Source organism: Carex rostrata, chromosome 7, assembly GCF_964058835.1.
Source record: "Carex rostrata chromosome 7, lpCarRost1.2, whole genome shotgun sequence".
NCBI classification, from domain to species: Eukaryota; Viridiplantae; Streptophyta; class Magnoliopsida; order Poales; family Cyperaceae; genus Carex; species Carex rostrata.
The window spans coordinates 7,617,741-7,689,829 of record NC_135924.1 but is presented as its reverse complement, the minus strand read 5'-3'; the positions used below and the strand labels follow the sequence as shown (position 1 = coordinate 7,689,829).

At 32.2% G+C, this 72,089-nt stretch overlaps 7 protein-coding genes and 1 long non-coding RNA gene across 12 annotated transcripts in view; 5 read left to right on the top strand and 3 right to left on the bottom strand.

The window, feature by feature from the left end:
- Positions 1-282: 282 nt before the first annotated feature.
- LOC144557405 (protein S40-4-like) lies at positions 283-1,244 on the bottom strand. Its single transcript, XM_078305972.1, has one exon. The coding sequence runs from the start codon at positions 1,117-1,119 to the stop codon at positions 616-618; it is 504 nt and encodes a 167-aa protein (XP_078162098.1). The 5' UTR covers positions 1,120-1,244; the 3' UTR covers positions 283-615.
- An 11,315-nt stretch (positions 1,245-12,559) lies between these two features.
- Positions 12,560-17,022, top strand: LOC144556889 (protein NRT1/ PTR FAMILY 8.3-like). Of its 3 annotated transcripts, none has more exons than XM_078305378.1 (5): positions 12,560-12,687; positions 13,622-13,685; positions 14,491-14,708; positions 15,232-15,725; positions 16,148-17,022. In XM_078305378.1, exons 4-5 carry the CDS (start codon positions 15,601-15,603, stop codon positions 16,950-16,952), a joined length of 930 nt encoding a protein of 309 aa, XP_078161504.1. In that variant the 5' UTR covers positions 12,560-12,687; positions 13,622-13,685; positions 14,491-14,708; positions 15,232-15,600; the 3' UTR covers positions 16,953-17,022. The 3 variants fall into 3 exon arrangements, with proteins under 3 accessions (XP_078161504.1, XP_078161506.1, XP_078161505.1); XM_078305380.1 differs by having other exon boundaries at positions 12,566-12,687; XM_078305379.1 differs by lacking the exon at positions 13,622-13,685 and having other exon boundaries at positions 12,590-12,687.
- Positions 17,023-18,576: 1,554 nt separating this feature from the next.
- On the top strand, positions 18,577-23,117 carry LOC144556888 (protein NRT1/ PTR FAMILY 8.3-like). Its single transcript, XM_078305376.1, has 5 exons — positions 18,577-18,699; positions 19,042-19,105; positions 20,498-20,715; positions 21,248-21,741; positions 22,179-23,117. The coding sequence occupies exons 1-5, from the start codon at positions 18,640-18,642 to the stop codon at positions 22,981-22,983; spliced, it is 1,641 nt and encodes a 546-aa protein (XP_078161502.1). The 5' UTR covers positions 18,577-18,639; the 3' UTR covers positions 22,984-23,117.
- Positions 23,118-31,946: 8,829 nt separating this feature from the next.
- On the bottom strand, positions 31,947-33,228 carry LOC144556374 (uncharacterized). The gene is made up of 2 exons (XR_013512355.1): positions 33,029-33,228; positions 31,947-32,198 (listed from the first exon to the last, which is right to left on the bottom strand). It is a non-coding gene; the product is annotated as an uncharacterized LOC144556374 (long non-coding RNA).
- A 5,394-nt stretch (positions 33,229-38,622) lies between these two features.
- Positions 38,623-44,599, top strand: LOC144557015 (aquaporin PIP2-7-like). The gene is made up of 4 exons (XM_078305556.1): positions 38,623-39,031; positions 40,098-40,393; positions 43,748-43,888; positions 44,296-44,599. The coding sequence occupies exons 1-4, from the start codon at positions 38,725-38,727 to the stop codon at positions 44,437-44,439; spliced, it is 888 nt and encodes a 295-aa protein (XP_078161682.1). The 5' UTR covers positions 38,623-38,724; the 3' UTR covers positions 44,440-44,599.
- A 776-nt stretch (positions 44,600-45,375) lies between these two features.
- On the top strand, positions 45,376-48,026 carry LOC144556589 (aquaporin PIP2-7-like). Its single transcript, XM_078304971.1, has 4 exons — positions 45,376-45,673; positions 46,597-46,892; positions 47,531-47,671; positions 47,898-48,026. Exons 1-4 carry the CDS (start codon positions 45,376-45,378, stop codon positions 48,024-48,026), a joined length of 864 nt encoding a protein of 287 aa, XP_078161097.1.
- A 3,575-nt stretch (positions 48,027-51,601) lies between these two features.
- Positions 51,602-55,644, bottom strand: LOC144556808 (RING/U-box superfamily protein). Its single transcript, XM_078305261.1, has 7 exons — positions 55,264-55,644; positions 54,737-55,129; positions 53,626-53,760; positions 53,490-53,535; positions 53,184-53,243; positions 52,717-52,831; positions 51,602-52,042 (listed from the first exon to the last, which is right to left on the bottom strand). Exons 2-7 carry the CDS (start codon positions 55,021-55,023, stop codon positions 51,900-51,902), a joined length of 786 nt encoding a protein of 261 aa, XP_078161387.1. The 5' UTR covers positions 55,024-55,129; positions 55,264-55,644; the 3' UTR covers positions 51,602-51,899.
- A 13,646-nt stretch (positions 55,645-69,290) lies between these two features.
- The window catches only part of LOC144557518 (Pentatricopeptide repeat (PPR-like) superfamily protein), a 2,825-nt gene continuing 26 nt past the window's right edge, over positions 69,291-72,089 (top strand). Inside the window, exons 1-2 of one of the 3 annotated variants that reach the window (XR_013512687.1) lie at positions 69,291-71,568; positions 71,863-72,089. The exon at positions 71,863-72,089 is cut by the window's right edge and continues 26 nt beyond it. Coding sequence is in view for 1 of the 3 variants with exons in the window: in XM_078306101.1 (XP_078162227.1) it covers positions 69,357-71,156 (1,800 nt within the window). In the remaining 2 variants the exon portion in view is untranslated. Of the gene's footprint in view, positions 71,724-71,862 lie in introns of those variants that run through there. The other 2 variants (XR_013512686.1, XM_078306101.1) reach the window with 2 other exon arrangements.

The following is a 72,089-nucleotide window of genomic DNA, read 5'->3' as shown; positions in this document are numbered from 1 at the left end:
GGTAGGGCAACCAAACTGTATTTTTGCCTCTATAAAAAGACTAGGAAATTATACCTTTGCATTATTATAATATATTTTAATACCCCACATCCCTTTCCAAATTGCAAAAAAATAGAAATTAAAACTAATCCCTTGCAACTTTTTTAAATCTCAAGTTTCATTGTGCATTGAATAATTTACATGGGACCACACCATTTACTTTCTTTAACGAAAAAAAAAATTTACAAGAATAAGAATATTTTGTAATAAAATTACAAAGTGTGCTGGTAGGAAGGAAAAATATTTCCATTTTTCGAAGATTAAATTAATACAGTATTAAATCAATTCTCTAGGTTAGAAAAATATCCATGATCCTTTTCTTTAACCCAATTAAGCAAAAAGGCCTAAGCAATGCTCAAACAAGTTGAACATAAAAAAAGTTACAAAAAAAATAAAAACAAAAAAGAATCTAACAAAGCTGACCCACATATAATGCTTTAAAACCCACTAATAATTAAAAATTTCCATTTGTTAATCCCCTTTCCTCTATACCGCATCAAATCTCTCTCTCTTCTCACTCATCAGAGAATAATTACTAATTAGACCCGCACTAATACTTAATTAATAAATTAAAAGTTAGTCTTGAAACCCTGTCTTTTCCCAAATTGCATTACGAACGCGTCTCAAATCTCTCCCCTTGAGAGTTCTACCAACGCCTTCATGCACCGAGAATGACATGGCACGGTTTCTACACACCATCTCATGAGGTGGGACCCACGAACCAGCCTCTACCTCCCCTGCCACATCATCATCATATACCTCCCAATCTCTTCCCCCGACACTATTCTTATACTCGTTCCCTAGTATCTTTGACCAGTCCGGTATGTTCACTGGCAGAGACGCAGGCCCAGTACCCGTACCAGTACCGGTACCGGAACCACGGCGGTCGGTTCTGGGTTTTGCACGGGTGATCTGGATCGGATTAGACATCTCGGTGGGGCCGAGTTCGACCGACTCATGACCCCATATGTCAGCCTCGTCAAACTCTTCAGAGTCAACTCGATTTGAGCGCACCGGGTTCTGTACCGGTGAGAAGAACCGTGACGCATGCTTCATCATGGATCGGTTTCTTGCTGCCATTTTTTTTTGTGGGATAGGTACGTACCTTCGTGTCGTATTCGAGACCTTAGAAAGAGAGATCAATTATCAATTACTGGAGAAAAGAAGAAAAAGGCAAAAGGCTATAAAATTCTACGGTTTAGTTTCTTCTAGTTTGGAGGGGTTTGGTGTGGGTTTTATAGAAGGTGAGGGAAGAGGCGTTGTGGATAAGGCCTATTCTCTCTGTCGATTTTGCCCTTGGGAATATTAGGAAGTTACAAAACTGCCAGTGGTTTTGGAGTTTGTTGCATGGCTCCCCATTGGCCCTTACGTGTTGTAATTTAAGGTCTCCCTGCAGACTGCAGTAGGGCAGAGTCGGTAAAGGAAATAATTTCCATACCCGGAAATGCACCCGGAATTGTGTTGATGACTGATGACTGAGAATTGTCTTATTCAGTTATTTTAATCATTACGGTTTGACATTGAGTATAAATTCATTGTAAAGGATTTTGTCAAGTATTTTGTATTTTTTTAAATATTATATTGTGTTTGGATAATAGAACTTGTATAGTATTGACATTATCTGACAATCGGATAATTAGTTGTTCTCGTATGGAAAAAAAAATCCTTATTAGAATTAATGATGAGTACTTAATAACATAATAGTTAACTAATTTTTCAAAAATTAGAGTAAATTATAGACATCCCGTTGGTTTTATAAATCAATTGCATCTAGATTTTCATGAAATTTAAATATTATTAAGGGTCGTGAAAGATTACTACAAAATTAAGTTATATGATAAGCATAAAAAGATTCATGAAAATTTCTTATTATTTTCATACATGAACTACAAATATTAAAACTTAAATTATCAAAATTAGAATGTTTTTATATTTATGAAGTTAATAAATTATGAATATATACATCTAACTTCGATTAGAATATTCATAAATGAGCAATACAATCGTAAGTATAGTTGATTATCATATTAGTAATTTAGCAGTTTTTTTCTCAATAAAATTTCATGTTATTTCTATCATTATGATTAGCTGTAATTCTAATTGTAAGGTGTATTTTTATAATTTTTTATTTTACATAACTCTAATTATCAATTATAAATTAAGTTGGCATGTATAGAAGGATTACTAATAAATATGCATAAAATTGTAACTGTCGTGGCAGCACTTGCAATTGTGATTAGGATGCCACGTTTTGGGACCGTCTATATCTTTTATTGTTGACGTTTAACCGGTAACACCATTATGATAGAACTCGTAATTTATGAGACAATCACATCCGTTTAAACATTGACAATGCCTCTAATCGGACGGCAGGACGCAAGGATGGCGTGTTGATAAGATAACGACAAAACATGAGGAAAGCATTGAAGCGCCTAGGGTAGTTAAGTAATTTTATATATCAGCTCTTATCTTTAATCTTTTTCAGAGAAAAATAGCACTTCTCTCGGTTTTCTGTCGCGACGTCGAGGAGAGAAGGTCGTACTGGGCACTGGGGGGTCCACAGGCGGGGTTTACGAGCTTTAGATGCTGACGCGTGGCTTTTCCGTATCGGACTGACACGTGTCGTACAGACAGAGAGAGACATTTAGGGGGCCGTGAAACCACGTGAAGTGGGGCCCCTCTTAAAGAGACTGTTCCTTTGAGACAGCTGTTCTTATTACACTGACGCCGGGGCCCGTGTGATTATAGAGGATAATTAGATCGAGTTTCGTTTTGTTAGTATTACGTGTCGTGTTTCCAGTTGTGCGTATAGCTTTTAGTAAATTGTTAGAGTGAATATATGGAATGGCAAAAACGCAATGCCCATACGGCAAATGTTGTGTAAAAGTTTGATTTAGTAACACGAAATCACCGATTGTGACCTGTATAAAGATATTTAAAAAAAAAAATTCCAGCTATGTAACTTTACCGTCATCCAATGTACGAATAATATGTACATGCAAAAAATTATAAGATAGTTTGTTATTGTAATTAATAATTAATAATAATTAAATAAGATACACATGTTTCAAGGTGAGGCATGTGATTTGTAAATATCTGGGCATATTGGGACAATAATTGATGAGGAGAACTAGGGTGTTATTAAGCTCACCAAAGTGTTTGGTGAAGTATTTGGTGAGCTTAACTTAAAATCCATCAAAACGGTTTTAAATGATGAATTTGAATCGCTGGAACCTGCCTATCTTACGAGTGATGCGTCTACATGTGAAAATTTTAAACATTCGAATTAATTTAGTATAAAGTCAATCGGTCAAAATTAGAAAGTTAATAAATTAATTTTAGTGCATTCATTCTTTGAACGTTTTTTGACTGCTTGACTTTATATTAAATTAATTCGAATGTTTAAAATTTTCACATGTAGATGCATCACTCGTATGGTAGGCGGATTTCAACAATTCGAATTCGTCATTTGAAACTGATTTGATGAGTTTTGGAGTTAAGTTCACCAAACACTTTGGTGAGCTTGAGAACACCCTAGTTCTACTCATAATTGATCTCCTTAACACCTTCTCTAATTGGTTCAGCTGTCATGCTTACAACTGGGCTTACAACACGAGTCATTATTATTATAGAGCAAGCTACTTAAGTTAATAAATACCATGAGATGTGGTTGAAATTATACATTATAATTCCGAGATCCGAGCAGGTGATGGTGGTTGGCTGATAAAGATAACAATTTCTCAATTTCAAGATCTTAGTTTGCTTTTTTAGTACTTTGAGGATGCTTCTCTTTTTTAGGCTTTATCCACTAGTTCATTAATTAGCTGACTAGCTATTATATATAGATAATTACTTTGGTGTCGTTTGTAGTTTCTAATTAACCAGTATTGCAGATCTAGAGACTTTGTAATATTAATTTCCATCCATGCCATGGCAGTGTCTTTATGCGTAGAGTTATTGCTAGATACAGATTTACTGTTTGTACCTGTATAGGAAAAGCACTCTGTTTTATTTAAGGATCATGATAACAATTCCCGCAAGTCTATTCTCGCAAAAAACCCGCACTAACTGCCAAAAAAGTCATGGGGGACCGCTCAATCATTAATACTCCGCAAAAATTGTTAGTATTTAACTTGAAGCATCAAAGTATTTATCCTGGATATGCAAAGTATTAATCCCTATGTAATGATCTCTATTTATAACTGAACAAATCAATCCATCAATTGTCCCTGCACAAAATTTCTTTTTTTTTGAATTGTCCCCGCACAACTGGGGACCATTAAATAAACAATCCCCTCATAAATACTTATCAGTTATCCCCACACAAAATTTCTTTGTTTTTTTGGATTGTCCTCGCGCAACTAGGAACCATTAAATAAACAATCCCTCACCTAATGATAAATATTTCTCAGACATAATGATAAATACTTTATGCTACATGGATAAATATTTTATGTTACATAAATAAAAATTTCTCAGACATAATTGCAAATTTCAGTAAAACATCAATAATAAATACTTTTCAGATATAATGATAAATACTTTATGTTACATGGATAAATACTTCTCAGACATAATTGCAACTTACAGTGAAATACTTTTCATGCATAATAATAAATACCTTATGTTACATGGATAAATACGTCTCAGACATAATTGCAACTTACAGTAAAATGTCTATGACAATGATAAATACTTCTCAGATATAATGGTAAATACTTGTCAAAACAATGATAAATACTTTCTTGAACTTTGTTCTTGAACTTGTCAATAAGTAATGTTTAATCAAATCAAAGTATTAATATGTCAGAGATAAGGATAAATACTTCTCATATATAAGGATAAATACTAGTCAGAACAATGATAAATATTTTCTTGAACATCAATAAACAGATAAATAATTGTTAGCAGAGATTGTTATTCAAGGAAAGTATAATTAATGCGGGGATTGTTATTAGATGACAGTATAATTAATGTGGGGATTGTTAATAAAAGGACAGTATAATTAATGCGGGGATAAATGGAAATTCTTAGCGGAATTAATGGGGGGATAAAAGACAGTTAAGGAAGTTAATTTGGAGAGAAAGAGTGCGGGGATAAATGGGGGGACAGGGATGGGGGGATTAGCATAATTATTCTTTATTTAATTAAAAAAAATTGAATAACAAAGGACCAAAGAAGAGATGAGAGAGAAATAATATCTTTTACACTGTTATTTTTTTTTTTTTTTTGTCACTCAAGAGCAGAGACAGACTTTCAAATTATGAGAGTCAAATCTCATAAGTTTTATATGAGAGTCAAAATTATTTTGCAAAAATATGAGGATCAATTTCATTATATCCATAGCATTTATTCTATTTCATATAACAAAATCGTATCAAAGTACAAAGATTTTGAAAATGAATGAGAATCAGTTGACCCTCATTCATTGTGAATAGCTCCGCCTCTGATCACCCACACACATTGAGGATATAGCAACATTTCCACCGTATTATTCTAATTATTATTCCCGTAATATTATTTTCTCTACATATGCATAAAAATATCACTTTTTTTGTCATATTTTTTTATATAATTAATAAGTTGAAAAATTAACGTCTAGGCATTATCCACATTTGTGTATTTTTACAAGTATTTAATAGCAACTAAAAGAAAGTTGAAATGTTATAATATTTTACGCATGCGTAAAAAATGATAAATTTTGCCGGAGGCCACTAAACTTTGTCTTTTGTCACAAATTAGTCACTCAAGTTTGATTTGTTCTAAATTTCTAATCAATTTACTGAACTTTTCATTTAAGCCAATCAAGTCTATAACTTTTTCATCCAAAATATTAACGGAATACTCATTCTGTTAGTAATTTGAATGAAATGAGCATATTATGTTAGTATTTTGGACAAAATGGACATATTCCGTTAGTATTTTAGATAGAAAAGTTATATAATGACTTAATTGGACAAATCAAACTTGAGTGACCAATTCATGACAAATGATAAAGTTTATTGTCCTCAAGTGAAATTTATCTAAAACTTTTATATGAATAATATATAACGATCTAAATTTTTTATATGAATCATATATAACGGTTTTGTTTAAATATTTAAATTAAAAAATTTAAGTTATTAAAATTGATAAATGGAGGAATAACGATGATATCAAAAGTGGAGATATTTGAACCCTCCTGGTTCAAAAAACCTCCTTGGATCTTGCAATATATATATATATATATATTTTTTTTTTTCATTCATACGGGCCGTTATTTTTTTTAACTGGTTTAGAAAAAATAATTGAGAAAATTTTATTTTTTACTCAGGAGAGCACTCGGTCCAATTAAAACCGTAAGCTCGTTTTAATTAATTCAATCACACTTTTAAATTATTATTATTTGATTAATCTAGTATTTTATATGTTTTTTAAGGTTAGTATTTTACATGTTATGTTAACTATTTCTGTGTTAGAAATAATCGAGACAGATGGAAAACAATTGAAACAGAGAAGTTCACAAAACCATCATACAACCGGTACCAAGTTACATAATTCCTAAAACAAGCTATACTCAATTGTTGCCGTTTGCACTTAACCTACACATCATCAAATTCAAAACAACTGAAGTTTACAAAACACAAACTTCACAGTTTAACATACAACATTACAACATTAAAACATTAAATGAAATGAAAGTTAAAATTTATGTTTTTTTAAACCTCAAAAAACACAAATTTTTTAGTTTCAATCTCCTGTCCAGATCGAGGGGGTGTAACAATCTTAGCTCTACACCAGAGGCTTGTCAAACTAATTATATTAATTTAATTTGAAAGACCTTAATGATTTACACTTGATTTTATTAAATCAAATTATATTGCTTTCTATCTAAATCATCCTTCATTTGAGAAGTCGCTGGTTCAAAATTCGAAAAAGAAAATCTTTTGTGAAAATTAAATAATTAAATGGCTTAATCTCTAACCTTTATTCCAAAATCATCATTCGTTTAATGTTTCTGAGAAAGAAAAATTATTAAAAGAAGCTATTCAAGTTCATATAATTGCTGCTACCGAGCATGTAACAAAGAGATAACACGCTGCTTCATTTTTGTCCACAAAGACGCAAGAATTCGGACCCTACCAACCTCTATTAATTAATTAATCTTTAGTTGCTTTTTTTTTTTTTTTTTTTTTCTAACAAGCTATAGAACAAGTTTTATTTTGAGAAGGATTTTAGCTGGTCAAACTGCATAAAAATCATGATTGAGAAGTCAAATAAAAAAATATCTAACTAAAAATTGTCCAGAAGAATGGCATCTCCATGCTATTTCATATTGAATGGAAATTGGAGGGTTTAAATGTAGAAAAAATTAAAAGGTGTTGCCACACAGGAGCGGAACTAAAAAAATTGAAGAGATGGATTTGAAGTAAAAGAAAACATAATAAACTGCAAAAACAATATTCATTAAATCATCTAACTAAAATTGAACAGTATCTCCTTGCCTTGCAATTTTTATTGCCAGTTCAACTATTTGACTGTCTTTCAAAATCCACCTCCAAAAAGGAGAAAATCTATACTAGAGTTTTTTTTTTTCTTTTTTATCATCATCATATAATGTCATACTCGGTTTTCCCAGAAGAAATTTTTAAGAACCAGAGATTAACGAATCGCGGCCATCTGTTTCTCAGTACACACTAATCTTCATGTGAATCCAACGGTTCAAGATGCACATCAGAAGAGATTCTTTCATGAAATATACATGAAATTTCTATGTAATATGAATAATAGAGTGATGTACCGATGTACATAGCAATCACAGAATCACTAAAATAATTATCAAAATTATAGATATTTCTCCGTAATATAAATTGGTTGTGTTTTAAATTAATTCGGTGCAAGGTTAGAATCATTTGGTCAACAATTAAATATTGAGAAAACTAAACCTTCATTTGTTTTAAACTGTTTGACTAATGACAAGTCAATCTAAATTATCAGAGATATTTATAATTTTTTATTTTGAAATCGTTTGATATATTATTACACAGCCGTGAACTTATCCCTATAATTTGTTCTAAGTTGTTGGAGCATTATAAATAGCTCAGGAAATATATGTGACTTCCTTTAAAGAAAAGTACCTGCAACACAGATGCATGTGTTTGCATGTGCATTTTTATTAAAATAGTTGGAGATACTAAAAGAAAACTTATAAAACAATTAATTTTTTCTCACAAAAACATGATGCGTATTAAAATTGACTAATAGAGTTATTGTAAAATTCTTGGATCATAATAGAGAACGTGTTGAAAATGTTGACTTTTGTAAGTTAGTTTTTTTTTTTTTTGCTACAACGAGGACTAAAGTATATTTATGGTTTATATTATAATAAAATATATAAGATCATAGTAGAACTACTGAATTTATCAAGTTCTCTGGACTCAACTCTAAAATTTATTGGATTGACTTCAAATAATGAATCCGAACCGTTGAAATCCATCTATCTTTAGAGTGATGTGTATATATGCAAAAAATTTAAAATTTAAAATTAATTAGTATAAAATCAAGCGGTTAAAATTATGAGGATTATAGATTAATTTTAATGCATTCATTTTTTGAAAGTATTTTACCACTTGATTTTATACAAAATTAATTATAATATTAAAAAAATTCGCATGTAAACATATCACTCATAAGGTAGGTAGATTTTAATGGTTCAAATTTGTTATTTGAGACCCATTTGATAAATTTTAGATTTGAGTTAAAAAAAAATTGATGATAGAATTAAGGGGACGGAAAAAAAATTCTTTTTCTTTTGAAAATCGTAATCCTTAGACCGATTTTTTTATTTAATGACTAAAATTTACTTTATAAAGAGCGTTAAGTTTTAATACTTTTCACATATGTCACATCATCAAATCCTTATCCATGAGATTGTAATATTGTATTCTTATTTATAATGATTGGGCTCTCCTTATGATATTCATCTTATTTAGTTTGTCATAGATTGAAAATGTCACAACTCATTATGGTAAATCGATTTACGAATTTAATAATTAAAACCCGAAATCAACCCGTTTACACCTCTACTTGGTCTGGGTATATGCACAATTTTTTTTTTTTTTTTGGTAAATGGGTATATGCATTAATTGAATAATAAAGATGGACCCACAGCTGAAAGTCCAGTAAGAATTGAGGCCTAATAATTGTTTCAAGGTACCCAACTGTTTTATAATTTTTTATTTTTGATGCCACCATACTCTTTTAATCTTTATTCATAGCAAGATATTAACACATTTTTTGACTTCATCCAACACGCATACTACAAATCAAAATACCGCTGCATGAAGTCAAAACTGCTGTTTTAAAATATTGACTCCCAATTACATCTTGTCTCGCTAAACCTACCCCTATTATGCTCCGAAGAAAAAGGAAAAAAGTTGTTGGAGTCTTGGAGAGCAACCTTGTAAGGAGTCTCTCTTTGTTAAAATCATTTAATGCTAATGCCTAATGCTATGATCACCTGTTTCACAAGGTGACGACACTTTTTCCTCTAATTCTTTTTGCAGCATGTGTTGTTTTTTGCCAATACATTATTTGTTTTTTGATAAATTACCGTAACCTTTCCAATTACGCAACAGAGATCCTTATCCTCAAAACATCACGCACTAGTCCACCGTTGGATTTTGGCTGATTTTTGCAACGAATCTTAATGTATGTTATGCAACAAGCTAGAGTGGAAAAAAAAAACATGCCGTGCTGTACTGTGATTAACACACCGCGACTTTAGTCTTGTACTGTGTCGTGACAAAACTGTTAGGGGTGGTTACAACATGCAAATGGTCACGGCACGTGGGTCACGCCGTGCCCAAACGTGTCGTGACCAAATGTGACTTGTGTGACCATTTGATCGCAATTGAAATTAGTTTATTCAAGATTAATCATTTGATCAAGATCTAACGATTCTAATTATACGTGACTCGAAAAGATGATCACAACACGCGAATAGTTACGACACAAGACATGCGAATTGCAACACATATCCGACGCATGTACCGTACCATTTCGTACCGTAACCGTATTGTTCCGTAACAGAACTGAGTTTTGAGTCCGCGCTGTTTGCATTAACTCAAAAGAGCATCTTTTGAGTTTATATATATATATATATATATATATATATATATATATAGAGTACGGCTAACGCGCTTCCTCTAGCATATGGGCCGAAATGCTTCCGGTGGAAATTTGAAATTTCAAAATCCAAAAAGTCGATCTGAACCGTTCATCTTCTTCTCCATATTAATATCTTCTTGGAGACCAAATTTTACATTTTTCTGAAATTTTTTACTATTTATTAAGCCACTTTGAAAATTGCTGATCCAACGGTGGCTTACCAAACAGTAAAAATCAGAAGTTACCGTTGGATCAGCGATTTTCAAAATGGCTTAATAAATAGTAAAAAATTTCAGAAAAATGTAAAATTTGGTCTCCAAGCAGATATTAATATGGAGAAGAAGATGAACGGTTCAGATCGACTTTTTGGATTTTGAAATTTTAACTTTCCACCAGAAGCATTTCGGCCCATATGCTAGAGGAAGCGCGTTAGCCGTACTCTATATATATATATATATATCATCCGATTGTAAATGGAGCCGGATCCAGCTCCGTCTAAAATATAGGAATCTTTAATATTAATGAGAATTTAATTCACACTAATCTTAAAGCTCATTGAACTGCATTAAAGATTCCATTTTGAGCTAACGCAAAGGATACGAATTCCTCCGCCATACCACTTTTCTCACTCTAGAACCAGCCATACTTGACTCAATAAGTTCACATGGAGTCCATAAATCTTTGCCACAGAAACAGCAAGGGATCTTAATATTGATCTTTTTATTTATTTATTTCTAGTCCATTGCAGTACTTGATGGGCCTAACTCTTTAAAAGCTTCAAATTGCAAACTCAAGATAATTAATTGGGCCTATTTTATCTTTTGTTTTAGAAAAAACATTTTATGCTTTCCACCTCTTCATTTTCTTTCGGTTCTTTTAAGTTATATTTCGATTCAGGGCCCACTGTCAGTGCCACTTGTTCATTGTCTTATTAGTAATTTCTTCTATTTTCTTGGTGTACCAAAAATAAAAAATCTACAAGCGTGATATGAAAAGTGCACTAACAAATTGGTCCTATGGACATTATAACAGTTGAATAACTGATATTAAATAGCCGGTAATTAAGCTAAGCACGTGTGATATTTGATATTTTGTCGCTTTGTAGCTGTACTAAAAAATAATTATGTTTGCTAAAGTACATAAATAACATGCTGATAGTTTAGAAACAAATCGAATAGTTCTGAATTATTCTAAACCGTCTGATCTAAAATGATTTGTTCAGATCCTCCTAAAACTCGCAATAAAATGTACAATTGGAGACGACACGGGAGTTCCTTTCGGAAGAAAGTAAAAAACGAACCAGACAGAAGGCAGACTGGCAGAGACACCATTAATTTTAATTATTTAAACTCAAAAGGTTATTCTGTGGCTTATAAGTTGTATAATACTCTGTAGCGGGTCGTACATTGACAACATTTCAAGTTCTTCCATTTTGTATGGTATTTCTTTAGACGTGGATAACTATGATAAAAATGAACATATTTTTATTGTACAAGATGCTATGATTTTTATGGCATGAGACACTCTTTGTTAGCTTGTGCTTTAGAACTCCACCGCAGTGAGTAAAAGGAACGAAAGAGAGAAATATCACCATAAAAGTTATTTTCTCTACACTTTTATTTTGAGGGCGATGAAAGTCGTTGAGTCTTTCGATTCTCCCGCACAACTTTGCAGTCTAGCAAATATTTTTTGAAAAAAAATCATCAAGTTTGTGCAACACACTTCACCTCTTCTTCTTTTCTCTTTAATTTTTTCTTTTTATGAAGTAGGTGAATTGTTAAATCTAATTTCCTCACTTCTTCCCTTCCATCCCATTCCTTTCCTTTGATAATTACATTTTGAAACATAATTTTAAAAGAAGAAAAAACATTCATTCAATTTAATCTAAATAAAACATAAAAAAATATATTTGTTGACATAATTAAGACCCTTTATTTTTAGAAAAAATCTCACATATATATAAATATAAATTATAATAATAAAACATTATGTTATGAAGAAACAAATTGTATTTTCTCACAGTGATCCATATAGACACATAAGATCCCTGTCACCATATATCATAATATAATATCTTTATTAGCTTATTTTTATTTTTGAACATTAAAGCCAGTAGGCCATAATATCTTTATTAGTGACACTGACAGCGAGTCACTGTTATAGTGAGTGGGACCCATAGTGACCAGATCCTCTGCGTTATAGTAAGTTTGAATCCGGACCAATCCGGTCCCAAGACAGAGGCTCTAAAATTCACGCGATTATATAACGAACGGATCGGATTCAAAGTCAAACGATGAGGTACCTTAGGTATATGAATGCATCAGGAGAGATTATCTTTGTACCAATCAATCAACCAAAAATATCTACCGAAAAAAAAAAACACTGCAGTTGAGAAGCACTGTATTTCTTGTGGATCGAGGAACTGGTCAACTGGGCTTAATGGAGGAGGCGAGAGAGAGTTTGCTGGTGGTAGAAGAAGAATCCCAATCCTCAAATGAGGTACTCAAATTAATCTCAGAATTATTTGACATTTGTGAATCAATTTCTTTAGATTCGAAACTGGAGAGTGGTACCTCAAAGTAAGTTTTAGGGGTAATTTTATGTATGTCTCTCAAAAACTTGGAAATTACGTATTTTCTCCTCTAGAATTCAAAATATCATATTTAACCCTCTAAATTTTAAAAACCCACAAATTTATTCAATTTATTTCATTTTATATTAAAACAAATTTTAAATTTATAAAGTACTCAATTTAACCATCATTAAAGAAATAAAAAATGGGTAGCCTGATTAAGCATAAATGTTTTAGTATTTCAATTGGCTGGTTGTGAGGACAAATGATTCATTTTCTTACATGTGATGTGTAACAAGCATATATTTAAATGTCACTATGTATGTGTCACAAGTAGAGAAATGAACTATTTGCTCTTGAAAACCGATCAATTAGAAAGTTAGACATTTTTCTCATAAATACTATATATTTTTATTTTTTATAAATGGTAAAATAGGAATTTTATAAATTTAAAATGAGTTTTAGTTCAAAAGATAATAATTGGGTAAATTTGTGTGTTCTGAAATTTAGAGAGCTAAATATGATATTATGGAATATAGAGGGAAAAATATTTAATTTCGAGGTTTTGAGGGGTATACATGAAATGCCTCCGTTTTAGATTCTCTTCGCAGATTTAGAAGAAACAAAAATTCTCTGATAAATGCTGTACTTTTTTCTGTGGATGGAAACATTTTTTGGCCCCTATAAAGAAAAAGAGGAGGAAATGAGTTCTCCAATTATACAGCTACTATAACAGACTGTATCAATATATAAAGCCACATTCCAACCTTGTAGTAACTGGCAAAAATAAAATATTTCATATCTTGAACTGTTCCATTTTAGAAATTGGGAAATTTAAATTTACATGGTACTATGCTGCAGGAAAGAATAACCTCAGAATCAAAGCATCGGATTGGAGGATGGAAAGCTTGCTCTTTAATTATGTGTAAGCAAATGGGTCATTTCTAAAAGAGAAATTTGTATATATGCCTATCATAACTTTGTGGTTCAGATATTTCCCCTTCAAAATATAAAAATTAGTATCTAAACTTAATTTATTAATAACTCCATTTTTCTAATTCAATCAATTAAAAGCTCATTCTAGTATTAGTAAAAAAAATTAAAATGACTATTTTACCCTTATATTCAAATTACCGTATCATTCACTAACCTCTCCACCACCATTTCTGTGTATTAAATCACATTTTACTGAAATTACATCTTGTTCACCATTTGTTCATACCTATGTGTATTAAAATAACTAAATTTTAAATTTTGATGGGAAAATAACTAAATCACAAAGTTATGATGGCCATATATGGAAATTTCTCTTTCTAAATTAACAGTAGCTGTTATCTCATTTGAGCTATCTGATCTAAATCTATTGGCTTGATTGAATTGAGCCGACGGCTTGGATCAAAACCTGACCTTGTATTAGCTCCAGATGCCTCAAGCCAAGTGATATAAGAACTTCAGGAAAATAGTTATAAAATTCATTTATATATCATACAAGTTCGAGAATATTCCTAATTTTGGTTGAGGCCCCAGCTAAGCTCAATTTAAACTAGGTACCAGCATCTGTAGTTCAAATTTACCAGGAATTGGTTGTTTTATAAACTGGGACTTTTTCTGTTATATTAAATTCTTCGAAATAGTTTAACAATCTTTTTTTTTCCAAATCCTCTTGTACTAGAGAAAAATTAATTAAGATATAATGAAAGTGAGTTATTAAATTTCTGCATATATTATAGGCACTGAATTTTGTGCGTGCGTGGTCTACTATGGCATCGGCAGAAATCTATCAGTATATCTTAAAACAGAGCTATTTGAAGATAGTGTTACCGCAGCAGCGCAAGCTTCGACGTGGCAAGGCACTTTTTTCGCAACGACACTGATAGGTGCTTATGTGGCAGATTCTTACTGGGGAAATTATTTGACTCTTGTATCTTTCCTTGTCATTTTCTTTATTGTAAGTATCCAATTCTATATGATGCTCTTTCATATGCTTATGATTAGGTTGCACACACACACACCGAGAACAGTGACATATTACAAAATACAATTTGCAAAGCTGTTAGAGGAGCACTCATATTACAAAATTCATTGTTGTACCAGTGACATACAGGTATGACAACAATGTAATAGACTTATTGCAGTAGTATTTCTGCATACGATATTAGGGATAATTTCATGTATACCCTCAAAAACCTCAAAATTATGTATCTCCACCTCTAAAATTAATAATACCTTCTAAATTTCTAAAGCTCACAAATTTACCAACTTATTGACTTTTCCATTAAAACTCAATTTTAAATTTCTAAAGTACCCATTTTACCCTTTATTAAAAAATAAAAAATATTTAACTTGTTTCAGAGAATATTTAGTTTTCTAACCTTGCTAGGGTTGCTTGTGCACCATTCCTACACTAAACAATATTTTGCTTTTCAATTCAAATTAGTTTGATGTATCTCTTTTTTGTTCTTTCACAAAAGGGGTTGGTGGTTTTGACTCTATCAACATCACTTTCAATCTTGAAGCATTCTCCTGTTGCCTCATTTCTTAGCCTTTACATGATTGCTTTCGGGGCCGGGGCCACTAAACCGTGCATGTCAGCATTTGGTGCAGATCAATTTGACATGGCTGATACCACTGCAAAGGGATCTTTCTTTAGTTTCTATTATCTCACTGTCACTATAGGTGCTTTGTTTGCCGGAACTATCATTGTATGGATACAAGATAACTATGGATGAACTTTAGGATTTGGTGTTCTTACCATAGTACTTGGGATAGGCTTTACGAATTTTATATCTGGTTCTAAGTTATATAGATACTGCAAACCAATAGGAAGCCCTCTTACAAGAATGTGTCAAGTGATTGTTGCGGCCACTAGAAAATTTAATTTGGATTTGCCGGAGGATGAGTCTCTTCTACATAACGCAACAGAAAAATCGGGAATCGGCAAATTAGAAAGTACCCCAGAATTCAGGTAATCTGCTTTAGAATGCTGCACCATTTAGTAATTATGATACGAGGGTTTAAATGTCTTCATTTATTGTGCCTCCAGTATACCTCCTCTTGTAATATAGAATAAAAAATGGCATTTGAACCCTGCTCTTATAATATAGAATATATTAAAATGTGATAAAAGGAGAAATGAGTTTGACTACAAAAATATCAAGCTATCTTTTCATGTATATCTATTCTTTTAATTTTTAATTAATCCAGTAGTTTTTTAATTGGTACATTTCTGTTACCTCAAAAAAGAAAAAAATGGTACTTTTCTGATGTGATGTACCTTTTTTTATCCTAAAGTATCCTTTGGTTGAGTAGATGGTTGCATGTTTGATGATGGTTTACAATTATAGAGGTCCAAGCACAGAATTGAATTGAATTTTAATGTAATTGCAGATTCCTTAACAAAGCTTCCATTGTCTCCGCTTCGGATTTCACCGATACTGGTACCCGCAACCCATGGAGTCTTTGCACCACATCACAAGTTGAAGAGTTGAAATCTATACTTCGGTTGCTTCCTATTTGGACCACATTTATACTCTTTGCCTCAGTTTCTACCCAGGAATCGACAGTTTTTGTCGAACAAGGAATGTTCATGAACACACGCTTGGGTACTTTGAACATCCCTCCCGCTTCTCTCACGACTTTCGATGTACTTGCGGTGATTGCATTCACACCTTTCTATGATAAAATAATTGTGCCGGTTGCTCGGAGATTTACCGGAAAAGATAGAGGGTTCTCTCACTTGCAACGGGCAGGGATCGGCTTTTTCTTTGCTGTTCTTGCTATGGTATCAGCAGCAATCGTGGAAACGAAGCGCTTAGAGATAGCAACCAATGAAGGTTTGGTACATGAAAATGTTGCAGTTTCAATGAGTATTCTTTGGCAAATACCGCAACATGTTTTAGTAGGTATCGGCGAAGTATTTAACCAAATAGGCATGCTTGAGTTCTTCTATGGCCAAGCGCCGGATTCGATGAGGAGTCTCTGTTTGGCGCTTGCTTTTCTTACCATAGCACTTGGAGGCTATGTCACGTCGATTATTTTGACAATGACTGATTGGTTGTTTGGATGGATACCTGATAACTTAAATGAGGGGCACTTAGATCGTTTTTTTTGGTTGGTTTCAGGGCTATGCATGCTTAATTTAGCAGTTTTTGTTTATTTTGCCTCACGATACCGATACAAGAGGATTTCATGAAATGTATACTGTATATTTAATGTTGGAAAAGTTCAAAGAACTTGTAAAATTTTGAAGTAATTCAAGAAAATATAAATTTACTAATTTAGAGAAAATTTTGTACATATTTTAACCAGATATATTACTAGCAATGATTTAGAGAAGGCAGGCTAGGGTTGAAGGGGAAGAAAATGTTTGGGGAAATTTTATGTATATCCCTAAAAAACATTTAATTTACGTACATTACCTTCTGAAATTTATAATATCATAGTTAGCCTTCTAAATTTCAAAAAATCACAAATTTACCCATTGATTATTATTTTATTAAAACTCATTTAAAATTTATGAAATATATATTACACCCTTTATTAAAAATGTAAAAAACATGTAGCATTTGTAAAAGATCTAATTGGTCAGTTTGTGAGAGCAAACAATTCATTTTTCTACTTCTGACACACACATAATAAATTAGTGATATTTAAGTATACACTTGTGTATCTGTTAGACCGTCATAAGTAGAAAAATAGTTTTTGTTTTTAGGAAAAATGAAGGTCTAACCTTTATTTGATTATATTATCAGGAAAATAAATAGTTTGTCATCACACATGCTAATTACAAAACTGAATATTTCAACACATGCTATATATTTTTTTATTTTATTGTAAAAGGTAAAATGAAAAATTCATAAATTTACCACAATCCTTTAATAGTGCGGATTCTAATGGGACAGTCCGAATCCAAACTCAAAATCTAAGTTACCTCAGGAGTCAGGAAATTCGAATTCCAGAGGCAGAATCAGCAGAATTCGCATCCTCTGAGATATCTCATATTTTGCATGACTTTTTGGAAAATATCAACCGTTACAATACGTTCTGTGCGAATCTCAAAGCTCAAATAATACTGGCCCCCTACGTCACCCCGAATTGGAACCGGACACGTCAGTCACGCAAAATATGAGATATCTCAGAGGATACTCACTCGCATCAGCATGGGATCTCAATATTGATCTTCTTTTTTATTTGGAATCCGTTGCATTACTTCATGGGCTTAACTCAAACATCAAATTGCAAACCCAAAATAATTAATTGGGCCTATTTTATCTTTTTGTAATAGAAAAGAAACATTTTTTTTCCCCTCATAATCTTCTCTGTGTATTTCAAGTTCTATTCGGATTTGGGGCCAACTGGTACCACTTGTTCATTTTCTTATTTCTTATATTTTCTTGGTGTACCAACATAGAATATCTACAAGCGTGATATGAAAAGTGTAATAAAAAAATTGGTTCCAAGGACATTATAACAGTTGAATAATTGATTATTAAGTAGCCGGTAATTAAGCTGCGCACATCACATGTGATGTTTGATATTTAGTCGTTTTGCATCAGTATTAAAAGTAATAATGTTTGGTAAAGTACATATAACATTTAAAAAAGAAAGAAAAAGAAGAAGCTAAAATACATATAGCATGCTGATATTTTAGAAACAAATCGAATAGTTCTGAATTATTTCAAACCACCTGATCTTAAATGAAGTTCAGAATTCAGATCCGCTTAAAACTCGCAATAAAGTTGTACAATTGGAGAGGAAACGGTTCTATTCACTCAAAAGATGCTCTTTTGAGTTAATGCAGACGATGCGGAGCAGTTGAGAAGCAGTGGAGCACTATAAATATATTCCTTTTGCATCGAGGAACTGCTCAACTGGGCTTAATGGAGGAGGCGAGAGAGAGTTTGCTGGTGGTAGAAGAAGAATCCCAATCCCCAAATGAGGTACTCAAATTTTGGTATCTGTGAATCAATTTCTTATTTTCTTTGGATTGCAAGCTGAAGAGTGGTACCTCAAAGCTTCTATTTGTAGCCTTTTCTCCTCTCCTTTTCAAAGGAGCGGTGGTTTCAAGCTCAACAAGTGTTAGGAGAAATTTCATGTATGCCTCTAAAAATTCTCGAAATTATGTATTCCCCCCTCTAAATTTTAAAATATCAGACTGCATCAATGTATATAAAGCCATATTCCGAGCTTGTAGTAACCGGCAAAAATAATATAATTTCATATGTTGAACTGTTCCATTATAGAAATTGGGAAATTTAAATTTATATGGTACTATGCTGCAGGAAAGAATAATCTCAGAATCAAAGCATCGGATTGGAGGATGGAAAGCTTGCTCTTTAATTATGTGTAAGCAAATGGGTCATTTCTACAAGAGAAATTTGTATATATGCCTATCATAACTTTGTGGTTTAGATATTTCCCCTTCAAAATATAAAAATTAGTATGTAAACTTACTTAATTTATTAATAACTCCATTTTTCTAATTTAATCAATTAAAAGCTCATTTTAGTATTAGTAAAAAAATTAAAATGACTATTTTACCTTATATTCAAATTACCGTTAGGGGTGTCAATGGTACCTTTTTAGCTGTTTATCCGACCCGTATCGTATTCGATAAGGCGGGTATGGGTAAGTTTTTTTTTTCGTTAGTTTATTAGGTATGGGAATGGGTAAGAATTTTTTTTCGTTAAATAAATGGGTAAGGATATGGGTAATGACTATTTCGTATCCGTTATCCTATAAGATAATTATAAAATCCAAATATATATTCAATTCAATTTTCAACCCACTTAAATGTATATTTGTGTTTTTGAATTTTTATTCTTTATAAAAAATAATTTAGTTGGAATTGATTGCACATTTATTTTATTTTTTATTAGAAATGCAATTATATATGTGTTAAAATGAATGAGTTTTTGATGTTTAATTTGTAAAATATAATAAAACTAATTATTATACTAGTATTATCCGTTATTCACCTGCTACCGTTTCGTTACCCGATAATATTAACGGGTAAGGGTAGGGTAGGGTAAGATTAATTTTTAATGGGTATGGGTAGGGTATGGGTAAGGTCAATTTTAATGGGTATGGGTATGAAAATGTCTCCACCCGACCCGTACTGTACCCATTGACACCCCTAATTACCGTATCACTCACTAACCTCTCCACCACCATTTCTGCGTATTAAATCACATTTTACTGAAATTACATCTTGTTCACCATTTGTTCATACCTATGTGTATTAAAATAACTAAATTTTAAATTTTGATGGGAAAATAACTAAATCACAAAGTTATGATGGCCATATATGTAAATTTCTCTTTCTAAATTAACAGTAGCTGTTATCTCATTTGAGCTATCCGATCTAAATCTATTGGCTTGATTGAATTGAGCCGACGGCTTGGATCAAAACCTGACCTTGTATTAGCTCCAGATGCCTCAAGCCAAGTGATATAAGAACTTCAGGAAAATAGTTATAAAATTCATTTATATATCATACAAGTTCGAGAATATTCCTAATTTTGGTTGAGGCCCCAGCTAAGCTCAATTTAAACTAGGTACCAGCATCTGTAGTTCAAATTTACCAGGAATTGGTTGTTTTATAAACTGGGACTTTTTCTGTTACATTAAATTCTTCCAAATAGTTTCACAATCTTTTTTTCCAAATCCTCTTGTACCAGACAAAAATTAATTAAGATATAATGAAAGTGAGTTATTAAATTTCTGCATATATTATAGGCACTGAATTTTGTGTGTGCGTGGTCTATTATGGCATCGGCAGAAATCTATCAGTATATCTTAAAACAGAGCTATTTGAAGATAGTGTTACCGCAGCAGCGCAAGCTTCAACGTGGCAAGGCACTTGTTTCGCAACGACACTGATAGGTGCTTATGTGGCAGATTCTTACTGGGGAAATTATTTGACTCTTGTATCTTTCCTTGTCATTTTCTTTATCGTAAGTATCCAATTCTATATGATGCACTTTCATATGCTTATCATTAGGTTGCACACACACACACCAAGAACAGTGACATATTACAAAATACAATTTGCAAAGCTGTTAGAGGAGCACTCATATTACAAAATTCGTTGTTGTACCAGTGACATACAGGTATGACAACAATGTGATAGACTTATTGCAGTAGTATTTCTGCATACGATATTAGGGATAATTTCATGTATACCCTCAAAAACAACAAAATTATGTATCTCCACCTCTAAAATTAATAATATTATTTTTACCCTTCTAAATTTCTAACGCTCACAAATTTACCAACTTATTGACTTGTCCATTAAAACTCAACTTTAAATTTCTAAATTACCATTTTACCCTTTATTAAAAAATAAAAAATATTTAACTTGTTTCAGAGAATATTTAGTCTTCTAACTTTGCTAGGGTTGCTTGTGCACCATTCCTACACTAAACAATATTTTGCTTTTCAATTCAAATTAGTTTGATGTATCTCTTTTTTGTTCTTTCACAAAAGGGATTGGTGGTTTTGACTCTATCAACATCACTTTCAATCTTGAAGCATTCTCCTGTTGCCTCATTTCTCGGCCTTTACATGATTGCTTTCGGGGCTGGGGCCACTAAACCGTGCATGTCAGCATTTGGTGCCGATCAATTTGACACGGCTGATACCACTGCAAAGGGATCTTTCTTTAGTTTCTATTATCTCACTGTCACTATAGGTGCTTTGTTTGCCGGAACTGTCATTGTATGGATACAAGATAACTATGGATGGACTTTAGGATTTGGTGTTCTTACCATAGTACTTGGGATAGGCTTTACGAATTTTATATCTGGTTCTAAGTTATATAGATACCGCAAACCAATAGGAAGCCCTCTTACAAGAATGTGTCAAGTGATTGTTGCGGCCACTAGAAAATTTAATTTGGATTTGCCCGAGGATGAGTCTCTTCTACATAACGCAACAGAAAAATCGGGAATCGGCAAATTAGAAAGTACCCCAGAATTCAGGTAATCTGCTTTTGAATGCTGCACCATTTAGTAATTATGATACGAGGGTTTAAATGTCTTCATTTATTGTGCCTCCAGTACACCTCCTCTTGTAATATAGAATAAAAAATGGCATTTGAACCCTCCTCTTATAATATAGAATATATTAAAATGTGATAAAAGGAGAAATGAGTTCGACTACAAAAATATCAAGCTATCTTTTCATTTATATTTATTCTTTTAATTTTTAATTAATCCAGTAGTTTTTTAATTAGTACATTTCTGCTACCTCAAAAAAGAAAAAAATGGTACTTTTCTGATGTGATGCACCTTTTTTATCCTAAAGTATCCTTTGGTTGAGTAGATGGTTGCATGTTTGATGATGGTTTACAATTATAGATTTTGATTATTATAGAGGTCCAAGCACAGAATTGAATTGAATTTTAATGTAATTGCAGATTCCTTAACAAAGCTTCCATTGTCTCCGCTTCGGATTTCACCCGTACTGGTACCCGCAACCCATGGAGTCTTTGCACCACATCACAAGTCGAAGAGTTGAAATCTATACTTCGGTTGCTTCCTATTTGGACCACATTTATACTCTTTGCCTCAGTTTCTACCCAGGAATCAACAGTTTTTGTCGAACAAGGAATGTTCATGAACACACGCTTGGGTTCTCTGAACATCCCTCCCGCTTCTCTCACGACTTTCGATGTACTTGCGGTGATTGCATTCACACCTTTCTATGATAAAATAATTGTGCCGGTTGCTCGGAGATTTACCGGAAAAGATAGAGGGTTCTCTCACTTGCAACGGGCAGGGATCGGCTTGTTCTTTGCTGTTCTTGCTATGGTATCAGCAGCAATCGTGGAAACGAAGCGCTTAGAGATAGCAACCAATGAAGGTTTGGTACATGAAAATGTTGCAGTTTCGATGAGTATTCTTTGGCAAATACCGCAACATGTTTTAGTAGGTATCGGCGAAGTATTTAACCAAATAGGCATGCTCGAGTTCTTCTATGGCCAAGCGCCGGATTCGATGAGGAGTCTCTGTTTGGCGCTTGCTTTTCTTACCATAGCACTTGGAGGCTATGTCACGTCGATTATTTTGACAATGACTGATTGGGTGTTTGGATGGATACCTGATAACTTAAATGAGGGGCACTTAGATCGTTTTTTTTGGTTGGTTTCAGGGCTTTGCATGCTTAATTTAGCATTGTTTGTTTATTTTGCGTCACGGTACCGATACAAGAGGAATTCATGAAATGTATACTGTATATTTAATGTTGGAAAAGTTCAAAGAACTTGTAAAATTTTGAAGTAATTCAAGAAAATATAAATTTAGGCAAAATTTTGTCGATAATTTGACCAGATATGTTACTTTGAAATGATTTAGAATTTTCTTGGCCGTTGGGTTTGGTGTGAGAGGGAACGCTGGGTAGAAATGGAAGACAAAATTTGGGGGAATTTCTTGTATACCCCTCAAAAACCTTTAAATTACGTATTTTTCCCTTCTAAAATTCATTATCTCATATTAGCCTTCTAAATTTCAACAACTCACAAAATTTATCCAATTATTATATATATATTTTTTATTATTAGGACTCAGTCTAAATTTATAAAATATCCAATAGCCTTTTAAGAAAGCGTATGTAAAAGATCTAATTGACTAATTTGTGAGGGCAAAAAGTTCATTTTTTTACTTTTGAATTTTGATACATACACAGTGACTTTTAGATATACGCTTGTGCGTCTATGCTACATATCTTTTATTTTTTTAATAAAGATAAAATATAAATTTCATAAATATAAAATGAAAATGATTTTCTAACATTCTAACCCCTCATTGAGAAAAAAAAAGTTTACTTAGTACATAGTCTTTTCACAAAATAAAATAAAAATATCATTAAAAAGAACTGCCTCAGATGTAGAATATATTATGTATGTCAACCTTCAATGTACCGATTTTTTTATTTATATTAAAAAAAATATAAATTTAAAAAACTAACCAAACCTCGCGTTCATTTCAAAAACTACCCAAACCGGAAAAAATATTTCCGGTTTCAACACCAATTTCCGGTAAATGGATATTAAAACCGGAAAAGAAATTTCGGAAATTATTTTTCCGGTTTTAAGTTCCAAAACCGGAATAATTTTTTCCGGTTTTAGGATTTTTTTTTTGAGGAAAATTTTTTTTTAGGAAATTTTTTTTTCGGATTTTTTTTTCATTTTTTATAATTTATTTATTTTTTGTATTGAAGTATTATAAATATTTAATATATTTTTTTAAAAATAGATGGAATACTATATAATTTGATTTATTCGAAATACTGCTACAAATAATTCGGATCAACATTTTTCATGCCGAATTTTTTACGGCTGTAAGAAAAATTAATATATGTATACGTATATATAATATAATACAATATAATATATGTATATATATGTATATATAATATAATATAATATAATATATGTATATATATGTATATATAATATAATATATATGTTAAAATGGGCTTGCATATCAAATTTTATATTTTTTTTAATTTTGTTACTATTTATTAAGTATGTAACAAAATCGCTATATTCAGACCATTGAATTTTTGTACCCATCTTCATAAATAGTGAAAATTTTTAGAAAAATGTAAAATTTGATCTGCAAGCACATTTTAAAATATCCATCATGTTGAACGGTTTGGATCGACTGTTTGGACTTTGAAAACTTTGAAAATACCGATCGTTGAATGCCTACCGTTGAAAGAAAACTTAAACTGAATTTTTGAGGCACTAAACGAGGGTTCCAATGCCTCATTTTTTTATACCTCATCATACCTCATACCTCCTCTATGTATAATATATGTATATATATGTATATAGAGTAAAACTAGGGTGCTCTTAAGCTCACCAAAGTTTTGGTGAGCTTAACTATAAAACTCATCAAATCGATTTCAAATGACGAATCCGAACCGTTGAAACCCGCCTACCTTATGTGTGATGCATCTACATGTGAAATTTTTAAACATTCGAATTAATTTAGTATAAAGTCAAGCGGTAAAAAAACGTTCAAAAAATAAATGCACTAAAATTAATTTATTAACCTTCTAATTTTGACCGCTTGACTTTATACTAAATTAATTCGAATATTTAAAAATTTCACATGTAGATGCATCACACATAAGGTAGGCGGGTTTTAACGGTTCGGATTCATCATTTGAAATCGATTTGATGAGTTTTAGAGTTAAGCTCACCAAAACTTTGGTGAGCTTAAGAGCACCCTAGTTCTACTCTATGTATATATATGTATATATAATATAATATATGTATATATATATAGAGAGAGAGATGGGCTACGGTGAGTTGCGAAGTAAAGCGACTATTTTACTTCACGCTCATATTTTGCGATTTTTAAGTTCAAAACGTCGATCCGAACCGTTCATCTTGTTCTCCATATTGAAATGTGCTTGGAGACCAAATTTTACATTTTTTGGAATTTGTTTACTATTTATTAAGCAATTTTGAAAGTCGCTGATCTGATGGTCCAGAAAATTTTACTGTTCACAGCAAAACAACAATTTAAAAAAATGCAAAATAAATAGTAAAAAAATTCCAAAAAATGTAAAATTTGGTCTCCAACCACATTTCAATATGGATTAAACATCTAACGGTTCGGATCAGTCGTTTGGACTTTCAAAATAAAAATACGGCGTGAAGTAGAAACGCGTTTTACTTCGCAACTCACTGTAGCCCACCTCTATATATATATGTATAGATAATATAAAATATGTATATATAATATCTCCATTCTTATATTATGCACGTAGTTGTCCTGATCTGCCAACGGCTCAGATTGAAAGATAGATTTTCAAATTGAATATCAATCCTTCAATTACATAAATTGTCATCTTTTGATTAAATACATCTATTTTATGTATAGAAGCCTAAATTTAATTAAAAACATAGTCGCCATACAGACTGCTACATGCTTTGTCACATTAGAATTGAATGAATTCCAAGCAATATGTTTCCTTATTTCTCCTTACAACTATCTTTAATTAATGCAATCAAATTATTTCTTTATTTCTCCATTTTCTCCGTTTCATTTCTCTTCTTCCTCTATAGTTTTGAAAATGAAAATGGAAACAATCATATATTTTCGGATTTTGTTTAGATGTACTGTATCTTTGTGAATATATGAATATCAATTCTTATGCTGATGGAAACAATCATACATTTTTGATTTGGAGAAAAAATAAAAAATATCTAAAACTTTCGAGTAGATTATTTCCATCCTATGGTGAGCAAGTATTTTATTAAAAATTTCATATTAGTGTCATCCTTAGAATAAAACAACTTCTACAAAAAAAATTGAGGAGAAATTAATTGCGCCTTGGTATAAATTCTGGACTATTACAACTAAAAGCACAAATTCATACACATATATTTAAGTTTAGCTTACCTCCCCGGAAGTTTCTCCTAGAACCTAGCTTGCCAGTATATATATGCATATCTAAATCCTTATCACTCTATATAAGTTGGCTAAATGTACCTCCTTTTATTTAGAAATTGCATTTTTTTTTACAGATGCCTAGATATGCAAAAGCTTTTGTTTTGAGTTATAAAATATTTTTTTAAGAAAAAGAAAAGAGAAATATCAATGAATTGTTTGCAAAATGTTATTCTTGTCATAGAAATCCGACAAAATGTTTTTATTTTTTTAGACCTATATATCGGAATAATGGATTTCAATATTTGGTGAAGCAATATGCAAATTCATGTATGTACTTCATTGAAAGGTTGAGATGGATATACACTTTTTGCTGCATGAGAGTATTAATAGGCTTCATCAAAAGTTTTTGCTGCACTGAAAGGTTCGATTCCATAAAATTAAATGAATCCCTATACTCTTACATGGTTTGTCATATTAAATTGAATGAATTTCTAGCGATCTGTATTTTTATTTCTCCTTACAACTATCTTTAATTGTTGCAATCAAATTAGTTTCTTATTTCTCTATTTTTTTTTGTTTCATTTCTCCTCTTCCTCTATAGTTTCGAAAATGAAAATATAAACAATCATATCTTTTCGGATTTTGTTTAGAGCTATTGTATCTTTGTGAATAGATGAATAGCAGATCTTGTGCTGATGAAAACAATCATACATTTCTAATTTGGAGAGAAAATGAAGAGTATCTAGAACTTTTGTGTAGAGAAATGATATGTTGAAAAATTTCCATGTTAAAATAACTTCCATCAATAATATACATGTAGAGAAAATTCTTATTTGAATCGTTTAATTAAATATTTTCCAATTTTGTTTCTTTACAGATCATTTATCCTCTAAATCGTTTTATGACATGTCTTGCTTGTGAAAAAAATTAGATATTAAATCGCAATGATACTTCAATTTTTTTTCATGTTATATTTGATCTTTTTTTTTTTTCATTTTTTGTTGTTTCTTTTATTGTTATTTATTATTTGAATTTTTATTTTCTTCATTTGTGTCTTTTATTTTTATTTAAATATATATTTTTTATTTTGTGTGAATGTCAAACAAAAAGATCTCTTCGTATTCTATTTAATCATATAATATATCCCCGTTGCAACGCACGGGCATGATACTAGTAATATATATATGTATATACTAGTATCATACACGTGCGTTGCAACGGGTACATATTATAAGAAACAAATATATCAATGAAAATAATAATTATCTAAAAATTAAAACACATGTTAATAGAAAATTTATATGATTATATATTTTTAATTAACTTTAATTATGATATCTGATAACAATTTGATGATGTGATGATTCTTTATTTTTACCATTAACAATGATATCAAATAATAGCTCGATTCGAATCTAATATCAAATATCATACAACAATTCAATATCAACATATAATATGATATCAAATAATAGCTCGATTCGAATCTAATATCAAATATCATACAACAATTCAATATCAACATATAATATGATATCAAAAAACATAAATAAAAAGTGTTATCGTTTGTATGTATAGGAGACACACACACACACACACACACACACACACATATTATAAGAAAAATATATATTCACACACATGTTCCAATTTATATTCTTCTTTGTTTCCAATTTAGAATACACACACACACATACACACATTGATATATTATATATTGGAAATATATTCTAAATTGCCCACACCAATATGTATAGAAACAAAAAAAGAAAAATAAGGAAATTAAAAAAAAATGATTTCCATTGTGATTCGTATAGAAACGAAGAAGTAAGGAAACAATAAATAAGAAAATGGAAGATGGAGTCTTCTCAATTGAAGAGGAAAAAAAAAATGAAAATAAAGGAATAAGGAAACAAATAAATATATAGCTATATTTCAGAATTTGTTCATTTTAAATTGTAACGTATCGTGTGGTAATAATAGAATGGAGATATATGTAGGGATAAGCTATCATACATTGCAATGCATGGAGGGCTCTATGCATTGCATTGTGAGCTGTTGGATCTTCTTTAAAATTCGTGCAGATATGATAGATTAGATGTCGCTGGATTTCAAATTTTTCAGAAATGGAGGGTCCATTTCCAAGCACACCCCTCCCACCGCGTCCCCTTCTTTCTCTCACGCTGAGAACCCCCAACCCTAAAGGCGATCACCCTCCTCCTCTTCTCTCCTGTCCGCGCCACCTCCAGCGAACCCTAGCCCCGACCTAGCGATCTCTCCCGCTCTTCTCCTCTCCTGTCGGCATCACCTCCAGCGAACCACTCGGGAAGAGGCTGAACTCCGCGCCCCTCGAACCCACCGACCCCCTTAAACCCTACTGCTGCCACTGACCTCCAATTACTGTTTCGGGAAAATGGAAGAGAAGGGCATTGATGAAGAAGATTAACTTCAAGTAATTGGTTTTAGAGCCATGTAGTATCAACTTTAATTGTTAATTCTGGTATGGTATGTACTCATCTCAATATACTATTTACCTCTTACTGGTATGGTTTATGACACTAATATACACAACTACTTTCACAGTCTATGATCTCTTTATTGCTTAACACTCAATTGATTTCTTGTAAACCATCTAAGATCCAAAGCTTAAGTTGATACGTCCAAAGGGTATGGTAAAAAGCTTCAGTACAATTAGATGTACCTTTTATCCCTAAATACACTTTCAGTTCAGATTGCAAGTATACAATCCTACCGTGTAGTATATTGTTGGGTATCGATCCACAGAGATTATGTATAATTACTATGCTTAAACTTTAGTAATAAATTTCAGAAAATAAAATAAAGTAAAGTGCAATAAAAGTAAATTGGGGGTTGTATTCTAACGATTCCTAAGGTTGGGTTCAATACCCAAAAGAAAGGAGTTTAAAACAATAATTGTAAATAAAAGTAAAAGGAAGGAATTGGTTTGCTTTCAAGATTTAGAGATCTAGGGGTCTTTGGTTTACAATCCCTTGCTAACTCTATTAATTAGGTATTTGTTTGAATTCATGTATGATTTGACGAGGTTTCTAACCTAATATGTTATTAAGGGTTACTTTCGTAAATTAATAACGTGCCTAGGTAATTCGGACTTCTCGATTAGGTCCCTCACCCTAGCTACCTAGACCATAAACTCTTGTTAGTCTCTCCTCTCCTCAAATATTGGTACTTCTCAATTAAGTTCATGATACCAATACCCGATTCAAATTGAGATGTCCTAATTAGGGTTTGACTTCATGGTTAGGTTCTTCACCAAGTCCTTAATCTTAATTTCTATAGTTCCGGCTTAGATTAAATTGGTTACAATCTTAATCTAAACCTAGGGCATTTGCATTCATAGTTTGGTACTATCCTATTGATCACAGTCAATTTTGGTTCTTTCGAATCCAAAACGGGATACTACAATTCAAGTACTAACTATGTAATTAACACAAATTATTAAATCACAGAAATTAACAATCAAATTCCATAAAACAATCATAATAAAAACAAATAACCGAATAAAATAAAATTAAACAAGTTCATACATTGACCTAAACCCCTAGAGAGAGAACTACTCTCTCTTAGAGAGATCCATTACAAAAAGTTGGCAAAGTAAGAAGAAATGAAATAAAAGAAGTAATTACACCCTTTAACAAATCAAAAACCTCTATCTTGCCGAATCTTGCTCAGGAAACCCTTATTCTTCTTGCTTGAAAGTTTTCCTTACTTCAGAATTTATCGCTAAGTATTATGTGTGTGGAGAGAGAGAATGAGATAATGGATGGATTCTCTGTGGATGTAATAAACCTCCTCTTTTATAGTCAATGATCATGCCCAATTAAGAGCATAGGAAGTGGAGTTAGTGGGTGCTATATTTGGATTGTTTCCCAGGATGCCTTGTCCAAATTTGGCTGTCAAAACGCGTCCTTGGTGAGCCAAAAATAGAAAAACTGTCAAAAACGTGCAATTTTGGCTTTCTGCGGGTCCAGTGCGGGTGCTCCGGGCCGCACTGCGTATGGTCTCACGCGCACTGAGAAAAATTTTAATTTTTAGTTTCTCATGTTGTAGATATTCTCGCTAGCTTTCCAAAAAGTGGTCACAAGCCTTAATCGGAGTTACGAGTCAAAAGTTATGGCCGTTTTAAATTGACTCCATTTTTGCCTGACTGCTACAGTGCGTCCGCACTGCTACAGTACCATCCGCATTAGGCTCGGCCAGAGTGCGGCTGTATCGATATCCTTGCGTCCGCATCGATATCCGTGCATCCGCACGGATTTTTGATGTATAGCTTATTATACCTTTTTAAAATTGGCGTGTGTCCAGAAATCCATCTAAGTACTTATTGCGGCCATATCGCAAACCGTGTGTCCGCATTGAGCATTTTTCTTCAATTCTCTTCATTTTTCTTCATTTCCTGCAAGTTAAAACCAAGCAAACACAGTAACTTGATTCTAGGTATATTCTATTCACTTTATATTCAAAATACAAGATATTTGATATTATTTTGTGATAAAAATTAGATCGAATGTGTATATAATTTAAGTCTATCCTTGGTCCAAGTACTCTTCAGTACTAGTACCTCACAGAAATTCAATTCTGCACATGTACTTTGCTTTTATCCATGTAACAAGTGTGTTGGAATCTGATTTGATTTTTGTTCTTGTAGGAGCTATGAGCTGATGGAAAAAATATAAACAGTATATATTTATCAAGATGACAGACTGGAGCTGAGAGGCACTTCTGTTTCCTATATGATTTATGAAATTCTTGAAAGATATATGTGAGGTATTTTAGTGTTGATGAATGTATTGTCGGTTTGTTGTGTTAAGGTTTGCCGATGATATTTTGGGAATTGTTCTTTGTTAATGTTTGTTGAGGATATTTTGCGGTTGTTCTTTGTCATATGTTATAGCTTTTTGTCGATGTAATAGATAATTTTCAATGTAATGTAGGATGCAGCTTACAATGTAATGTAATTTTTTTTTTGCAGTGATAGCTTTTTGAGTGCTTTTTTTAACCCATTGAATTGCATATCAAACAAAAACAAGAATATAACAATGAATTAATTTTTGAAAGATGCTAAATTAATTTTGTTATTGGAGCTATCAGTTTTAATTTCTTTGATATGTGCCTGCACATCGTGGGTTTTACAGTGGTGCAAAGGGATGTAAACTGGTACCGGTTCCAAATTGTCTCTCTCATTTTTCTGTTTTTTTACAAGTACCAGTGTATGCAAAATGAATCTATTAGTTAATCCCAAACATTAAGATGCATCCTAATTATGTAAATATGCTTCAGGGAATAACAGAAATGCAAAAAAATGCAAGCAAGTCCTTACAAGTGCTGAAATTTTTGAATGTAAAGGTATTTCACTTGTAAATTTTTATCTTATATTTTTAGATGTGCAGGATTTATGAAGCCAGTAAATACAGGGGACTCAATAGGAAAAATATGAAGACTGATTTTAAAAAGTTCACTCATCAAAAAAGTCTGTATGAATTAAGGAAGAGCCCTGCAACATGCAAAAAATTAATATGAATTGAGGAAAGAAAAATGACAAGCCAAAAATGCAACTATTTAAGGACAGGGCTTCATGAATGTAAAATTATAATGCCATTGTGAATGTAAATAATCCATGAAACTAGACAAGCTAGAGAACAAAGGTGGTCATCGGGGCATTATGCAAAAATTGCAAATAAGCCCTTCTCAAATCCTCTTTTTACAAAACCAGCAAATGACTTACTAGCTTAACCATGTAGGGAAGACATCCTTTTATTGACTTTATGCAAAATAAAACAAAAAGATTCATTAATATGACATTTTGCTTCATTAGGTCTTATATCAAATACGAGCAACCAAAAGAGTACAAAAAGAGAGCTCTATCTATCAAAAATACACAAGTAATTTTGTAATGTTTTCCTTGCTATTATCTATATCAACTTCATTCATTCAAGGGCTTCATAAGTTTTGTAGAAGATGGATGGCCATTTCCTTCATTTACATAATTCCTGCATAGAAGTATATAAAGCACAATGATTTCATAGGCAAGTCAAATGTAAAAGAAAAAGGTTTAGAGATTTAAACCTTGACAGAATTATTGTCAAGTTGAAGAGCCCTTCTATAGCCATCAATAGTGAATTTTCTGCAGATTGGTTTTCTTTACTAAACTTAAAACTATTCTATTTGACTACTTCAGTTTTATATGTTTTCAACTTTTGAGTTACATTCTGACATTGGTTCTCGTTGCTGGTCAGCACTGAAATGAGCAATTAAAAAGGAGCAATTATTGGTATGAATTTCCTGGGATTTAATTACTGGTTTCAAGATTTATACTGGTACTGGTCTAAATGGTAATCTTATGAACTGATTGGTGCGTACTTATCTAGAAAAAAATATAGTGAACATATTTAAGAGGCAATAATTGGAGGCAGTAATTGGAGGTTTCTATTTTCATATGTAATTTAGATGAATTTGGTATTCTTTTCCATTTTCCCGAAAGACAAAATACACTTCATTTCACTATTTTTTTTTTCTCAAATTAACACTTGTAAGTACAGAAAGTCATACACCAGAGTATTTCAGTCTTTTTTTATTTTTTGAAGGGAGTAAATATTGCACTTGGACATTTGTTTGGTTCCATTAGCTCCTCAAAATTTTGGGTTTATTTGGGATCATCGGCAAAGATAGAGGAGGACTAGCCAGCAGTTGTCAGATTTTGATCCCTTATAGTGCTGAATAATCTGGCATTGGTACTTAATAATCTGGGGCAAGCCGTGATTGTTGTTTATTTTAATAACCAAATATGGTGTGGGTATCCTAAACAAACAAGAAGGAAAACCTGATCGCTGGAGGTGGAGCTTTCCTTGGGGGTCGTACCTCTGACAGAAGAGATCGATTGAGATCGATTTGACTGGGGTTCGCTGGAGGTGGTGCCGACAGGAGAGGAGAGGTGCGGGAGAGATCGCTAGGTCGGGGCTGGGGTTCGCTGGAGGTGGTGCGGATAGGAGAGAAGATGAGGAGGGTGATCGCCTTTAAGGCTGGGGGTTCTCAGCGTGAGAGAGAATGGGATGGGGGTGGGAGGGGTGTGCTTGGAAATGGAACTTCCATTTCTGAAAAATTTGAAATCCAGCGACATCTCATCTATCAGATCTGCACGAATTTTAAAAGAGATCCAACAGCTCACAATGCAATGCATAGAGCCCTCCATACATTGCAATGTAGGGTAGCTTATCCCTATATATGTATATATAATATAATATATATATGTATATATAATATAATATATGTATATATATGTATATATAATATATGTATCATATGTGTATATATATCAAATTTGATATCTGCTGGTAAATTAACAAATTTGGACTGATACAAGGATCAAATTGCAAAAGCGATTACACCAGCATGTAGATCATTCAAAAATACACATAATTAACACAAATTTTAATTTATTTGAATTTTTCTACAGTCAATTATGAATTTTCAAAGGTCAGCTTTCAAAAAAACTTTAAACAGCCATAACTTGGGCTAGGAAAGTCGGATTTGCGCATATGACCACTTTTCGGAAAGGGGAGAACAAGACGGATCCGAATTTTTGCAAGAGGAATTCGGAGCATCATAATTTAAAAAAAACGTCGTTTAGTGCCTCAAAAATTCAGTTTAAGTTTTCGTTCAACGGTAGGCATTCAACGATCGGTATTTTCAAATCCGGCATGAAAAATGTTGATCTGGATTATTTGTAGTAGTCTTTCGAATAAATCAAATTATATAGTATTCCATCTATTTTAAAAAAAATATTAAATATTTGTAATACTTCCATACAAAAAATAAATAAATTATAAAAACTAAAAAAAAAAAAAATCCTAAAACCGGAAAAAATTATTCCGGTTTTAATATCCATTTACCGGAAATTAGTGTTGAAACTGGAATTTTTTTTTCCGGTTTGGGTAGTTTTCGAAATGGACGCGAGGTTTGATTATTTTTTTAAATTTATATTTTTTTTTGGATATAAATAAAAAAATCGGTCAATGTATGTATTGGGTGGAAATCTTTGGTAGGTTGGCAAATCTGGCAATTTTATATCTTATTCGGATAATAAAACAGAGCTCATAAATGCTAATGAGTGATTGAATATTAAAATAATTTTATTAATCAAGATAATATATTATCATGCCCAAGTATTTCTTCTTGTTCAACCTAACTCGTCGTTCTAATAACAGATCAGTACCATCTGATCTGAGATGTATAAAAATTCGATATCTATTTCAACTTGTTTGTTATTTAAATGTCCAATTACATAATTAATGTAATAATGCATTTCAGAATAATGGAATGCATGATTTCCATATTCCCTGTCAATTTTTATATAATTTTTTTTCAAAATGCGAAAGTCAGCTTTCCTCAATTTGGAAAAGTTCATTTAACTTAATTTTTTTTTCTCACAATTAAACAAGAGAATTGAATTTGATACAATAATTTTTGGGACGAATATTTAGACAATTTAAATTTCAAGAGAACAGAGTAGGCTCGATGGGTATCAGCCTGACTATAGGGTCCAATGAATTTTAAAACTGTCCGATCTATTTTAAGATTGTGTACATAAAAATTGAAACATACACGTACAAATTTTAAAATGAAACACACAAATCTTAAAGCGGATTGAACAATGATTGAACCTACCGAATTATACTGAACTAAAGTAGATTCAATGAACATCGGACCTACTCTTCTCCGACATTTTTATTTTTACCCCATTAAAAAAATATTTTAATAATAATAACCAAAGTTTAGTAACAATTTTAAAAATACCCCACCCATGAAATTTTTCCACGGGCTGGAATTTTTTTTTTTTTTTTGTAAAACAGAAATTTGTTTTTATTTTTTATTTTTTGTATTGAAATATTAGAAATGTTGGATATATTTCTTTGAAAATAGATGAAATACAATATAATTTGATTTATTAGAAAGACTGTAACAAATAACCCGAATCAATATTTTTCAGGCCGGATTTTTCGCGGTTGTAAGAAAAATTAATATATTTCTTTATGTGTTATTGGAAAAAAATAAAAATAATTAGATTCTGAGTTATTGATCCCGGTTCAAAAGTCACTTCTATGTAATCTAGAAAATATTGTGATCATTCTAGGACATTTAATTTATAAAAAGTTGTATCTATTTTGAGAATTCTTTTTAAATAATAATTATTAAATAACTTAAAGTTTTTATTTTTTTTCAAAAATAGATACAACTTTTCATAAATTAAATGTCCTAGAAGGATCACAATATTTTCTAGATTACATAAAAGTGACTTTTGAACCGGGATCAATAACTCAGAATCTAAGCATTTTTATTTTTTTCCAATAACAAATAAAGAAATATATTAATTTTTCTTACAGCCGCGAAAAATATTGATCAGGGTTATTTGTTACAGTCTTTCTAATAAATCAAATTATATTGTATTTCATCTATTTTCAAAGAAATATATTCAACATTTCTAATATTTCAATACAAAAAATAAAAAATAAAAACAAATTTATGTTTTACAAAAAAAAAAAAATTCCAGCCCGTGGAAAAATTCCACGGGTGGGATATTTTTAAAATTGTTACTAAACTTTGGTTATTATTATTAAAATATTTTTTTAATGGGGTAAAAATAAAAATGTCGGTACTCTTCTCTCTAATTTCAAATATCTGAAAAATAATATTTTTCTTGCTTTCTAAGGAAAGATCTAGTCACCGTTTCAGGGGTTCATCTCCTTTTATTTTACCTTAAAGGTATCCCTATGTGCAATATTATAGTCCAATTAATAGCGTTGCACCGCAAAGCAATTAAAAATGTGAGATAATGCATCGCATGATTAGTAGAAATTTGGGCATAATATGGGGCTCCACCAATGGTTGTGCGCCATTAATTTTTAATTTTTTTTAATTTTGTGTAGCTATAATATGCCTCATTTGTTTGGTTGGCTAAAGTAGTTTTTTAGAAGTGATTAGATGTTAGATGACTAGATAACCTTAATTTTTTTTAGGAATTTTGGAATGGCTAAGTTTTTTTTACCACAAAATATAATAATTTCACTTTTTTTGTTTATCTTTTTAAAATCTAAAAGTCAAATTGTTGTGAATCAAAAGTGTTAGTCTTATTTATTTTCACGAAGGATGTATGTGTGTAAAATTATATGATTTCTAAATTAATGTATTATAGTAAATTATTTTTTTTACCACTTGAAATACTATAAAAAATTATAAAATTTTACGTGGAAGAATCCTCGTGAAAAATAAAAAATGTTAATCAATAATTAAAACTATAAAATCTGAAATTTTAAATTTAAACTTCGAATAAAAAAAGTAAGGTTGTGATATTGACCGAATTTTTTATAAATATCCAAATCAAATAACAAATTACGGAATCTACCCTGTTTTGCAATGAAATTCGAAAAATACCCAATCCGGTTATCCAATAACCGAATTTAATACAAATGTCCGGTTACCCACTCCCCGGACTCAACAAAACAAATCCGGTTAATGGTTAACCGGATTTGTGCATTTTTTCTTTTTGAAAACAGAATTTTTTATTTATTTTTTATTATTTGTATTAAAATATTAGAAATGTTGAATATATTTCTTTAAAAATAGATGGAATACAATATAATTTGATTTATTAGAAAGACTGCAACAAATAACCCGGATCAATATTTTTCAGATCGGATTTTCCGCGGCTATAAGAAAAATTAATATATTTCTTTATGTGTTATTGGAAAAAAAATAAAAATAATTAGATTCCGAGTTATTGATCCCGGTTCAAAAGTCACTTCTAGGTAATTCAGAAAATATTGTGATCCTTCTAGTACATTTAATTTATAAAAAATTGTATCTATTTTTGAAAAAAATCAAAAACTTTAATTTATTTAATGATTGTTTTTCAAAAAGAATTCTCAAAATATATACAACTTTTTATAAATTAAATGTACTAGAAAAGTCACAATATTTTCTGGATTACCTAGAAATGACTTTTGAACCGGGATCAATAACTCAGAATCTAATTATTTTTATTTTTTTTCCAATAACACATAAAGAAATATATTAATTTTTCTTACAGTTGCGAAAAATTCGATCTGAAAAATATTGATCCGAGTTATTTGTTGCAGTCTTTCTAATAAATCAAATTATCTTGTATTCCATCTATTTTCAAAGAAATATATTCAACATTTCTATTATTTTAATACAAAAAATAAAAAATAATAAAAAATTTCTGTTTTCAAAAAAAAAAAAAATGCACAAATCCGGTTAACCATTAACCGGATTTGTTTTGTTGAGTCCGGGGAGTGGGTAACCGGACATTTGTATTAAATCCGGTTATTGGATAACCGGATTGGATATTTTTCGAATTTCATTGCAAAACAGGATAGATTCCGTAATTTGTTATTTGATTTGGATATTTATAAAAATTTCGGGATATTGATCTTCTCATTTGATTTTAGCTTTTAGTACTTCTATATTCTCATTAGTATATATAACCCAAATTCTTCCTTATAAACGGTCTCTATTTGAAATAATCATTTTAGAGACTGGAGCTACACTGTAACAAATCAGAACACACTGAAACACTGATAAGTGATAACAGCTAAATTAATTTGAACTGTTAGTGACTCAAATGCATATTAGATGAGTTCATTTGGACCATTTCTAATCCAAACAGCTTGTATTTGTACAAGGCATAAACCTTTTAAATTGCAAATTGGGTTTGAAGCATCACATACACTTACTTGTATAATTTTCTAAATAAAGATAGAATCAAAATTTTTAACTTTAAATATCTACAATAAATTTCTTAAGCAAATATTTAACCCAGTGTTTTATATGAAAAAGATTACTTTAATCATTAAATCAAAGACTTACCTCAATTTCAGAAACAGTCTCTATCATTCTACACACTTCCCAACAATTAATACTGAAATCAACGAATCAGCATTCAGGTGGTCTCTGTTTTAAATTCAAAATTTGGAAACGTGCGCAATCTGAACCAGGGGATGAGGGAGATGAATTTCTTCACAGTAGTATTTGAATTTCAGAAATATTTTTAGTCTGAACTGCATCTTGGGTACCCAAATTTACAGGATAGTTTTTTTTTTTTTCTTAAAAAAAAAAGAGAGAGAGAGATTAACTGAAGAGGAATGCAGGGCAATTTTCTTTTTCGACTATCTGGATTTAAAAACAAAGAGAAAATAGACTGCTTCTCCCAAAAGCAAAGCTGTATACAAAATTTGATCAAACTGGGTCCCCCCATTCTGTTACAAAATTTTCAACGGTTTCAATTCACATTTTTTTAAAATTTTCAATATCATCTCCAGTTCAACAATTGAATCAATCATTAACATCTTAATTATAATTTTTTCATGTTAGCAGCACTTCCCTTTTCTCAACCCCCTTTATATATAACACCATGCAAAATCACCCTCTCCAAAATTCTGACATTATAACACAACTTTCCTTTGGATCTCTCATTCTCTCTCTCTCTTTCATCTTTCCACCATGGAAGAAGCGAGCCGATCATCTAATAAGCCCTCCCTGGCAAAGCTCAAATTACCTCCACCCGCTCCGTTTCTCGGTTTAGATGAGCTCAGCAAGTGGCCGCTATACCGTGCAACAATAACAGAGTTTGTGGCCACACTGTTGTTTCTTTATGTAACGGTTGCGACAGTGATTGGATACAGCCACCAAAGTGACCCGAAAGTTTTTCCCGAATCATCACAGTGTGGCGGCGTTGGTGTCCTCGGTATTGCATGGGCCTTTGGTGGCATGATCTTTGTTCTTGTCTACTGTACTGCTGGCATTTCAGGTGATTTTTACTCTGTTTTGTGTGTGTTTGTGTCTGAGATTGGAAAGCATTTTTATATACATTGAAATTGAATTCAATTAGTGTAATGCCATTAACACAGGGATCAAAGTAATGATCAATGCAGAATGCAGAAATGAGAAGTCTCTACTCTTATATCGGATCCAGTTTATTTGGTTTTCAACCGAACCGATTTTTTAAAAAAAATAAATAGTATGGTTTTTCGGTTTAAATAGTTCAGTTAAGTTGGTATTTTGAATTAATTCCGTTTTTTTTTTATATTTGGTTCAGTTTAATCTCTTTTATTTCGGTTCAACCAAATAAACTAAAATTTACTTGAATTTTTTATATTTGATTTAATTTAATCTCTCTTATTTCGATTATCTTGATATTTATTTCTATGATTATTAAATATATGAGGAGGGATCAAGTTACAACAATTTTTGAGTTACAACAACTATTTTCTACATTTTCAAAGTCCAAATCGTCGATCCAAACTGTTAGATGTGATCTCTACAATAAAATGTGCTTCTAGACCAAATTTTACATTTTTTGGAATTTTTTTACTATTTATTAAGATGGGTACAAAAATTCAATGGTCTGAATTTGCCTAGTTTTTGTACCCATCTTAATAAATAGTAAAAAAATTTCAAAAAATATAAAATTTGGTCTCCAAGCACATTTTATTGTAGAGATTACATTTAACGGTTTGGATCGACTACTTGGATTTTGAAAATGTAGAAAATAGTTATTGTAACTTGTTGTAACTCAAAAATTGTTGTAACTTGATCCCTCCTCTAAATATATTTGTGTATATATATTGAGTTTTGACATTTTAAAATACAATCTCCCTTATTTCAGTTCAACCAAACAACCTAAAATTTACATTTTTATTTATTTGGTTGTTATTCGATCGACAAATTTAATTTGATTGGTTCAGTTAAAATGTTAAAACTGAATAAAATTTTAATTTTAACCGAACCGACCATTTGAACACCCCATACATGCACCATTGCAAATATTAATGAAGAATTTGATTTTTTTTTTTTTTTTTTTTTTTTGCATGTAGGGGGTCATATAAACCCGGCGGTGACATTCGGGCTATTAGTGGGCCGTAAATTGCCTTTAACTAGGGCCCTGTTTTACATGGTGGCCCAAATGCTTGGTGCCATCTGTGGAGTTGGTCTTGTGAAAGGTTTTCAAAAATCTCTGTTCACCCGGTACGGTGGCGGTGCAAACTTTGTCCATGAGGGTTATTCCACCGGTACCGCACTTGGTGCAGAGATTGTCGGTACTTTTGTTCTCGTCTACACAGTCTTCTCTGCCACAGATGAGAAACGCAGGGCACGCGATAGCCACGTACCGGTAAATTCTCAATAAAATGTACAATTTTAATTGTTACATGCTATTCTGTTTTCTTATTCTCAATAAAATGTACAATTCAATTTTAGTTGCACTGAAATGATATTTTCTAGTTTTGGAGAATTTCATATATATATATATATATATATGAGGAGGGTTCAAATCCACCCAAATTTTTGTGCACCCAAATGCATCGTATCCTTTTTCTCCGTTTTCAAAGTCCGAATAGTCAATCCGAACCGTTAGATGCGATCTATATATTAAGATGTGCTTGGAGACCGAATTTTATATTTTTTAGAATTTTTTATTATTTATTAAGCCACTTTGAAAATCGCTGATTCAATGGTTCAGAAAATGTAAAATCAGCTATTTTCAAAGTGACTTAATAAATAGTAAAAAAAATTCCAAAAAATGTAAAATTTGGTCTCCAAGTACATCTTAATATATAGATCGCATCTAACGGTTCGGATTGACTATTCGGACTTTGAAAATGGAGAAAAAGAATTTGAAAGATAGGGTGCATTTGGGTGCATTTGAACCCTCCTCTATATATATATATATATATATATATATATATATATATATATAAATCTAGAGGTTGGCTAAGATCAAATTGGTAGTTCCTGAGGTTTGGTGCTACTAATTCGTTTTTCAATTTTCAAAGTTCAAAACGTCAATCCGAACCGTTCAAGTTGATCTCTATATTAAAATGTGTTTGGAGACCAGATTTTATATTTTTCTGAATTTTTTTACTATTTATTAAGCTACTTTGAAAATCGCTGATCCAACAGTGGCTTCTGATTTTACTGTTTTGTTAAGCCACTGTTGGATTAGTGATTTTCAAAGTGGCTTAATAAATAGTAAAAAAAATCAGAAAAATATAAAATTTGGTCTCCAAGCACATTTTAATATAGTGATCAACTAGAACGGTTCGGATCGACATTTTGAACTTCAAAAATTGAAAAACGAATTGGTAACACCAAAGCTCAGGAACTACCACTTTGATCTTAGCCAACCCCTCTCTCTCTCTCTCTCTCTCTCTCTCTCTATATATATATATATATGTGAGGTTGACTTGGGTGAGCCATGACTCACCAAACGTTTGTACTCCACACCGTATTTTCATTTTGAAAGCCCAAACGATCGATCCGAACCGTTAGATATGATCTCCATATTGAAATGTGCTTGGAGACCAAATTTTATATTTTTTGAATTTTTTTTACTATTTATTAAACATTTTTGAAAATTGTTGTTTTGCTGTGAACAGTAAAATTTTCTGGACCATCGGATCAGCAATTTTAAAAAATGCTTAATAAATAGTAAAAAAAAAAATCCAAAAAATGTAAAATTTGGTCTCCAAGCACATTTAAATATGGAGAACAAGATAAACGGTTCGGATCGGTTATTTGAATTTTCAAAATGGCTAAAATGAGCCATGGCTCACCAACGCACTATGAGCCATGGCTCATTTTAGCCCAACTCTATATATATAGAGGAGGGATCCAATTACACCCTTTTTTGGTGACACCGGATTACGCCCTATGTTTACAAAGTCCAAACAGTCGATCCAAGCCGTTCAACTTAGTGGTTTGCTAACGGGTTACCCGTGACCCGTTCCGGGTAACCCGTTAGGGGTAACGGGTAGGGCGGGTAGACGGGTAGGACGGGTACGGGTACAACCCGCAACGGGTAGACGGGTAGTTTTCCCAAAACCACTACCCTACCCGTTTATTACCCGTACCCGTTGCGGGTTGACGGGTACGGGTATCCCGGGTACGGATCCGGGTATCCGGGTATCCGGGTACGGGTCCGGTCCGCCCGGTTTTTTTTTTTTTTTTTTTTTTTTTTTTTTTTTTTTTCTGTTTTTCCCTTTTTTTTCTGTTTTTTTTCAAAAAAATTCAAATTTTTTTGAAGTGAAACGGGTCGGGTACGGGTAACGGGTACGGGTATGCGGGTAGATGGGTACGGGTAACGGGTACGGGTATGCGGGTAGATGGGTACGGGTAGGCGGGTACGGGTAGACGGGTAGACGGGTAGACGGGTACGGGTATAACGGGTTTTTTTTCAAATTAGGTTGTCCGGTCCGTTTATTACCCGTACCCGTCTACCCGTCTACCCGTTTGTACCCGGGCAACGGGTACGGGTACCACGGGTAACGGGTACGGGCCGGGCAAAACGGGTTCTACCCGTTCCGGGTTTAGCAAATGCCTAGTTCAACTTGATGGATATATTAAAATGTGCTTACAGATCAAATTTTATATTTTTCTGAATTTTTTTACTATTTATTAAGATGGGTACAAAAATTCAACGGTTTGAATATAGTGATTTTGTTAAATACTTAATAAATAGTAAAAAAATTCCAAAAAATATAAAATTTGATCTACAAGTACATTTTAACATATCCATTATGTTGAACGGTTTGGATTGACTATTTGGAATTTGAAAACTTTGAAACTGGAGAGTGTAATTCTGTGTCACCAAAAAATGGTGTAATTGGATCCCTCCTCATATATATATATATATATATATCCTTCAAAATTTTTGAAATTACCTATTTCTCCTTCTAAAATGCATAATATTATATTTATTCTTTTTAAATTTTAAAAACTAATGACTTTATCCAATTTATTGTCATTTCTATTAAAACTCATTTTAAATTTATAAAGTTTCATTTATCCTTAATTAAAAAAAATACAAAATATGTAGCTTGTGTAAGAAAAGTCCAATCTTTTAATTGACTAGTTTGTGAGGAAATTTTTTTTGTTGTTGTTGTGACGTGCACACAAGCATATGTTTAAATGTCATTGTGTATGCGTCATAGGTAGATAAATGAATCCTCACAAACCAGCCAACTAGAAGATTAAATTTCTCTTGCATGAGCTACAATTTTTTATTTTTTAATAGAAGTTAAAAATGGGACTTTTATAAATTTAAATAAGTTTTAATATAAAATGGAATAAATTGTGTAGATTTGTACGTTTTTGAAATTTAGAAGGATAAATATGATATTATGAGTTTTAAAAGGGGATATGTAATTTTGAGATTTTTGAAGGGTACAAATGAAACTCTCCTTGTAGTTTATATCCCTTATATATACCTAACAGCTAGGCAGCCCAAAATAGGAAATTTACAAAACCATTTTTACAAATTTTGTTTATTTTAGTAGCAATTAAATTTCATTCATTCAAGTGATTTGCACAGTTATTTCATTGACTATTTGCACAGTTATTTGCTGACAAAGCATATCCTCTTTTCAATAAAGAATATCACATTGACAAATATAGAAGATGAGCTTTCTTGTTAAATATAATTAATACATGTCAGTGACTTGTTAATTTCTGGAATTTTGTACTTCAGATCTTGGCACCTCTACCTATTGGATTCTCAGTATTCCTAGTGCACCTAGCAACTATACCGATTACTGGTACAGGTATCAACCCGGCTAGGAGTTTTGGGGCTGCTGTGATTTACAACCATGACAAGCCTTGGGATGATCAGGTCAGGACCTTACTTTATTAATCACGCGCAATCAGATCATGATTGAATAGTGATTTCTAATAAACTAACTTAATTACGAAAAATAGTTAAACATGATCAAACGTGTCCATTCAATTTTGGACACATCATGACTAAAGTTATCGTTATCATCACGTGCTGTGATCGTTCCTCTAAATTTGATCACAGCACAACACGACACGACACGACACGTCGTACAAATCTGATTTGGTCACACCATGACACGGCATGGCACGTGACATGACACAAATTTACATCCCTACTCAAAGGGCTCCATATATACATCTCCTATGTCAAGCAATTACTCTTCCTAAGCAATTTAAATGCTTAATTATTTTTTTCATGTTCGAGTATAAACTAATTTTCGTTTACCTGGTTTGAATTTGTAGTGGATCTTTTGGGTGGGGCCATTCATTGGAGCTGCCATAGCTGCAATTTACCATGAATATATGCTGAGAGCTAGTGCCTTAAAAGCTTTAGGTTCCTTCAAATGGAGTTCTTTCAAGACGGACTCTTTCAGGACAGACTCATAATTCAATTTTGGGCCTTCTTTTTGGATATATGATTCATTTCAGGAACCTTCAAGTTTAGTTTTGAACAAATATGTGTCACGTTATCTTTTTGTTGAGCTAGGTTCGTTTGTTCTTTTTGATGTATAATTCTTGATGAAACTAATTGCAATTTAATTAATTAAGATCTCAAGTGTTTTTCCTTTTTTTTGTTATTTCTTTTTATAGGGGAAAAAGTGTAGTAAAGTTCATATTTGGAAAATGGTAAAAGATTGAGAAGTGATAAGCTTGAAAATTTTAAAAAATATATACATACATGAAAGGAATCTAGTTTCTGTCTGAAATGTTATTAGATCAAATGGTTTAAATTAATTTTTAACTTTGTGCCTTATAAATTTTTGAGTTCATTCTAAAATAAAAAGAAAAAGTAAACGCACCTCTGGTAAATATTTATTTCCTTTTTTAATTTAAGAGGAGCTGGAACTACTGTTTGCAAGTCAATTATTGGATGTACATGTCATGCAAGGAGGATCTTAAATGCACATTAAAAGAAAGATTACAGGCATTATTCTGATCGTCTATTAATTTGGTCTCACCAATCCACTAAGGACTCCAAACTTAAATAATGCACAAATCAGGTAATTAATTTAGTAATGTATTTGATTATACAACGACTTGAAAGAAGGCGCTTGTCACGTTGGTTTCTGGTAGTCCCCCTTGTTCAGGGTGTAAAGATTTTAACAGATCAATTTTAGCTTCATGTAGCGCATGGATCATATGCAGTGCTGCTTTGAATCTAGCGTTTATGCACTGCATGAAGCGAAACCTGCTCTGTTAAAATCTATACCCTTGTCCAGGCTCCTACATATATACAGTTTCATGATCATCTCTAATTAATCCAACATTGAAGGATAATCTTTGGGAGATAACTCTCTCTCTAACCATTCATACATATATATCATGGAAACACATGAAAATGGGAGGTTATCTTCGGGAAATCCTAACGTCCCGCCGCCTCCACCATTCCTCGGTGTTGACGAGCTCGGGAAGTGGTCATTATACCGTGCATTGATCACAGAGTTTGTTGCCACTTTTTTGTTTCTCTATGTCTTAGTGTCGACAGTGATCGGGTACGGTCACCAAAGCGATTTCAGAAATCCTCCTAATGGACCGTGTGGCGGCGTCGGTCTCCAAGGCATTGCTTGGGCTGTTGGTGGCATGATATTTGTTCTGGTCTACTGTACTGCTGGCATTTCTGGTAATTTCTTTGTTACATACCTTTTTTTATTTTTATAATAAGATTGAAGCTAACAATTACAGCATGTTTGGATCATTGTAGCTATTACATAGATGAATATTGTTTTTGAGTGAATAAATATGTAATAATAATAAAGGAGTAATGCTATAGTGCGTAACGCATATTGATCGGTACTTTAGATCAATATCTTGTTTATAAAGTGCTGATAGTCGTTCTGGACCGTTCAATATAATCACCATAGAAAATATACTTATAGATCAAATTTAACATTTGTACAAGTTTTTCTACTATTTTTTTATATAGGTAAAAAAAATCCACTTGATTTAAAGATTATGTACCATTCAGAAATAGTGATTTTCTACCTATTAAAAATAGTAAAAAAAAATAAAAAAAATAAAAAATTTAGTTTGCAAGTACATTTTCTTATGAAGATCATGTTGAACTATTCAAGTCAACTTGTTGGACTTTAAAATTGAAGATATTGGTTCAAAGTACGAACCAATATGTGCTATGTATATAGTAACCTCACTCTAGAAATAAAAGACATGCAAGAATCATTTTTCGGTCTAATGGCAAATGTAAATGTTCTTTGATGTGAAAGATCATGAATTCAAAATTCAAGTTGAGAAATTCCTATGTAAATTCTGATAGCCTCTATCAGTATTTCAAAAAAAAAAAAAAAAAAATTCCGTTGTTGTAATAAGGATTTTAAAAAAGTGTTGGGTGGCTTGATCCTAACCTCTCATTCAAAAAAATAAAAATAAAAGACATGCTGACAAACTTGTTGCTGTGCATATATTGTTAGATTTATCACAGCGCTAAATATATGCAAGGAAATGACTGAGAAACAACTCACATATTCTTGACGTAAATTTTTACTGGACATTGCACCACCTAATATTCACATATCTTTGCACTTGCAGGGGGACACATCAACCCAGCTGTGACATTTGGGCTATTAGTGGGCCGTAAAGTGCCACTAATCCGTGCTTTGTTCTACATGTTGGCCCAAATAACTGGTGCTATTTGTGGAGCTGGGCTTGTTAAGGGCTTTCAAAAGGAACTGTTTAACCGGTACGGTGGTGCAACAAATACTGTCAGCAGCGGGTACTCGTGTGGTACCGCTCTCGGTGCAGAGATCATCGGTACATTCATTCTTGTATTCACCGTCTTCTCTGCTACCGATGAGAAACGCCGGGCTCGTGATAGTCATGTCCCGGTAAGGGCTCAAGGACCCCGAATATACTTGTTTTGTGTTATTTAATTTTAAATGTTGCATGAAAATCTCTTTAACACAATATGGTACTATGTATAACGCAGACTGGCCCGTACTACATATTAATATTTTGATTTTCAAAGTTTAAATAGTCAATCTGAACCGTCCAACATGATCTCCATATGAAAATGTACTTGCACATTAATTTCATTTTTTAAAGTCTTTTCACTATTTTATTAGATAGGTAGAAAACACTACTTTTGAATGGTTGAAAATATTTAGATCATGTTATTTTCTAACTATATTAAAAAATAGTAAAAGTTGATCTAAGTACATATATTCTTTTCATATGAAGATCATGTTGAACGGTTCATATTGACTATTTGGATTTTGAAAACGAAGATATTGATTCATAGTACAGACTTATATGTGCATACACATAGTACCGTAGACTCATTCAAGATATATATTAATTAGATAAGCTCTGAGTATAAACTTATGTTTTGTTTAATTGGAAGCAGATGGTACATGACAATAACTTTTTTAAGAAAAAAAAGAAGCCAATTAGATAAGAATTTTATGATCAATTTTTCAATGCAAATTCCTTATTTATAACAAATGTTTGAAATTTTGTACTTCAGATATTGGCACCTCTCCCAATTGGCTTCTCAGTATTTGTTGTGCATCTGGCAACTATACCGATTACTGGTACTGGTATTAACCCAGCTAGAAGCCTTGGTGCAGCTGTGATGTACAACAAGGATAAACCTTGGGATGATCAGGTTACCTCTTGTTCTTTCTCTTTTGCCTTTTTTTGCAGTGGTTATCTAACAGTAGCAGTTATATCTCATATTCAATTTAGCACCCGAAAAAAAAAAAAAAAAAACTTATTTTGCCCTATTTCAAGTAAAATTGAGAAAATAAAGTTTAAAAAAGGAAATATGACAGCCCCAACTTTTTTTGCCCTATTTCAAGTGAAATCTTATTGTTATGTTTGAAATTTTGTAGTGGATATTTTGGGTCGGACCGTTGATTGGAGCGGCATTAGCAGCAATTTACCATGAGCATATTCTGAAAGCCAGTGTTTTGAAAGCTATGGGTTCATTCAAGCGCAACTCCGTTGCTAATGGCATGTAATATTTAATGTCTCCATCGTTTGAAATTAGCACATCTTCAATTATTGTGCATCTATGCTGTCTTCTGTTGCTTGAGAGTGTGATTCTACTTTTTCCTTTATGTACTAGTTAATTGTTTAATATTTAGTACGTTTATAATTAGGTGAGTGATAATTTAGGGAAGAATTGTTAGTTTTTATTTAATTATGTGGTCTATGTTATTATTGTACACTTGTTTCATTTACAAAATTAATCATGAGTAATTTTTTGATGGAAAAAATTCAGATTGCTAATTATAAAAAATGTAAATTAGTTTCAAAAATTACTTCATTGTTATTAAATACTTCTTTTCTTATTTGGACGCACCTCATTTTGAAAATTTCGTCCAACATCACGTCTGAAAGAGAAGCGTAAAAAAAAAACGTCTAAAGTTTTCATCATTACGTCTAACAAAAACCATTGAAAATCGGTATTTACGCTTCTGCTTAAGATGTCATCACTCTAGAACTGTAAGATTTAAATTACATTTGCTATTTTATTTTGAATTTATGAATTTTTAATTGTTTGTGTAATGATTGCAAAAGACGTTATATATGATTTTATTATATCTATCAAGAATATCTTTTTTAGTCAATCAGACCTAAATATTAGCATAACATTTTCTATATGATTCAAGATCTAAATTGATTTATTTAAGTCAATCATATTTATATAGTCAAGATACTACCATTATCCAAACATCCCCCTTTTGAGGATTTGAGGCATGCTAGAATATTTATTAGCTTAAAACCTAAACATGAGTGGTGCATGAACAGCAAGACCTTTGAGTTATGACTCTTCTATGTACCTGCCCCAATGGATGATCTCATTAAAACTTACAAAAAATGGGGAATATAATTTGCATTGAAGTCCCTGCATTCCTCCTTAATTTATTTGTATTTGTAATCATAACTTAAGCTTAAATTAATGTTTATATGCAGTAGTAGTATTACTAAAGGCAACTTAATGAAGAAAATTAGTCACGTCACATCACGTGACACATTACGTGATCGATTTTTCCAACATTGTTTCTTTATAATTAATTTTACAATATTTTCTTAGATTTAGCATTTTTTTTTTTTGGATTTTTTCTATGAACTTATTTAAAATTTGAAAAAAAAAACTGATCAATCATGTCACATGTGGTCACAACCATTCACATGATGTGACTATCACCTATTATTTTATTCACGTCACGTGAAAAAGAAAATGGTTACATGAAAACTTTTTTTTATCACATATCGTAACATGACCAAATCACGACGTGTTAGTTACATCACATCATGTTATTTCTTAGAGATCTAAGGCAACTTCTTAAAGTAGTGTTAATTTGTACTTTAGTAATATTGAAATGTTTTAAACTTTAAAGTTTGATTGAAGACGATGATAAACTTGCGCCTTGTTACTTAGAAAGTAGTGGCTTTTGCTATTTAGAAGAAAGCAGTGTCTTTTTGCAATTTTTTCAGATAAACAAATTAAGGGAAAGAAACAAAGAGACGAGGCAGTGAAAAATTAATAATATGCATCGTGTCACGCTTTGTCATAGTTCAAGGGGTGGATACATTGATGAGCACTTGGCATGCGTTATATTGTGTGTGGCATGCAGCGATTAATTGATTCCAAAAAAGGAGAGATAATTCTGAATCTTTGTATACATGTAGTGTTGCCTCAATCAATTTGTTTCTTAGCCTTTGCTTGTTTCTGAAGCGAGGAACTGTGGAGCCAGATGTGCAGCATTTCCCCTATTTGTTTATTTTGGCTTTTAACCATGCTTATTCATGATTACCTCTTTGTGTAGGGTTTCTTCAGCTTTTCATTACTAATTCAATGCAATGCCTATTTGTTATGGGCCTGACGGCTGTAAATTACTGTTAGTATTTTAGCACTGTGAAATAAAAGAGCCCAAGTTAAATAATTTTTTATTTTGAAAAAAAAAACCAAATTAGAGTAGAGGAGTGTTTTTAATTTCACGTACCAAAGTCTCATTCATTAACCTTAATTTCAAAATCTATTTAATTTGCTTTAAATAACAAATTCAAACATTTGAAACCGATCTACTTCACGAGTGATGCATTTAAATATAAATTTTATAAATTTTCGAATTAATTTGTTATAAAATAAGACGGTCAAAATATGATTTAAAAAAAATATTAAAACTAACATATACACATTTTTTTACCACCTAACTTTATACTAAATTAATTCGAAAATTTATAAATTTTAATTTATATGGAAATGCATAACTCGTGAAGTATATCGATTTCAACATTTTTGATTCGTCATTTAAAATCAATCTGAATAAATTTTGAAGTTAAACTCACCCAATTCTTGGCAAGCTTAAGAACACCCTAATTGTTCTTCAAATTAACATTTAATTCAGACACCTAATCAAAACATCATTAGTAGCATGCTACACTCATTATTACCATATCCATCATTTTGCTTCCCTTTATTTGCTACCCCAAAGTACCTCACTCCTCAAGCAAAGCTAAAAGTCATCCAAAAAAACATAATAAAAAAAGTAACCATACTTTCTCTCCCCTTTCTTAATATAAATATGCAACCATACAACCAAACTTTTTATCACCAAAGAATTCAATGGCTGCTCTACTTCTCTTTACTCTTATACTAACCCAAGCAATTGCACAAGCACAACACACCCCTCATGGACTTTCTTACGAAACCCCGGTTGCGTTCTCGCCCGACGCTTTTCAATTCTTCCACCCGGGTATCATACCGCCACACGAGCGACGACACATTGCACATGCACCAGCTCAAGCACCAATGCTGCTCGAGCAGGCTTTCAAAGGAGCAACCACTGGAAGAGCCAGAGCTGATGAGGCAGTCGGGGGTGCTTGGATAGGAAACAATATGTCAGATCGGAGACGGTTAGCTGCAGGTGGAGTGGTGGGTATTGTAGTTGGAGTGGGATTCTTTGTGGCGACAGTTTTCGGGGTTGTTTACGTGATAATTAAGAGAAGGCAGAATGTTAAGCGTGCTAATGGAGAGGTTAAGCCTGAGGAATTAGCATGAGCAACCTTTTTTTGTTTAAATTTTAGTGGCTAAATGATGTGCGTATCTATCTAGGTTTGGTTTGGTTTTAGTTTTCTATTTGAATATTATCTAGTAACGCTAGCAAATAAAATGGATGCGTTCCTGACTGCATAGCACTTGGCAAATGCTGATGCAGAAATTGATCGTTAATTATTTAAGGGAAAGAAGAGGGATATGTGCTAAATATTTGAGTCGGATCATGTACATACAATTACTGTTACATGAGACATCTCCATTTGAATTCTAATGGAGAAAAGACGGGTACAGCATGATAACTCCCGTACTCTCTCTATAGAACAGGACCTTTTTGAAAATTTTACAAAAACCAAGCAAGCAAACAAATAGTAAAATAAAACATTAGTGAGAGACCACTTAGCAAAATCAATATAGGAAAAAAAAAAGTTATAAACACCCACAATTTTATGGAAGTACTTCAATTTGGATCATCTATCTGAATCATCTCCATTTTCTTATTCTTTACTAAAAGAATGCATGATAATATATCCAATAATCCAATCATCTCCATTTACTTATTCTTATCAAAAGATCACATGAGAATATGTATATCCAACTGAGGTGCCTATTGATTTTGTTCATTCAATACAAGGAACTATACTTAAATTTAAAGGACCCCTCTTTCAAACAACTATAGATTTCACCCCCGATATTAAATGAAGGAAACCTGGGATAAAAAAATAAGCATCTTTGAAATTTTCATTAATTTTTACCAAAGAAAAATAAGAAGATGCCCAATATATTTTTGGACAATCTGTGGTGACTGAAGCTTATATACAGAGAGAAATTATACAGCAACAGAAGCAGCAGCAGGGTACCCAGGGCTAATATTGAAATCAACTCGTTGCACCGTTGTTCGCGTACCGAGCTCATGACAGCATTCTAGACCGAGACGAATAGCTGTCCCCAAACCCAACACAATCAGAACACCTATTAGACATGATAAAGTTGATCTCATTAGTTCATTTTGTACTATGTGATTCATTTTGTGTACCAGAAGGCACACAGCAGTAAAACAGGTACATAAATGTAATAGGAAAGCAACCTACTGTAGACATGAAAAAAAATAAAAAAACTGATTGAATACATTAAAAGTTGGATTCAAATGCCTCATGTCTTCTCAAGAGTGCTTCGCATCCTTATCTCTGTTTTCAAAGTCCAAATAGTCAATCCGAACCGCTCAACATGATCTCCTTTTTAAAATGTGCTTGGAAACCAATTTTATATTTTTTTGGAAACTTTTTACCATTTTTAGATAGGTACAACATCACTGTTCTTGGATGGTCCAGAATTTTCTGAAAAACAGTGATTTTGTAGAAACAAATAGTAAAAAATTCCAAAAAAATTTAAAATTTGGTCTCCAAATGCATTTTAGCATGGAGATCATGTTGAACGGTTCAGATTGACAGTTTGGTCTTTGAAAACGGAAATAAGAATACGAGGCACGCTTGAGGCTTGAAAGACATGAGGCATTTGCTCATATATTAATGCCAAGTGACCTAATATTGATATGAATTCATAGGTAGTTAAGTTCTCAGGAAATGACCAATATGATATGAATGTACCAATTTTTGTATGAGAGACCTCGGATAGATGAAAATTACCAATAATTATGTTAACAGGAAGTGCAGAAACACCAAGAGATACTGAAATCAGCACATCCAATAAGAGTCCTCCAATTAAAATCGCAAATGCAACCCACAATGGGCTCATCCACCTCTATAAGAACAAACTTTATTAAAATCTGATGTCTATAAGAAGGAATTAATAATAGTAGAAAGAAACACTAAGGTGACATAAAAAATGGAAACTTTTTAGTTTTTGAACAAAGAATGAACAAAATAACCCAAATTTTCTTAAATGAATTTCATGTTTCATTGCTAATCTAACAGTTCAAGTGTTGTGTCTGCAAACAACATAAGAATTATGCTGCTGTCCAGTAGAAAAATGCAAAAATGCCGTACCTACTTGCAAAAATATAGCTGAGTTCTGCAAAAGCACCCTCTTAATTTAGTGCAATTATGTATGCTTTTAAGTTGTAAGAATAAACTCATAAGAAGAGGAGATATACCCTCTCGTTCACTTCTCGGCCCCCATATCTTGAGTCAACCCTCCATATCCAATAACTAGTCTGTTCCACCAAAACAAAATAATTAAATTAACAGAATCAATCTCAGGATTATATATACAATAAACTTTGAAATGTTTATGCAGAATCTGTGAAAATTCCCACTAGAGGGAGTGACTAGTTGATATCACAATGCACTACTGATGTATCAAGTTATTACTATGAAAGTTTATTTGGAGAAATATAAACATATAATTATGAAATCATAATATATATAGTTAATATAAGTAACATATGTGGTGTACATACACTCGATGGGGTCATCTCTGGAACGGGTATGTTGGTAGCCACATACCTGAAATAAAATAAGTATATTTAGTTTTGAGATTAATTTGCCAATTTTATTTTTTGCTGTGATATGGAAAGTCAAGATAAGGAAACATACTGGCATATCTCACACTTATTGGACCCTCTGGTACGAAACCAGACATCAATGCACGACCTATGAGTTTTAGAAAGATCACCACGGCATCTGCACCCAAGATCCACCAATGGTTCTTCTGACGGCTGCTGACAAACCCTAAATTTAGATTTCACAAATTAGCATCCAAATAGTTTGCCAATAAAACTATTTTAAACATGAGTACCTTTTTATGGTTTTTTTTTTTTTTTCTGTTAATGTATGTTTCTTTGATATGGATATGGTAGTAGCCCCAAGTCCAAACACTATTTTCTAATATAATAATAGTAATAAATAAATAAAATGAGTACTAATCAACATTATTAGTCTAATGAGTACTAATCAACATTTAACAATGAATTTTATAATGATTTGGTACAAATAACATTAATGTATAATTGCCACAAAAAAAAGTATAATTTACCAACTACCAAACTAAAGTAGACAGAAATTCTCCTCCAGCATAAATGAAGAGGGCAACTTATGGTTGGTCTTCCAAACACTATAAATGTATTAATTATGGAAAACAACTAATGTTCAATTCTAAAATTTATAGCCAATTTATTAGAATATATTGTGATTTAAAGTTTAAACAGCTGATTTCTTTTGGCACACATGAAGTTATCTTGCTCATGCAATCTATTCATCTTCGGCAGTGTAAAATTCTTTTGTTCGTTGTATTGTCTGTTCAAACTAAAAACATTACTAATTTAAATTCTAAATTAACTCTAAAAGAAAAGGCACAATTGTAGAAAGGCAGATTAAAAAAGGAGTAAACAAATCACAAAAGTTACTTAATAATTAACTCTTTGAAATTATTAGAAGAATAAAATGAAGTGGTTTAGCCTTCTACCTTCCGCCACCTCCAAAACCCTATTTCTTTATCGTTCCCGGTTAGCTCATTTGATAGCTACAATTTTAACAATTTTGTGAATTATTGCCACAACATTATTTTAATTAACAGAACATTTTCTGCATCATTGTATCAACCACCATTGACCAAAATCCAATAAAAGATAACAACTAACCAGTCATAACCAAAATTCCATGTTAAAAAAATCATTTATCTTTACTTAATCAAAAGAACAAAAACTACCTGCACAAATCACGGTCGCCATCATCACTCAACTGAGCACTCTTTTTCGGTGACTCAGCATTTTTAATTTCCTCTGGCTGTGTTACAACAATACTTATAGTAGGCGCCACATGATGAGCTACAGACTGTTCAGCCACACCAGTACCGGCATCTTCGCATGTTTTCCCCAATTTGGGATTTTCAGTAGTACAATTGGAGGTGTCATTAGTCACTGGATTTGAATTCAGTACTGGCATCTCCTCATCTCTATCCTGTTCGATTCCTTCAGCCTCTTTTTCACTCAGCATTTACTTGGCCTGATTTTCGCTAAACTAATTATAATTTTTGAAAATTCTGGAAATTATTTTTTCACCCGTTTGTGGCCTTTTTCTCTCTATTCCCTCTTTCAAACCCCTTTCCAGCATGAGAAAGAAAAAATCAGTTAAATTTTGCAAAAAATTCAGAAACTTTAATAAACAACAAACAACTACAATTAGTAGCAAGACCAGATTTTGATTATACAATTCACGCAAAGATTGAAAATTTACCTGAAATGGAAGGTGAAAAGAGATAAAGAGAGAGAGAGGTGGAAGCGTAGCAGTCGCCTCAGCGAATTGCTCTGAGCTCAACGCTCTTGCGATGGCATGAAAATAATCATATTTATTTGCATCTTTTTCTGGCTTGAAAGGAGAGCAAACACTCTTTTCTTTGTCTCTCTCGTTCTCTCTTTCTCTCTCTCCCGAGAAATCGTTTTCGTTTCGCTTTATTTGGTTTTTGTTTTTGTGGTTAGTGGTGGGTTTATTTACAATTTGTGAATAATGGGATTATGGGATGGAGGTGGTAAAAGAAAATATTGCCTCGAAGGCTCGAATGATAGAAAAGGTATCTATCTAATATATAATATATAAATAATTAGATAAATCAGAGAGGAGTGAGTTGTTTGACTTTCTTTCATTATAAGAATCTTGAGCGTAATCATCAAATAATTAGATTAGTGATATACTGTTGCATTGTACGATTGTGTCTCACATGATATGTATATTCAATTATTATGCTAACAAGACGCGTATGGCATGCAAATGTCTGTGTCTGTGTGAATATTGAATGGACAAACAATTAAAGGAGATACAGTAAATTAATGGATTCACCAAATTGCATGTACGTTCATTTCAAAAAAAAAAAAAAAAAAAAAAAAATTTGAGGTTGTTTATAATTAACAGTGAAATCTGGAGCACATAATGTGTGATAGCTGTGATTTAATCTCAAATTTTGACAATTACAAAATGAAATTCTAATTATTTAAATTACATACGTGTATGGCATGAAAATGATTATATGCGTGTGTAAATATTGGATGGACAAACAATTAAAAGAGATGCAGTGAATTAATGTATTCACCAAATTACATGTACGTTCATTTCAAAAATCTTTTTTGAGATTGTTTATAATTAACAGGGACGAAATTATAAATTTTAAATTAAAAGCTAGAGCACATAATTTGTGATAAGTGAGATTTAAACTCCTAAAATTTTAATTACTAAATTACAAGCACACGATTAACATTTGACAAAACTGAATTATAAAAAATAATAAAAAATAGTTATGTTTTCATATACATAATTAAAAAAATTAAAATCATAAGAATAATTTACTAATTAGGTATTCAAGTATCGAATATTATTCAACTGTACGGATACAGACTCGAATATTATTCAAGTATCGAATATTCAATTGCAATCCTTGTAGAGGTGCAAATGGATCGGATATTATTCAACTGTATTTGAATATGTATCTGAGAATTATATATGAATATCCGATATTTGAATATTTGTACAGATACATACATAATTTTAAATTTTAATTATCTATATCCGAATAGTAAATATATACTATATAATTTAATATATATTATTCACTGTTATAAAAAAAGTGAATATGTATCTGTATCCGTTTAATATCCGATATGTATCTCTATCAGTCTAATATCCAACCCGTATTTATATTCGAAAAATAAAAACAGATACGATATGTATCCGTATCCGTTTGCACACCTAAATCATCGTATGTTTAGGTGAATATCGACGGTACAAAAAGGAGATATAGTAAATTAGCGTAGTTAGTCACCAAATTGCTTTGTGGTTTGTTTTAATAATAATATCCACTTCTTCTTCAAACTTTTTGATTTGGTCCCTACTCCCTAGAGTGTGGAAGTTCCAAATTTTGTCTACAAAATTAAGATTTGTAATTTATTTTCCGTCATACTATTGCGTTGAAAAATGGTCATACATCTGGGTCATGTTAAAATGATGTGATTTTTTTTGGTGAATTTTTTTGTTATGATGTAAGATACATCAATCAATATATATATATATATTTTTTTTTGAAAATAAGGCTGCTTAGGTCTGTTTCATTGCAGAAACTTAATTACATTAACCAGTTTTATCTACCAGGTAGTTCTGATATTAGAACGATCGTTCTCCTAAGCAACGATACCACGTTAAGGTGGTAACCAGCAATGAGTTTAGGAACAAAACAGCACAACAAAATTCCTAATAGTTCAGTTGATCACAGTTAGCAAATATATCAAGTATGTAAAATCAAAATTAGCAACAGGTCTTCATACAGCACTAGCCGAGTCCCCTGCGTGAGCTGCTTCCACCATCTCAAGGTCATCTTCACCAGAGTAGGTGCGAAGAGGGATGTGCTCCAAATGCTGCGGCAGCCAGTTCTTCACCGCATCATCAATGTCTCCTACTTCATTGCATGTCCAATACAAAACAAGAGAGATGATAAGGATGATTGTAGTACGTCCTGTAGGTATATCTGCATGATTAAAACAAATGTCATTGCGAATTTTCCAAATAGTCCATGTGAGGGCACTAAACACAGTAAGGAAAGCATGTTGTTTTGAACGTGGTAAAGAGTATGCAAAGTTGATGATATCCTGTATTGAATTCCATTGGCTAAATTCCTCTTGGCATTGACCAAACTAGAACCAAATTTGCCTAAACCATGGACATTGAATAAACAGGTGATTAGCAGTTTCATATTCTTGGCAAAAATGACAATGTGTAGGTCCAGTCCAACCTCGTTTGATGAGTTGTAATTTAGTGAGAATCTTCCTTTTTTGAACTAATCACATAAGAACTTTAATTTTTGGTGGGATTTTCAAATTCCACCATAGCATGGGCTGAGTGAGAGTAATGCCTCTAAAATTTAGAAATTGGTACAAAGATTTGACCGTAAACAACCCGGAAGCAGACCATCTCCATTTAAGAGGAGGATGGTTTGTACAAAAAAAGCAGATACATCAATCAATATAACCCTGATATTTATAAGAATCTTACAATTTAGCCTGCTAAAACCAAAATACATAATTAAGAAGAGAAGGGATCCAATTACACTTTTTTTGGTGACACCGGGTGTAATTAGATCCTCCTCAATTAGAATCAACATTTGGTCTAATAGTAAAGATGATATTTTTTGTACAAAAGGTTGTATGTTTAAAATCTGAATAAACATATTACCTGAAGATATTAAATAATTAGATGATTTCACTTCTAATATTTAATAATAAAAAAAATACATAACTGAATCGATTATAAAGTAAGGGTGTGTTTGGTAATACAAAATTATAAGAACATAAATTCAAAACGTGATCTCAAAAACCGATACATAAATTCTTGGTGGCAATAAACATGCAAGGATATACGGAGATTGTTTAGTTGTACATCGTTAGAAATTTTACAAAAATGACTCTATAGAGAGAAGGCGGCCATGAAACACAAAAATGACTTTAAAAGAGAAAGTGGCCATGAAAAAAATTCAGTCCCAAGCAAAGTAAAAATTTTCTTTGAAAATTGAGAGATTGATGGAAATTGATGAGAATTTCATTTTTAACTAATAATAAAATAGTTTGTTGCCTTAATCGCTGATCAAAATTCGCGAGTTTTAACTTGTTAGATATTGCACAACCTTCAAATTTTATTAACCAGAGACACCAGTGATGTCCCAAGTTACAGTTTTATTGCACAACTTTTTTAGAAAAATAAACTAAATAATCAATTGTGTGTTTAACAAATTAAATAATCAAGCGTGCATTTTGTAATATTCAAGTATAGATTATGAAATAGCGAAGTTTGCATTTTAAAGGTGTTTCGAAAAAAAAAGAAGGTGAAAATCCAAGCAGAAAGTATACATTTTATAATAGTCAAGTGTGTTCTAAAAATAACAGAGTGACGGTTTTAAGTAGGGATGAACACATCGCAGACAGTGGTAAAATTATATTTATATATCTTTTTAACTCCAAATACAGATACGAAAACATAAAACTATATATGTATTTATATCCACACGGATATTCGAACATTGAATATCTACATCTAATTTTTCAAATGCGGATCGGATATTATCAACACTGTTTTCATCCTCCAGTTTTAAGCAATTTAAGGAATTAGAAAGAAAATTCAAACAAGTGTTGACAATTTTCAAAATAAATTTGGCTTTGACAAAACACGTACAACTGACAATAATTATTATGTTTAACTGAAATAATCAAGTGTATATTATGCAATAAATATATACATTCTGCAGCAGCTATGGTGTACGGAAATCTATTTTGGTAGTACTTGAGAGATGGATTTGTATAACTCATAAATAATATTATTTATTGAACCTAGATTCACATAAATGTTATTCATTATCAAACAGGTTATAAATAAAATTGTCGAGCTTTATATTTTAGTTTATCCGGTACTGGAAGTCTGGAAATGATTTGTCTTCAAGCTATTGATTGATTAGATTAATGGTATTTAGGGTTTTGAACTCAGCTACTGATTGATTGATAGGCCTAAATTATATACATATTTGATCTGATTTTTATCACGAAATAATATCAAATATCTTGTATTTTGAATATAAAAGAATAGAATATATCTAGAATCAAGTTACTGCGTTTGTTTGGTTTTAATTTGTAGAAAATGAAGAAAAATAAAAATATAAGTCCAAAACGGAGTTACGAGTCAAAAGTTATGGCTATTTTAAGTTCAGGCTCCAGTTATGCGTTCTGCTACAGTGCGGCCAGGCCACCCGCACTGGACTCGGAAAATCGACACAAAACGAAGCAATGGAGCCGCGCGCACCACCACCACCTTCCACCAATATAGTAGTCCATGTTTTTTCCTATTTACTTTTGTTTATTTTTATGCATTGGGGACAATGCTTAATTTAAGCTTGGGAATGAGAAGAATTTGTATCTTTGCATGCATGTTTTTTTTTTTTTTAGTTTTTCAAATTTTTAGGATTTATAACCTTGTTTTTTTCACTTGACTATGAGTAGGATTTGTGATTTTGAACTTGAATGATTGAAATTGCGAATTTGTCAAGATGTTTTATGAAGTTATGTAAAATAGAGTCTTGCATAATTAGACTTAATTGTTTGAAAATGCATAAAGTATTAAATCATGTTTGATTTTTGTGTTAAAAGTTGGCAAAAATAAAACCTTTGATAAATTTGAGTGATTGACGGAAGTTAGAAATTTTGACGCGAATTTTAACGAGTTTTTAGTAATACCCTTGGAATAATTTGAAATAACCACATAATTTGGCGAAAAACTTTGTGAAAATAAAGATTTATGAAAATGAAAACTTAGAATTTAAATTTATTTTGAAAATGCAAATTATTTGTGAAAAATGGATTTAGAAAGATCGGGATATCCATGGGTATGATTTAAAGCCTAGGGATGTGTGTATTCATGGTATATGCAAATGAAAAAAAAAGTGAAATAAAATAAAAGATGGAGATAAATAAGAGTACTGGCACAATAAATCATACGGGATGCTTTTGAGCTCATCTCCCAAAGTAAAAAAAAAAGTACTGGCACAATCCTACAGGATGCCTTTGAGCTCGAAAAATTTCCAAAACTTTTTCATGTATCAACACATGAAGTCCGCGACTTTCTAACCTAAGTTAGATCCAAGCTTGGGGGATTTTTAAAAGAATTTCCACAAATAAGAGTGCATTTTTTGTATCAAATTTAGATACTCGAAGTTTACAAATTCTACACCTTTAGGGAAATGAAAAGTTAGAGTAATTGAATTGTGTGGTGAATCGCGATTAGTCAAGGGTTGAACTTTAAATTTGTAAAAATTTACGTTGAGATTTTTAAATTTTGTCAAGATCATACAAATTTTTCGATTGAGAAATATACTTGATATGGGGTTGAATTAGAGATCAAATTGTAGTCCAAGTTTAGATGTTGCTTGGGGACAAGTAATGTCCAAGCTTGGAGAATTTGATATGCCTAAATTATATACATATTTGATCTGATTTTTATCACAAAATAATACCAAATATCTTGTATTTTGAATATAAAAAGAATAAAATATACCTAGAATCAAGTTACTGCGTTTGTTTGGTTTTAATTTATAGAAAATGATTTATTAAAATAGCATTTTTGGTCGAGTTAGGCTGGGGTGCTATGGATAGCATAGTGGCCTCTATGCTACGGCTCAATATTCGAGTTTTCAAAATCCAAACGGTCGATCCGAACCGTTCATCTTATTCTCCATATTAATATCTGCTTGGAGACCAAATTTTATAATTTTATGAATTTTTTTACTATTTATTAAGCCACTTTGAAAATCGCTAATCCAACGGTTTTACTGTTTTGTGCAGCCACCGTTGGATTAACAATTTTGTAAAATACTTAATAAATAGTAAAAAAATTCAGAAAAATGTAAAATTTGGTCTCCAAGCAGATATTAATATGGAGAATAAGATGAACGGTTCGGATCGACCGTTTGGATTTTGAAAACTCAAATATTGAGCCGTAGCATAGAGGCCACTATGCTATCCATAGCTCCCCAGCCTAACTCTTTTTGGTCACTGAAGATTATAGTAATAGTTGTTACGTAAAAGAAGACACTTTACAACCGTGACAACGTCACCACTGATGGAGTCATAATTGTCACTGTTACTTAAAAATGTTTTTATACTGAGAAGGGTTATAATATTTTATATTTTGTATACTTCGTCATATTTCATATTTTTTATTTTTTATTTTTAAAGTTCAAACTGTCGATCTGAACTGTTCAACACGATATCTATATTAAAATATATTTTGAGACCAAATTTTACTATTTTTACAAAACTGTGGTTTTGTACCTATCTTAAAAAATAGTAAAAATGTTTTAAAAATTATAAAATTTCATTCTTAGATATATTTTAGTATGAATATTATATTGAGCAGTTCAAATTGACAATTTAAACTTTAAAAACAAATATATTAATTATGAAGCATAATGAAGTGTAAAAGGCTATCTTATAAACCTCCTCTTTATACTAGTGATTCTAGCAAAATCTTTCTTATCAAACTTGTTCGTTCATACAAATATTTTATTGTGAAACACACCCTCAGCCAATATTTGAAGATTAGCCATCAAACCAACATGTATCTATAAAAAGCCCCTCATGTGGACCAAAGGGGCTACCACTACCAGCGTGTGGACCTAAAAGGACCCCTATAATAACCAGAAATAAGTTCATCGGAGAAAAGAGGGCATTAGCCACCCAATTTTTTTTATATTTGGAAATATTATATGTTTTGTTGGGAAAGAGATAGATGACAAAAAAAAAAAAATGATTCTACGAAAAAAAAATTGACTCGTTGATTTAGTTTCTGTTGAACATTTCTAAAGAATTGTAGGATCTTCACGTTTGATTAAAAAATATATGAAATTTAAAAGAACTGAAGTATTATTTCAGTTATTTTAACATCAATATAAAAATGAGACCTGCATCAATGCATAAGGAACCGAAGCAAATGCTACGGTTCCTTTCAATTTCGATTTTTTTTGTGGTTTCGGTTCTTTTTATGACACAGAAAAAAAAATTCCCATCTATCTCTTGTAACAAATTCTGTATTGTATTTCTAAAAATAAAAATTCTGCTAGATAGCAATAGAAGCACTATTAATTAATGCAGTGCCTCCAGGGATACAAGACAGCAACAGAAAGGAACCCAAGTAAAAGTTAGTGATAGGCTTCAAAGTGGCGCAATCAATCTTGTTATATTTAATCATTTAAAGACAATAGTAACTTAATTATCCTGTACTGAGTGTACTCTGTCAAATTTACGCGGTGGAGGTTGAAATGTCATTTTTTTGAATTGATAGATATGCCGACATATCTCGTCCCAAAAGAGGATCAAATTCGTGGACAAGATTATTAGCAATTACATTACTAGGCTGAGTTATAGTTGTTTATACTATGAAATAAGTAAAGTTCTAAAAAAAAAAAAAAATTAAGAACAAGAATTGAGTTATAAACATCTCAGATTGATTTTTTTTGTTTTTGTTTTCAAGGAATCATCTAGTCAGATTTGGAATAAACGAACGATAACTCGAAATTTCGACCTTCTATATAAAAAAGTAATAATTAAACAATCACAAATTCACAATGTTGATTTGTAATGTTCTACTCTTGGTCAGCCTCTGCCAGGATTTCAAAAAAAAAAAGATTTGTAATGTTCTATCTTAAATCATGTGTTTGTCAAAAGAAAAGGGAATTACAAAATTCTCTTAAAAAATCATAGAGCAAATTAATAGATTTTGACAGGTGACCATATAACACAGTCTTTGGTCTCAGGAAGAGAATATTGATAAATGGATTGACAAGATACAAAAATGGTCTTTGGTCTCGGGAAGAGAATATTGATAAATGAATTAACAAGATAAAAAAATGGATAGAGTTTTTGTTTTTTTTTTTTGTTTTTTGTTTTTTTAGAGTAGAACTAGGGTGTTCATCAAGTCTCTTGATGAACTCAAGTCTAAAATTTATTAAATTGATTTCAAATTATGAATCCGAACCGTTGAGATCCACCTATCTTACGAGTGATGCGTCTACATGTGAAAATTTTAAACATTCAAATTAATTTAGTATAAAGTCAAACGATCAAAATTAGAAGATTAATAAATTAATTTTGATGCATTCATTTTTTGAACGTTTTTTAACCGCTTGACTTTATACTAAATTAATTCGAATGTTTAAAATTTTCACATGTAGACGCATCATTTGTAAAATAGACGGGTTTTAACGATTCAGATTCGTCATTTGAAGTTGATTTGATTGGTTTTAGACTTGAGTTCACCAATGAACTTGATGAACTTAAGAACACCCTAGTTCTACTCTTCTTATATATATATATATATATAGGAATATGCTAGCATGCTATGCATAGCATCGCTGTTTTCAGCAAACCTGGACCATAAAAAAACAGCGATTTTCAATAAATCTAAAAAAATAGTAAAAAAATTCCAAAAAATGTAAAATTTGGTCCCCAAACACATATTAATATGGAAAACAAGATGAACGGTTCAGATCGACCGTTAGAATTTTAAAAAGTCGAAATCCAAGGCGTTGCATGGAGGGGCTCTATGCTATGCATAGCATGCTAGCATATTCCTATATATATATATATATATATATATATACTTGGAGACCAAATTTTACATTTTTTAGAAATTTTTTACTATTTTTTTAGATTTATTGAATATCTCTGTTTTTTATGGTCCATATTTGTCTGAAAAACAACGATTTTCAATAAATCTAAAAAAATAGTAAAAAATTTCCAAAAAAAAATGTAAAATTTGGTCTCCAAACACATATTAATATGGAGAACAAGATGAACGGTTTGGATTGACCGTTAGGATTTTGAAAACTCAAATATTGAGCCATTGCACGGGAGGCCTCTATACAACCCATAGCACCGTAGCCAAGTCCTATATATATATAGAGTGAGTCTATGGTACTATGCATATTACGATTTGTTACCGTGCTACGGCTCTATATTCGAGTTTTTAAATCCTAACGGTCGATCCGAACCATTCATTTTGTTCTCCATATTAATATGTATTTGGAGACCAAATTTTACATTTTTTGAAATTTTTTTACTATTTATTTAGATTTATTGAAAATCACTGTTTTTGGATGGTCAAGAATTTTCAGATCAAGTGATTTTCTAAATATCTAAAAAAATAGTAAAATTTTTTCAAAAAATGTAAAATTTGGTCTCCAAACACATATTAATATGGAGAACAAGATGAACGGTTCGGATCGACCGTTAGGATTTGAAAACTCGAATATAGAGCCGTAGCACGGTAACAACCCGTGATATGCATAGTACCATAGACTCACTCATATATATATATATAGAGTTAGGCTGGGGTGCTATGGATAGCATAGAGGCCTCTATGCTACGGCTCAATATTCGAGTTTTCAAAATCCAAACGGTTGATCCGAACCGTTCATCTTATTCTCCATATTAATATCTGCTTGGAGACCAAATTTTACATTTTTCTGAATTTTTTTACTATTTATTAAGTATTTTACAAAATTGTTGATCCAACGGTGGCTGCACAAAACAGTAAAACCGTTGGATTAGCGATTTTCAAAGTGGCTTAATAAATAGTAAAAAATTCAGAAAATTATAAAATTTGGTCTCCAAGCAGATATTAATATGGAGAATAAGATGAACGGTTCGGATCGACCGTTTGGATTTTGAAAACTCGAATATTGAGCCGTAGCACGGGAGGCCACTATGCTATCCATAGCACCCCAGCCTAACTCTATATATATATATATATATATATGAGCTAGGCTACGGTGAGTTGCGAAGTAAAGTGACTATTTTACTTCACGCTCATATTTTGCGATTTTAAAGTTCAAAACGTCGATCCGAACCGTTCATCTTGTTCTTCATATTGAAATGTGCTTGGAGACCAAATTTTATATTTTTTGGAATTTTTTTACTATTTATTAAGCAATTTTGAAACTCGCTGATCTGATGGTCCAGAAAATTTTACTGTTTTTTACTGTTCACAGCAAAACAGCAATTTTAAAATTTTTTTAATAAATAGTAAAAAAATTCCAAAAAATATAAAATTTGGTCTCCAAGCACATTTCAATATGGATTAAACATCTAACGGTTCGGATCGGTCGTTTGGACTTTCAAAATAAAAATACGGCGTGAAGTAGAAACACGTTTTACTTCGCAACTCACCGTAGCCCATCTCATATATATATATATATATATATATATATATTCTTACCTAATATGTACTATTCATGTAAGTATTAGTTTTAACTTTCTTCTATCTTTATTAGTTAAAGTTTACAGCGTGTGTGTATAATGAATTGTTATCGAATAAAATGATATAATTTAATTTAGATATAAGCTATGTTTGGATGACACAAAAATATAGACTATTCTACAATAAAAGTTATTCGAAATAGCAATGTGCATTCAAAATATATTTACTATTCGAAATAACTAGAATAGTTTCTATTCTATATTTTTGGTAAATGTTAAAATAGCTACTATTCAAAAATATAAAGAAAGAGAAAAAAAATACTTCCTTTTTGGATTCTACTATTACAATTCTGAAATAACAAAGTTGACACTATTTCTACTATCTCCACATTGTGCCAATTCGTTTGAGACCCCACTTATCTATCTTTTTTCTTAATTAACACATTGTTCAACATCATTTTAAATGTACAATCCAAACAATATTTTTACTAATCCGAATAGCACAATTTTCACACTAATATGAAAAATCACTATTTTTTCTCTATTCTCATGTTCTATTTTCAAATTTCACTATTTTAACCAAGGTTCTAAATAGTGATTATAGCGCTATAGCTTTTAAAGTCCAAAAAAGCTATAGCGCAACCATAGCTAACTATTTAGAATCATTATAAAAGAAAAGCGGTTAATAGCGTTATAGTTTTTGAGGTCCAAAAAAGCTACAGTGCAGCTATTGCGTAGCTATAACTAGTTATTTAGGATCATGATTCTAACTATTCTAACTCTCATCTAAACATATCCAAAAATCTAACTCCACTACTGTACATAATACTACCAAACATATTGAACCAAACGTTGTTGCTTTTATTATTATGATGAAATGAATGATCAATAAACATCATGACGTACTTCAACAATTATATTAATTTAATATAAAATCAAATTGTTAAAAAGAAGATAAAAATAAATACATTAAAATTAATTCATACAACATGTTGTATACAGAGAACATGTTTACATGTTTTTATGATTTTTCATGAGTGGAGTCTAGGGCTGCAAACGAATCGAACCAAATCGAACTTGCCCTAGTTCGAATTCAAATTCGAAATAATTTCGAACCAAATCCAGTTCGAAATTGAAATAGATTTCAAACCTAAAATGCCAGTTCGAATTTGGTTCGGTATAATTCGAACTAGTTTGATTTGATTCGATTAGTTCGAAATTGAGGCAGTAATTGAGATCAGGAAATCCAATTGAGACAGAAAATCAACAATTGAGGCAGAAAATCAAAAGAAATCAACAAATTTTAAGCAACAAAATTTAAATCGAATCACGAATCGAACCTGTACGAGGAGACTGAGCGAGAGAGGAAGAGACTCGCGAGAGGAGAGAGTGTCACGAATCGAACCTGCACGCGAAGGAGACAGAGCGAGAGAGGAGAGAGCGAGAGAGGGAGAGTGAGTGGAGAGAGAGCGAGAGAGGAGACAAACTCGCGAGTGGAGAGAAAATGAGAGAGAGAGACTGGGAGAGACTCGCGAGAGAGAGGGGGAGAGACTCGTAAATGTTATTGGACGGTAGATGTTACTTGGAGATTCGAACCCAAAAAAATAACGAACCTATTTCGATTCGAACCTGCCCTAGTTCGAATTCGAAATTAAATTAATTTCAAATCGAACTGGTTTGAATTAATTTCGAACCGAATTACTTTCGAATCGAATCGTATCACGAATCTCGAATTTTTTGTGCACCGCTAAGTGGGGATATCCCACCTTCTCCCAAAAAAAACATACAACTTGTTTGACCATGTTTAAATATTATATTTTGTTAAAATTTCGACCTTCTATATAAAAAGTAATAATTAAACAATCACATATTCACAATGTTGATTAGTAATTTTCTATCTTAAATCATGTGTTTGTCAAAAGAAAAGGGAATTACAAAATTCTCATAAAACATCACAGAGCAAATTAATAGATTTTGACGGGTGACCATAATACACAGTCTTTGATCTTCGGATGAAAATATTGATAAATGAATTGACAAGATACAAAAATAGATAGAGATTTTTTTATATATATTCTTGGGATCGACTAACAGTCCCCCCACTTCAGTTTCCTATCTATCCCCCGCACTAAAAGACAAAAAAATAGTTAAAACGTGCTAACTATCACCAAAGAGCAAGATTAATGCTATTTTATTAATAGTCAAAACGTATAGTATTCATACCTACGAATTTATAGTATTCATACTTATTATCAGAACCATTCGTCATATGTAAACACAAGCTGGAGGGGACCAGTAACGACCAGGGGGACCGCTGACATCTTGTGACAGCCTGGATTGGGAACCGCAATCGTCTGAAAGCGACATTTGCCAAGATTGGGGACCACTACAGCGAATCTATATATTATTCATATCTAAATAAAGAAGTATTCATATCTAAACAAATGAAGTATTCATAGTGACGATTACGAAGTATTCGTACATGTTTGAAATAATTTATACAATTCAAAATTCAAAGTCAGATTCATCTCTCACCCCACTTCTTCCAAGAAGTATTTATACTGACGATTACGAAGTATTCATACATGTTCAAAATAATTTATACAATTCAAAATTCAAGGTCAGATTCATCTCTCTCATCCCACATCTTCCAAGAAGTATTCATATATAACATGAAGTATGCATATCTAACAACTGAAGTATTCATATCTAACTAATAAAGTATTCATATGTTGCACTGTGACAACCTTCGCTGGGCTAGCATGGACCCCTCCAATGGTGCACCACGCTCTCCCCGCCGAATCTCAACGGTGCACCACTCTCTCCTCGCCGGATCTCGACGGTGCACCACGCTCTCCTCGTCGGATCTCGACGGTGCACCACGCCGAGAAAGAGAAGAGACAGAGGCCGTGAAGGACATGAAGAGGCGGAGGCCGTAAAGAGCGTGAATATGATTTTGCTTTTTTTTTTTATCGGAAGAGAGAGAGGAGTCAAGCACAATTGACTTTGCATATTAATGATAATAGATTGTTAGAGGAACTAATAGAAGACTAATCTATATTCTTACCTGGCATGTACTTCTCATATAAGTATTAGCGTTAACTTTCACACTTATTCTTTGGTCTTCGGATGAGAATATTGATAGATGAATAGGCAAGATACAAAAATGGATATAGATTTTTTTATATATATTCTTATCTGACATGTACTTCTCATATTATTATTAGTTTTAACTTTCTTCTATCTTCATTTGTTGAAGTTTTTTTTTTTTTTTTGTTTTTTTTTGTTGAAGTTTACAGATCATAGTCCATACTCCATAGATATATGCGATTCATTTGTTGAAGTTTACAGATCATAGTCCATACTCCATAGATATATGCGATGTGCAGTGCGCGGATCGGAATTACTTTATGATCCGTGTGGACTAGATCAGCACGAATCTTAAGAATCTTAAGAATCTTAAGAGTGGGTCGAGTAAATTTCAAGCTGGCCTGATCAGGGTCCCCAAACTCACCGTACAACGGTGCAAGGTTCTTCGCCAACCTCCTCTCCATGTTCTCTCACCAGATCCTCATCCGCTACAGATCTCTAACCAATTTCTCCACGGCCTCCGCCTCGCAACCCCATCCTTCTCTTCCCGACCTTGAAACCCTAACATCTCTCATCTCCAAGCAACGATGGTCTCACCTGGAATGCCTCACCGGCGTCACCACTCCCGCCTCCTTTTCCTCCTTCCTCAGCCGCCTCCTCTCCCTCTCCCCTCCCTTCCCACCGCTACTCCTCCTCCGCCTCACCCGCTGGGCCCGCTCTCGCTTCCCCACCCCTCTCCCCCTCTCTCTTCATTCCTCTCTCCTTCTCTCCCTCTCCAGTCACAAGCTCTATTCCCACCTTCGCTCTGAGCTTCACCACATCTCTCTCTCCCACGTCCATTCCCCTTCTTCGATCCTCCATTCGCTCTCCATTTCCTCTGCACGGCTCCACCGTGAATCATTTTCATTGATTGCTGATATGCTAACTCTATCTCTGGTCAAAACCTCGCATTTAGAGTCTTCCGTGGAGTCGTTCTTTCGGTCAGGTGACTACAGCCTTCGCCTATCTACCCTCTCTATTAACCCCTTGTTATCTTCTCTGATAAAAAATGGAAAGACAGGTGTTGCAGAGAGTGTGTTTGATAATATGCTCAGGAGAAAATTTGGCCCAAATTTAATCACTCTTAATACTATGATTAATGGGTTCTGTAAAGCCGGAAAATTGAGGCGAGCGGGTGATTTGTTGGAGGATGTCAAGTCGTGGGGTTTTGAGCCTTCGGTAATTACATACAATACGTTACTTGATGGGTATTGTAAGAAAGGTGGAGCTGGTAAGATGTATAAAGCAGATGCATTGTTGAAGGAGATGGTTTCCAATGGGGTGAAACCTAATGTAGTTACTTTCAATACTATAATTGACGGCTATTGTAAAGATTTGAATTGTAAGGCTGCACTTAAATTTTTTGACGAGATGAAGAGGCAAGGGATTTCTCCTAGTCTAATTACATATAATACTCTGATTGCTGGTTTTTGCGAAGAAGATAAGATTGATGAGGCAATTGCATTATTGAGAGAAGTGGAGGGTTCTGGATTAGTTCCTAATACGGCCAGTTACAATTCTCTCATTAATGGTTTATGTAAGAAAGGGATGATGGATGAGGCAAAGACTTGGTTTGATGAAATAATTAATAGAAAAACTGAGCCAAATGTGATCACATACAATACTTTGATTGATGGGTATTGCCGGTATGGTTTGGCATCAAAGGCATTTGATTTGAAAAAAAAGATGGAGCAGAAAGGAATTAACCCAGATATATATACCTACAACTGTTTGATATGTGGCCTCTGTAAAACGGGTGACACGAAAGGTGTCAGTGAAATTTTGGATGAGATGAAGGAGAAAGGGGTCCGAGCCAACTTAGTAACATATAATGTGCTAATTAGAGGATTATGTGAACAAGGCAACACAGCAAAGGCCATTAAGCTCTTGGATGAGATGTATGAAGTAGGCTTGGAACCAACTCATATTACATATAACACATTGATTGATGGGTTGTGTAAGAAGGGAAATATGAGAGCAGCTTTTAACATGCGGCACAGGATGGAGAAGGCACGGAAACGTGCCAATGTGGTGACGTACAACGTGTTCATGAAATATTATTGTGCAAACAGTAAATTATCCGAGGCCAATGAACTTTTGAATGAGATGTTAGAGAAGGGTTTGGTTCCGAATAGAGTGACTTATGACATAATTAAGGAGGGGATGGTTGAGAAAGGGTATACACCTGATGTAAAGGGGTATGGTTTTACTGATGATTCCTGATATGTGCAAAGACAGGCTTTATGAAAGAAGGCATCATGGCCTCAGTTTCATACGAGAAATATGCAAATTGGAAGAAACTTGTGATTTGATGATATGGTTGAGCTGGAGAAGTTATATCATGAGCTAATTGGTTTAGGGTTTGTTCCACCAGAGCAATTCCATGCACTCTTCGGTATACCGCTGCTATTCTGATTTTTGCAATGTGCCAAATGGATGACAGGAGGGGGGAGAAGAGAATAGCAGAGTATTTCTTGGACAATATTGCCCTTCGATGCCCCCCTCATCCCCTCGTGTTCCCTTCCTCTCTTTTCTTTCTTCACTATCTTCCAGGTGAAATAGCGGAGAGAGAAAAAGTACCTCCGTCTTTTCTCGATCATTTGACGCAAGACGAAGCCCCCTCAAGCTATCTCAAGTGACTGCATCTTCTCTCTTTAAATCTATTGTATGATTCTATTAATTTAGAAAATAATTCATTAAGTTTTTTGCTCATTCTCTCTTTCTTGGCATGACCAATAATTTGATTGAGGACACTGATAAAATTAAACTAGATTAGCTAATTTCAGTCTCTCTCTCTCTCTAACAACTTTTGATTTTATGCTTACTAGCTATTTCTATTTTTCCTTAAATTACTATCATTCCAAGTTTCTTCTCAGCCATCAAGTCTATTTTAATTTTTTTTTTTACACTGATCATTTGTGTGTGGCAGGTTGTGGGTCTGAGAGTTGGTGCTTGTGTACCTGGGCCATATATGAGATCATTACATGAATTTTGGTAGTCCTGTACTGGTACCGCTCGATACAAGTTTATATTTCCTAAGCAGGGGTTTTAATGTATATAGCTGCTGATTTGATTGCCTTGATAAGTTGAAGTGTATTTCACTAGAGATGAAATGTAATTTAGTAAATTGAACTCATTTCTCAAATATGAGATTAT

Bases quoted from the DNA above. Each gene is read 5' to 3' on its own strand.
- LOC144557405 (XM_078305972.1), bottom strand. From the start codon at position 1,119: ATGGCAGCAAGAAACCGATCCATGATGAAGCATGCGTCACGGTTCTTC.
- LOC144556889 (XM_078305378.1), top strand. From the start codon at position 15,601: ATGTGTCAAGTGATTGTTGCGGCCACTAGAAAATTTAATTTGGATTTG. The intron at 15,726-16,147 runs GTAATCTGCTTT...ATGTAATTGCAG, and splicing joins GAAAGTACCCCAGAATTCAG to ATTCCTTAACAAAGCTTCCA.
- LOC144556888 (XM_078305376.1), top strand. From the start codon at position 18,640: ATGGAGGAGGCGAGAGAGAGTTTGCTGGTGGTAGAAGAAGAATCCCAA. The intron at 18,700-19,041 runs GTACTCAAATTT...ACTATGCTGCAG, and splicing joins AATCCCAATCCCCAAATGAG to GAAAGAATAATCTCAGAATC. The intron at 19,106-20,497 runs GTAAGCAAATGG...CATATATTATAG, and splicing joins AGCTTGCTCTTTAATTATGT to GCACTGAATTTTGTGTGTGC.
- LOC144557015 (XM_078305556.1), top strand. From the start codon at position 38,725: ATGGAAGAAGCGAGCCGATCATCTAATAAGCCCTCCCTGGCAAAGCTC. The intron at 40,394-43,747 runs GTAAATTCTCAA...TTTGTACTTCAG, and splicing joins CACGCGATAGCCACGTACCG to ATCTTGGCACCTCTACCTAT. The intron at 43,889-44,295 runs GTCAGGACCTTA...TTGAATTTGTAG, and splicing joins ACAAGCCTTGGGATGATCAG to TGGATCTTTTGGGTGGGGCC.
- LOC144556589 (XM_078304971.1), top strand. From the start codon at position 45,376: ATGGAAACACATGAAAATGGGAGGTTATCTTCGGGAAATCCTAACGTC. The intron at 45,674-46,596 runs GTAATTTCTTTG...TTGCACTTGCAG, and splicing joins CTGTACTGCTGGCATTTCTG to GGGGACACATCAACCCAGCT. The intron at 46,893-47,530 runs GTAAGGGCTCAA...TTTGTACTTCAG, and splicing joins CTCGTGATAGTCATGTCCCG to ATATTGGCACCTCTCCCAAT.
- LOC144556808 (XM_078305261.1), bottom strand. From the start codon at position 55,023: ATGCTGAGTGAAAAAGAGGCTGAAGGAATCGAACAGGATAGAGATGAG. The intron at 53,761-54,736 runs GTAGTTTTTGTT...ATCTAAATTTAG, and splicing joins GGCGACCGTGATTTGTGCAG to GGTTTGTCAGCAGCCGTCAG. The intron at 52,043-52,716 runs GTAATTTTCATC...CATGTCTAATAG, and splicing joins TCCTGTTAACATAATTATTG to GTGTTCTGATTGTGTTGGGT.